The sequence below is a fragment of the Oncorhynchus clarkii genome, chromosome 30 (assembly GCF_045791955.1).
Source record: "Oncorhynchus clarkii lewisi isolate Uvic-CL-2024 chromosome 30, UVic_Ocla_1.0, whole genome shotgun sequence".
NCBI lineage: Eukaryota > Metazoa > Chordata > Actinopteri > Salmoniformes > Salmonidae > Oncorhynchus > Oncorhynchus clarkii.
The window spans coordinates 17,048,260-17,120,348 of NC_092176.1; the positions used below are offsets into that span (position 1 = coordinate 17,048,260).

Genomic DNA, 72,089 nt, shown 5'->3' on the forward strand with positions numbered 1-72,089 from the left:
ATTAAATAATACTAATTGATTTACTTTTTAATACTATAGAATATTGATTTCGGCCTATCCCTTCCATCTCCTGTACGGCAGAGCAAACTGGGACGCATGTGTCAATGCATTTGAGATTAGGAGAACTTCATTTATTAGACATGCAAATCAAATGAGACATGGCAGGGGTGACATAGCATCAAAGACAATATAAAAGAGAATATAAAAGAATATAGAGAATATAAAAGATGTGATTGATCGGAGTCAGAGAGCAGTTGCTTTTATGTTTTGTAGTGAGTAAGTTACCAGATGTACTCATACTGCTGCTATTTGAAATAGTGCCAATATCCTCATATGGTTCTCTATCGAGTTACTGTGAAGTGGTTTTAGATGTGACATACAGTATTAGCTTGCTATTGCCATCAAACATGGGTTTGACATTTCTGATCTCTTGGAATGTCTCAGCCAGAGAAAAAAAAGAAAAGCACATTTAATATTCACCACAAAACCTTATGTCTGACAGGATTTTATTTACCGGTATGTGTCATTATCTGTTGCATAGATACATCTTTAGGGTGCTTATGTACATCCTTCAAACCAGTTTATTTTATTTGTCCCCCTCCTCTCTCTCTCACCCCCCTCTCTCTCTCCCTTCCTGCCCCTCCCTTCCCACTCTCTCCCTCTATCTCCCCCTCTCTCCTTCTCTCTCTCTCTCTCTGAGTATGCTCCTCATTAGTCTCTGTTGGTCTGGTTCACACCTCATTGCCACCTCCATTCATTGCTATATTTGGTGATAAGCTCTCTTTATTAGGTCAATGGGGGCCTTTCAGATCCGCCTGTGTGCTCTCAAAAAGAATAAGACTGGGGGTAATGGACAATTAGGTAGATTTATTCTTTCTTTCTGGCATTTTCTGTAACAAGCTTCAGTAACTGCTTCCTGTTCTAAGCAACTAACTTGTAGCCCAGCCTGAGATGAGGTATTTGTCTTTCAGTCGCAGAATCTGTAGCATAATCTGAGAGTGCTCTCTATCAAGCTCAAAGTGGAAGGGATGTACAAACCTTTAAAATATGTTGGGTGTGGTAGTTCTTTCACCAAAAATATACTGAAATTATATGTCTAATTGCCAACACATTGACCATCATAAAGGGAAGAAATAAAGTTCAGCTAGGGTTACATCTGGATTTTGTAGGTCATATTAAATTTTTCTTTGTCACATGCTTTGTAAACAACATGTGTGGATTAACAGTGAAATGCTTACTTACGGGCCCTTTTCAACAATGCAGAGAGAAAGAAAATAGAGAAATAATAGAAAAGTAAAACACGGAATAATAAAAGTAATAACAGATACACAATGAGTATGTCAGGTTCTCCCTTGGATAGGTGGGAGTCAGGCACAGGAGAGAGCAAATTGCAAGAAAGGGCGTTTATTTACAAGTACAAAGAACAGGAACAGGACCACAACAGTAGCCACAAAACGACAGGAACGCAGTCCAGAAAAAACACCTGTTCAACAGAACAAACCAAAACGCAACCCAAACAAATGACAGCTACATGAACAATCCCGCACAAACCCAAGAGGGTAGGGTGAGATTAAATACCCCACTAATAACCTAAACTAGAACCAGGTGAGCAACAAGACAGACAAAACCAATCGAAAAAGAAAAGGGTTCAGTGGCAGCTAGTAGACCGACGACGACGACCGCCGAGCGCTGCCCGATCAGGGAGAGGAGCCACCTTCGGTGGAAGTCATGACAGAGTAACAATAATGTGGCTATATACAAGGGGTACCAGTACCAAATCAATGTGCTGGGGTACGAGGTCATTGAGGTAGATATTTACACATAACTAGGAATAAAGTGACAGATTGTAAACAGTATCAGCAGCGTATGTGATGAGTCAAAATAGTCAGTGCAAAAAGTCAATGCAGATTGTCTGGGGTAGAAGCTGGCTTGGGGGTAGAAGCTGTTCAGGGTCCTGTTGGTTCCAGGTTTGGTGCATTCGTACAGCTTTCCATGCGGTAGCAGAGAGAACAGTCTATGTTTTGGGTGGCTGGAGTCTTAACATTTTGGGGACTTCCTCTGACACCGGTATAGAAGGCTGGTATAGAAGTCCTGGATGGCAGGGAACTCAGCCCCAGGGATGTACTGGGCTGTACACACTACCCTCTGTAGGGCCTTGCGGTCGGATGCCAAGCAGTTGTCATACCAAGCCGTGATGCAGCCAGTCAAGATGCTCTCAATGGTGCAGCTATATAACATTTTGATGATCTGAGGGCCCATGCCAAATCTTTTCATCCTCATGAGTATGAGGAGGCGTGGTCGTGCCCTCTTCAAAACTGTGTTGGTGTATTTGGACCATGATAGATACTTAATGATGTGGACACAACGGAACTTGAAGCTCTCGACCCGCTCCACTTCAGCCCTGTCGATGTGAATGGAGGCGTGCTCAGCCCTCCGTTTCCTGTAGTCTACGATCAGCTCCTTTGTCTTGCTGATGTTGAAGGAGAGGAAATATCACATTTACACAAGTATTCAGACCCTTTACTCTGTACTTTGTTGAAGCAACTTTGGCAGTGATTACAGCCTAGAGTCTTCTTGGGTATGACGCTAAAAGCCTGGCACACCTGTATTTGGGGAGTTTCTCCCATTCTTCTATGCAGACCCTCTCAACCTCTGTCAGGTTGGATGGGGAATGTTGCTGCACAGCTATTTTCAGGTCTCTCCAGAGATGTTTGATTAGGTTCAAGTCCGGGCTCTGGCTGGGCCACTGAAGGACATTCAGAAACTTGTCCCAAAGCCACTCCTGTGTTGTCTTGGCTGTGTGCTTAGGGCTGTTGTCCTGTTGTAAAGTAAACCTTCACCTCATTTGGAGGTCCTGAGCGCTCTGGAGCAGATTTTCATGAAGGATCTCTCTGTACTTTTCTCTGTTCATCTTTTCCTCGATCCTGACTAGTCTCCCAGACCCTGCCGTGGAAAAACATCCACACATCATGATGGGGATGTTTTTCCTGCCAGGTCTCCTGCCAGGTTTCCTGCAGACGTGACACTTGGCCTTCAGGCCAAGGAGTTCAATATTGGTTTCATAAGACCAGATAATCTTATTTCTCATGATCTGAGAGTCCTTTAGGTGCCTTTTGGCAAACTCCAAGCAGGCTGTCATGTGCCTTTTACTGAGGAGTGGCTTCCGTTTGGCCACTCTACCATAAAGGCCTGATTTGTGATGTGCTGCAGAGAAGGTTCTCCCATCTCCACAGAGGAATGTCAGAGTGAACATGGTCATCTCCCTCTATTGCTCAGTTTGGCCGGGCAGCTAGCTCTAGAAAATTGACATAGTGCGGTATTGTGTGTAGATTGATGAGGATGTTTCATTTATTTAATCAGTTTTAGAATAAGGCTGTAACGTACTGTAGTTCACCGTGGCCTGCTGCTGCTGCTGACTATTAGTCAGTGAGCTGGCTGTTGCTGCGTGAGTGAGTAAGTGATTGGTGGGGTTGGCTGGAGGGCTGTATGTGTGTTGAGAGCACTGGTCAAGAGAGCGCTGGAGCCGGCAGCTGAGTCACTTGCGCAATTCGTGATAACTTTTTACCAGTTGTACGTAGGCTATTTAGATTGTCATTATAGAGACATCTATTTCCAACCCTCTTCCCATAAAATATATGAACGTGCGCATCAAGAAACAATAGCGACAAAGAATTGGAAAACAACATTAGGTGCATTAGAGCGCTTTAGATAAATTCGCTCAGAGCTGGTTTAAAGTTAACTGCATTCTAATGTCTGCCTTTGGAAAACCGTATCAAGTTAAGGGTTTTACGAATGCTCAGTTTTTGGGTCTCTAGCCCCGCCGCGGCGAGTGGACATTTGAAATGGATGTTATGGAACTCCATCCTGTGCTTCTGTTATGGGGGGTGCGAAGTCCACAATGAAACTGACATTAAATGTGGAGAATGATACATTTGCATCTGTTGGCCATTAAGTAGTCTATACATTTTATTTATGCCATTGAAGGCTACTGTAGCCTAACGTTACCATTTGATACAAAAAATATGTTGAAATTATGATATCGCTGGAGTCATTGCAAATCAATTTGTGCCACTTGTGTAGCCTACCTGGAGCTGGCAAACTGATTTAATAAATAGCCTATAATTTAAGTTGATTGTTGTTGTAGCCTTGTGTTATTATGCAATTATTCATGACCATGTTTAGTTCATTAATTGGAAGTTATGAATTGTGATCATGGTCACAGCTCCATCGCAAATGTATCATTCTCCATATTTATTGTCAGTATTATTGTGGACCCTGAAATTAGATGTAGGCCTATCGGGGGCTATAAACTACCTGCATCTAGCTCAGTAACCCATGGCAAAGTTGAATTACAATCATAAACCCAGATTTTATCCAGTAGCCTATGCTTATTGAAATGACAAGTCAATTTCACAAATAGATATTTTGGTGCGGCAGGTAGCCTAGTGGTTAGAGTGTTGGGTCAATAACCGGAAGGTTTCTGGATCGAATCCCGAGCTGACAAGTTACAAAATCTTTCATTCTCCCCCTGAACAAGGCAGGTAGGCCGTCATTGTAAATAAGATTTTTTCTTAACTGACTTGCCTAGTTAAATAAAAAAATGTAATTAACATCTGGCACATCGTAGTATCAATGGCGCTGTCCATGCTAAAATAGTTTTTTGGGCACTATAGTCCTCTATGGGTACGCTACAGCGGTGTTGTGGATGGGATGGCAGGGGGAGCCAGGTTTCTTCAATCCGAGTGATGCGAAAAGGCATTTGCTATGCGATGCTAGGGGGGAAGGCTTCCACGAGTCCGGAATCTCGTTGTCTATGCAGTCATTTGACCCGGGGTGGTGAGGAGAAGCCTGAGTCGAGAGAAGTTAGATAGGCATGAGCGCACAATTATTTTTTATTTTTATACATTTACCCTCTGGTCTATCGGACAGTAACATCATAGTAAAGGAATATTTGAGCCGGTTTGCTTTTTCTTCGTGAATAAATGGATTTATGCTAAAAGACGAACGGATCTTCTATCGATTCTAAAATTTATTAGAACTGGAGTAGGGGAGAATTGTGACAAAAGTACAACTAGACTTAATCATATTTTATTGTAGCCGATGTAGGCCTATGCTAAATGTTTTCCTCTTTCTACGTAGCTACTGACATTTTGAGTTCTATGATCTGGGATTGGGGCACGCTTTTCTCAGGAGCGATTTTTCTCTTGATGCCTTGCGGATTTTATTTTATTTTAGGCAAGTAGGGTAAACGTGGGTAAAGGCAAATCTCTTCTAAAAGTTTCCTCTTAATACTGGAGCGTCTTTACGGGCTAAAGTTAACGACGTTGGATATTCAAGCTTTTGTAAAGTTTTAACATCAAATCTCGCACTCTGAGTACGACATTTTTCTACGCTGGCTGTTTCGTCGACCCTCAAGAAGGTAGGTTTTTTCCAAGGTGGGAATTGGAATCATTACTTATTAAGGCTACATGTTCGGCACAGAGCGTGCGGTTAGAATAACTTTTAGGGAGGTATCTAGCATGATTTAGATCTGTATCAGGTATCCACATTTTGACAGATACACACAGGTCTCAGCAAGGACATTTTGTTTGTGTTTTTTACAGTCTGTAGTAGCACTAGACCCCCCTCCTATATGGAGTCCTTAGAGGGCATGTGTTTCTAGTTTGGAAACAAACCCTGACACTAATGACGCGACTAGAGCTTTTCTTTCCCCCTTTTTCACAGATTTTAGAATTTTGTTTTCCCTCTTGTGAAGTCGGTTGACAATTTATTAACAGTTGGTGGTATTTTTATATTTTAATTTGTTTTTCATGTGCTTCATTGGTTGGGAAGAGTGGGGGGCAATTGATTTGCCATCTGTGGGCGCTCAGTCACCACTGCTAACACTTAGAGAGATAACATTAAAGTTGTCAGTATTTGTTGGAATTTATTGTGACTTTCCTGCTTGATCTCTTCAATTAGCCCACACATAAACTTACATTAGGATTCAAATGACCCTAGGTCAGTGTGACATGCAAAATGTAAATACATTTGGCATAGGGTTGTGCATCGGTTTGCATTTTAAATCAAGAAATGTTAGGGCATGGTGGCTATGCAATGTATTTTACTCTGTTTTCTTTCTAATGTTTGATTTGATCATTGTTTGTCATTCCCAAGCTTTACCAAAGATATTCTATAGCCTTTTCCTCCCTCACCTATGTTACTGACAAATTACAAATACAAGTCGGTGCTTGTTTTGACATAAAACACTTTTGCGCAATAATTTTCTTGAGTGCATCTTCAAAATAGCCAATCATCTGAAATGAATGTCTGAAGAACAGTTTTAGTTTCCTTAGCATGGTTCATTTACACCAGCGAGATTGGAAGTCGGTGCCCTTACCTTTAAAAAATGAGAGGGTTTCATACTTTAAAGGTAGATGGGTCACCTTTTGCTTTAGAAGAAATCAGACGAAGGGGACCACCACGCCCCTGCTCTCTCTATATATAGCACATCACTTCTTTTCTCTGCAACATTTCCAGTGGAGTCATGAAGTCATCACCCATCCTAACATCTCCAATCTTTTCAAGAGGGAAGAATCCTGATTTACACCAGCCAAGTCACTACACCATCATAGTCCATCTCCCTCAGGTTCAGCATCTTTGGATAGTTTTTAGGGGAAAGATGCTTCAGTACACCAGAGGTGTTCTGTTAAACAAAAACAAGAAAACTATAAACGGGTTTTTGAGAATGAGCTCAGTCAAAAATGACACGCAGTGGCAAGAATGCACATGTTGAATGTACACAAAAAAAGTGTTGTGCGAAACAAACATTTACATTTAGCATACGCTCTTAACCAGAGCCACTTACAAACATGCTCTCAAATGCTTATTGATTGAATTAGGCTTTCTTGCTGTACAAGAACACTGCTTAGAGGTTTCAGTTACAGGTTTTGATTTCGGCCCCTCGGTTGTCAATCCCAGGTAGGGGTACATACTTACTGGGAGAATAACATATACAATGCAAACAGATGACTGTGCTGTTTGCCGATTAATCCTTACTTGTGACTCTTCTTGAAAACAACTGACTGAGATCTACCATCTCTTGCTATGTGAATTAAGGTAAAGGATAATGTCCATGACACTCCATCTGGGTATAATCCTTTTGGCCTATGTGTTGCAAGGAAAATTTCTCCCTTCACCTTTCTGTAGTACACACCTCAGTGAAACTCACTATGTGAAATCATCGGTCCGTCCCTAAAGCCCGCTTTCTCAATTTTAGTGTTGCTGATGTTGCCTTTCTTTGGAAGCAGGGTACGAATGGATAGTGTCAATGCACCCTAAAATGTTACTCCAAGTTGGTTTGAAATGAGAGGGAGAGAATGGATGGTTGAGCTAAGAGGCATTCCCTTAAGGAGTTCACCAGGAAAACAGTTGTTCTGTTGAGCTGTAGGAAAGGGAGTTAAGAGTTTTCCTGCCCTCTAATTTACTGGGCTGCTGGGTTGGCACATCATTATTGCTGCTTGCTGTTGATGTGGAAAGTTGTGGCGTTAAATAATTTAGCAATATGTTCTCGAATGTAGATTATGTATAACTTACACTGAGTTTACAAAACATTAAGGACACTGACTAGGTGAATACAGGTGAAAGTTATCATCCCTTATTGATGTAACTTGTTAAATCCACTTCAATCAGTGTAGATGAAGGGGAGGGGACAGGTTAAATAAGGATTTTTAAGCTCGGAGACAATTGAGACATGGATTATATATGTGTGCTTCTCAGAGGGTGAATGGGCAAGACAAAATATTTAAGTGCCTTTTGAATGGGGTATGGTAGTCTAATGTTTGGTTTACTCTGTGTATATGAAAAAATAGACTGAAGTTACACATATTTTGAAATGGAGATCAGCTACAATACAATGAGTGTGCATAATAACTAAAACATTGTTGTACACTTGGGAAAATTCGAAGGACCTAACAAATGTGACTGCTGCCGTCATGTGAAAGCATCATAACTGGGTGTATTTGACACATTTAAGTCCTCAAAATTGAACTGACAACAACATGGTTGTAGGCATGAAAACCAACAGCAACGAGTCAGCCTATAGGGAGAAGGTAAGTGAACTCGCATTGTGGTGCCAGGACAACAACCTCTCCCTGAACATCAGCAAAACAAAGGAGTTGATTGTTGACTACAGGAAGAAGAGGAGGGAATACGCCCTGGTCCATATCAATGGGACTGCAGTTGAGATAGTCCACATCACCGAGGATTTGACATGGACCAACAACACCACCACTCTTGTCGGGAGGGTGCAAAAGTGCCTTTACTTCCTAAAGTGGCTGAAGAAATTTGGCATGCCAGCCAGGTCCTCTCCAAATACTACTACTGCACCATCGAGAGTGTCCTGACCAGTTGCATCACAGCCTGGTACGGGAATTGCTCTGTCCATGACCGCAAGGCCCTCCAGTGGGTGGTGAAGAAGGTTCAGTATGTCACTGTGGTCGTGTTCCCACCCATCCAAGACATCTACACAAAATGGTGCCTGAGGAAGCCCAATAGCATCATCAAGGACCCAGCCACAAGCTGTTCACTCCCTTACTATCGGGTTGATCTGAGCACCTGCACTGACTCCCTGCACCTTAGCACACACACGCACGCACCTAGACATGCAGTGCCTTCAGAAAGTATTCACACCCCTTGACTTTTTCCACATTTTGTTGTTACAGCCTGCATTTTAAATGGGTTAAATATAGATCTTGTGTCACTGGCCTACACACAATTGCCCATAATGTCAAAATGGAATTCTGATTACAAATTAATACAAAATGAGAAGCTGACATTTCTTGAGTCAATAAATATTCAACCCCTTTTGTTATGAACTAAATAAGTTCAAGAGTAAAAATGAGCTTAAGTCCCAATAAGTTGCATGGACTCACTCTGTATGCAATAGTGTTTAACATTACTTTTTTAATCACTACCACCTCTTTGTACCCCAAGCATACATTTATCTGTAAGCCCCTCAGTCGAGAAAGTGAATTTCAAACACAAATTCAACCACAAAGACCAGGGAGGTTTTCTTGCAAAGCAGAGCATCTATTGGTAGATAGGTAAAACAAACAAAGACAATGCAGACATTGAATATCCCTTTGAGCAAGGTGAATAATTAATTACAGTTTGGATGGTGTATCAATACACCCAGTCACTACAAAGATACAGGCGTCCTTCCTAACTCAGTTGCCGGAGAGGAAGGAAACCACTCAGGGATTTCACCATGAGGCCAATGGTGACTAAAATGGTTACAGAGTTTTATGGATGTAATAAGAGAACTGAGGATGGATCGACAACATTGTAGTTACTCCACAATACTAACCTAATTGACAGAGTGAAAAAAGGAAGCCTGTAAGGAATACAACTATTCCAAAACATGCATCCTGTTTGCATTAAGGCACTAAAGTAAAACTGCAATATAAACTGGCAAATAAATTATCTTTGTCCTGAATACAAAGCATTATGTTTGGAAATGCAAATTCAGCAACACATCACTGAGTACCACATTCATATTTTCAAGCATGGCGGTGGCTGCATCATGTTATGGGTATGCTTTAGCCAGCAACATAACACCCTACATCCCACTGATGGCTTCTCTCTGAAGCTAAGCAGGGTTGGTCCCTGGATGGCAGACCAGATGCTGCTGGAAGTGGTGTTGGAGGGTCCTTAGGAGGCACTCTTTCCTCTGGTCTAAAAAATAAATAATTATCCCAATTCCCCAGGGCAGTGATTGGGGGCATTGCTCTATATAAGGTGCCTTCTTTCAGATGGGACGTTAAACTGGTGTCCGGACTATCTGTGGTAGCTAAAGATCGCATGGCACTTATTGTAAGAGTAGGGTTGTTAACCCCCGTGTCCTGGCTAAATTTCCAATCTGGCCCTCATACCATCATGGCAACCTAATCATCCCGAACTTCCATTTGGCTTATTCATCCCCCCTCCTCTCCCCTGTAACTATTCCCCAGGTCGTTGCTGTAAATGAGAATGTGTTCTCATTCAACTTACCTGGTAAAATAAGGGTATAAAAGTAATCGGCAAGGACTAGGGAGGGATTTGGGATAAAACAGAATAGAGCTAAGCACAGGCAAAATCCTAGAGGAAAACTTGGTTCTGTCTGCTTTCCAAAAGACACTGGTAGACAAATTCACCTTTCAGCATGACAATAACCTAAAACACATGGGCAAATCTACACTGGAGTTACATACCAAATAGTACATTGAATGTTCCTGAGTGGCCTAGTTAGTTTGGACTTAAATTTATTTGAAAATCTATGGAAATACTTAAAAATGGCTGTCTAGCAGTTATCGACAACCAACTTGACAGGGCTTAAAGAATTTTCGAAAGAATAATGTGCAACTATTGTACAATCCAGGTGTGGAAAGCTCTTAGAAATGTACCCAGAAAGACTCACAGGTGATTCAGGGGTTTGACTCAGGGGTTTGAATACTTTTGTAAATGGGATATTTCTGTAATAAATTGTCAATAAATGCGTAAAGGTTTCTAGCATATTTTCACTTTGTCATTATGGGGTGTTGTGTGTAGATGGGTGAGAATATATTTAATCAATTTTGAATTCAGGCTGTAACAAGATAATATGGAATAAGTCAAGGAGTATGAATACTTTCTGAAGGCACTCATACATGCCGCACACACACATTACAATGCATTACTGCAACCACTTGAAAGGAATTCCTCCCTCTGCAACTTTGTTGTCCACCTACAGTCCCATTTCCTGGTCGATCAAGGAAGTGGTTAATTTTTATTTATTTTACTAGGCAAGTCAGTTAAAGAACAAATTCTTATTTTCAATTATGTCCTAGGAACAGTGGGTTAACTGCCTGTTCAGGGGCAGAACGACAGATTTGTACCTTGTCAGCTCGGGGGTTTGAACTTTCAACCTTCCGGTTACTAGTCCAACGCTCTAACCACTAGGCTACCCTGCCTCCCCGTTAATAGAAATTGGCGCATTATTTCACAGTGACCCCAGTTTTGGTAAAGCGTTTGAATCCGTCCTGAGGATTTTCCTATAAAAGACCCCCAAATTTAAGGAATTGCTTAAGGTCCCCAAAAAAGCATAGCATTTCATGTCTATCATTCTAGGTGGCAATTTCCCCTGTCACAACTACGTTCACTGTTATGGCATGATCTGAGGGAGCTCTCTTATCCATTCCATTCGGGTGACAGGATAAACGTTTGAGGTTGAATAACCTGTAACATTAAATATGTTGTATATCTCCTTAAGTGTTCCTCTAACTGAATGACACAGCAGTCTTATTACGGGCTCCTGACCAATTGTGTTATTTTGTGGAGTTTTTTTCTGCTGATCTTACCTTTTTTATGTACATAAAAAGTTCCCGCCATCGTTTCCTATGACTGTAAAGAGCTTCTGGACATCAACAGGGATCACTATCCTCGATTTGGATGAAGATCTCTATTTCAATGAGTCGGAAGCGAAGAACAAACTGCTCATCCAGGACCAGGCCCAAATCCCTGACACTCAAAAAAAAAAAGGCGTTAGAGTCTGGCGTGCAGGATACCTAACGAGTCTACGTTGGCAAGTGGATGAACCACCTCTAGCCTCCGTTCCATTGACGAACGTGCAGTCATTGGAGAATAAACTAGACGAGCGCTGTTTGAGACTATCCTATCAACGTGATCTGAAGAACTGTAATATCCAGTGTTTTTCAGAGTCATGGCTGAACATGGAAAACATATACACAGCTGTTTTTCTATACATCGGCAGGACAGAACGGCCGATTCAGGTAAGGTTGGGGGGGGGCTGTCTCTTTGTTAACAGCTGGTGCTCGATCTTTAATATTAATGAAGTTTCGAGTTTCTGCTCCAACCTCTTGATAAGCTGTAGACAATACTATTTACTTAGTGGTCTATTTACCACCATAAACTGATGCTGGCACTAAGACCGCCCTCAACAAGCTGTATGGTGCCATAAGCAAACAAGAAAATGCTCACCCAGAGGCGGCGCTCCTAGTGGCCGGTAATTTTAATGTAGGAAAACTGAAATCCATTTGACCTAATTTCTACCAGCATGTCACCTGTGCAACTAGAGGCGAAAAACTGTAGATCACTACTCCACGCATAGAGATGCATACGAATCTCTCCCTCGCCCTCCATTTGGTAAATCTGACCATAACTCTATCCCCCTGATTCCTGCTTAAAAACTCAAACCGGAAGTTTGTCTCTGTGCCGAAGAATGCCAAGGTAACATGTCTAAATGACCATCACCCCTTAGAGCGAACATCTGTAGCCATGAAATGCTTTCAAAGGCTGATCATGGCTCACATCATCACCATCATCCCAGACACCCTGGATCCATTCCAATTTGCATATCGCCCCAACAGATCTAGAGATGACGCAATCTCTATTGTACTCCACACTGCCCTTTCCCACATGGACAAAAGGAACACCTACTTGAGAATGCTGTTCATTGACTACAGCTCAGTCTTCAACAACGTAGTGCCCTCCAAGCTCATCACTAAGCTAAGGACCCTGGGATTAAACACCTCCCTCTGCAACTGAATCCAAGACTTCTTTATGGCCCATCCCCAGGTGGTAAGGGTAGGCAACAACACATCTGCCATGCTAACCCTCAACACTGGGGCCTCTCAGATGGGCATGCTTAGTCCCCTCTTCTACTCCTTGTTCACCCACGACTACGTGGTCTTGCATGACTCCAATACCATCATTAAGCTTGCCGACGACACAACGGTGGTCGGCCTGATCACCGATGACGATGAGACGGCCTACAGGAATGAGGTCAGAAACCTGGCAGGAGTGGTGCCAGGACGACAACCTCTCCCTCAATGTCAGCAAGACAAAAGAGCTGATTGTGGACTACAGAAAATGGAGGGCCGAGCACGCCCCCGTTCGCATCGACTGTGCTGTAGTGGAGTGGGTCGAAAGCTTCAAGTTCCTCTGTGTCTACATCACTAAGGACCTATCATGGTCCAAACACACCAACACAGTCATGAAGAGGGCACGACTATGCCTCTTCCCCCTCAGGAGGCTGAAAATATTTGTCATAGGCCCTCAGATCCTCAAAGTTCTACTGCTGCACCATTGCGAGCATTTTGACTGGCTGCATCACCCTTTGGTATGGCAACTGGTTGACATCTAACTGCAAGGCACTCCCTGCCATCCAGGACCTCTATACCAGGCGGTGTCAGAGGAAGGCCCTAAAACTGTTCAGACTCCAGCTACCCAATTCATGGGCTGTTCTCTCTGCTACCGCATGGCAAGTGGTACTGGAGGGTTTAGTCTGGGGTCCAAAAGGCTCATGAACAGCTTCTACCCCAAAGCCATAAGACTGCTGAACAGTTAATCAAATGGTTACCTGGAATATTTGTATTGAACTCCTTTTTCTTTTGCATTGACTCTTTAAAAAAAAACTTGCTCTATGCACACTCTCCAGACTCTACCCACACTCTCACATATACTAAACCAACATACACACGCTCACACATACGCTCAAACATAAAACACACACATGCATATTGACACCACACACACTTTCACATACCAGTACCAGTCAGAAGTTTTGACACAGCTACTCATTCCAGGGTTTTTGTATATTTTTTTTACTATATGTGAAATAAGCCATATGGAATCATGTAGTAACCAAAAAAGTGTTAAACAAATCCAAATATATTTGAGATTCTTCAAAGTAGCTGCCCTCTGCCTTAATGACAGCTTTGCACGCTCTTGGCATTCTCTCAACCAGCTTCATGAGGTAGTCACCTGGAATGCATTTCAATTCACAGGAGTCTTTCCTTCTTAATGCGTTTGAGCCAATCAGTTGTGTTGTGACATGGTAGGGGTGGTATACAGAAGATAGCCCTATTTGGTAAAAGACCAAATCTATATTATGGCATGAACAGCTCAAATAAGCAAAGAGAAATGTGACAGTCCATCATTACTTTTAAGACAATTTCAAGAACTTTGAGTGCACCTGCAAAAATCATCAAGTGCTATGATGAAACTGGCTTTCATGAGGACCGCCACAGGAAAGGAAGACCCAGAGTTAATAAGTCCATAATAGTTAACTGCACCCAAATAAATGCTTCACAGAGTTCAAGACACATCTCAACATCAACTGTTCAGAGGAGACTGCGTGAATCAGGCCTTCATGGCCAAATTGCTGCAAAGAAACCACTACTAAAGGACACCAATAAGAAAAAGAGACTTGCTTGGGCCAAGAAACATGAGCAATGTACATTAGACCGGTGGAAATCTGTCCTTTTGGTTCTGATGAGTCCAAATTTTAGATTTTGGTTCCAGCCGCCATGTGTTTGTGAGATGCAGATTAGATGAACGGCTGATCTCTGCATGTGTGGTTCCCACCGTGAAGCATGGAGGTGTGATGGTGTTGGGATGCTTTGCTGGGGACACTGTCTGATTTATTTAGAATTCTAGGAAAATGTAAGCAGCATGGTTACCACAGCATTCTGCTGCGATACACCATCCCAGCTTGTTTAAGCTTAGTGGGACTCTCATTTGTTTTTCAACATGACAATGACCTAATACACCTCCATGCTGTGTAAGTGATATTTGACCAAGAAGGAGAGTGATGGAGTGCTGCATCAGGTGACCTGGCCTCCACAATCACCCGACCTCAACCCAGATGAGTTGGACCGCAGAGCGAAGCCAACAAGTGCGATTATTCTACAATTTTAGAAAATAGTAAAAATAAAGTAAAACCCTTGAATCAGTAGGTGTCCAAACTTTTGTCTGGTACTGTCCATGTCGACACACTTACACACTTTTCACATACGCTGCTCCTACTCTGTCTATCCTGATTGTGTAGTCACTTTTACCCCTACCTACATGTGCATATTACCTCAACTGCCTCATACCCCTGCACATTGACTCAGTACCGGTACTCCTTGTATATAGCATTGTTATTTTATTGTTACTATTTCCTTTTTTTAAAATCCATTGTTGGACAATGGCTTGTAAGTAAGCATTTCACTGTGAAGTTGATACCTGTTGTATTTGGTGCATGTGACAAATACATTTGATTTGATCTTCTATTTTTATTATGTGGGAAAGGCCAAACGGCCTTTCCCACAGGAGGAAAAGGAGTTTTGAGCATAAGAGCTCCATTTGCAACCTCGCATTTCAATAGCCATAATCTTGAACTAAGTACCTTGCGTTATATGGGCATTGAAATGGTGAAGATGCCATGTAGGGGAGGAGATTGGGATAAATTACTTCTCCAAAGAGAGACATATTAGTTAGACCACTTGGGCAATCTTGCCCCAGCAGGTCTCAATGAGTTATGTTCCTTATTCTTGTTTTTTGTGGAAGGCTATAAATTTGTAGGCCAAATATACCCTCCTATAGGCTTTAACATCACAATATACTGTATGTGTGTGTGTGTGTGTGTTTCCCCCACAACTATGCCCACCTGTGTGTGGCCTGTATTGTTGTCATAACATTGCCTCCTATGCATGCTGAAGACGGACTCATACCCCAAAATTTGTGCGGCAATACAAATAGGTTTAGTTAAGTTTATTCACCGGAGTGCTCTCCTATTGTTTTTTTGGTTCTTCATGTACATACGACTAATAAAACTTCAACTTGAACCCCCATGGAGAGAAGCTTGGTGAATCTGCACAGTAGACTGGCGCTGGGAGTGGAGAAATTAGTGGGGTTTGACTACAGAATCAAACGGAGAGCTAAGGAATTTCATGCATGGATTGGTGGATACAGTGAACAGTAATTACGGGGCCATGCTTGAGCTTATACCCTGTCTCTGCATGTTTGGGTGGGAAGGAAAACCATAACTTTTCATTGTCAATGTGAAGGCAGAGCATTCTGATTTCTTAATAACTTCACGTTTTATCTTCAGATTTCTGTGTCTCTCTACAAAAGTGTTGTTTTTGCAGAACTCACCATCCATCATCTCTGTCTCAACTAGTGTGGCTCAGTGTGGATTCGGTGTGATCGTAAATGCAGTGGAGGCTATGTGACACGATGAGCAGTGACTCCCCCCCACAGCTATTGTTTGGGAGAAAATGTTTTTTTTTACTTGGATAAATGTCTGCTTACTTTCAGTGTAATTGTATTGAAGCATTTTTTATTTTATTTTAAACTTTTTTTTTCTCCCCAATTTCGTGGTATCCAATTGTTGTAGTAGCTACTATCTTGTCTCATCGCTACAACTCCCGTACGGGCTCTGGAGAGACGAAGGTTGAAAGTCATGCGTCTTCCGATACACAACCCAACCAAGCCGCACTGCTTCTTAACACAGCGCGCATCCAACCCGGAAGCCAGCCGCACCAATGCGCCGGAGGAAACACAGTGCACCTGGCCACCTTGGTTAGCGCACACTGCGCCAAGGACATGAGACAAGGACACCCCTACCGACCTAACCCGGGCGACGCTAGGCCAATTGTGCGTCGCCCCACGGACCTCCCGGTCGTGGCCGGTTACGACAGAGCCTGGGCGCGAACCCAGGGACTCTGATGGCACAGAGGGAGGCCCCAGGGTCCCATTTCAAGGACCCATAAAAACAATATTAGTGTCAACTGTCAGAGGCTACATCTTTTGTAACATCCATGAGATGAGGAGGATATTTTTACACGAGTCAAGCTTTGCTGCAGACTCACAATGCATAATATGTCAATGACTGTTATTCTCCTTAGTTATAGGAAATGCTGAGAATAAATTAATTTCATGTCTTGTTCCTATTTTGTGTGCTTTTCTCAAAGTTTCCAGGAAAGACGAGCAGACCACAACCAAGGCCTGAACACTGTCCAAGTCAATTATCCCTTTTATGTGAATTTAAAAATAACTGTCAAAGGTGATGGGTTTTTCTGATTGACGTCATATTCAGGAAACATTCACTCACCATTAGTGTGTGTCTTGTGCGGTATGTTTTTAGCATAGGCCTACAGTAAAAACACAGGTTGCACTTGACAAACTTGGAAGTGGGCCGTTGCATCATATTTCACTCCCCGAAGACCCCATTTGTTCCTTCATCACGAAACGTTGTCTAAATGGTTGTGTAGTGGTCGCGCTCGGGGAACGTGGTTGGCTGTGTGGACTTCTGTCTGGCAGCTGAAGTGGATACTTGGAGCCTGACCAGGCACTGACTCACTGCTTACGGGCCTGTGATGACCAAGCTCCTTTATCCCCCGGGACCCTCTGATCCAACTCAGCTGCCGGAACACTGGGCCATTCTTGGAAAGTGAAATTGAATTTCTTTAGATGATAGTACAAGGAACATGTTTAAGTGGAGAACAGTTATGAAGACCATGAGAATTGACTGAACATTATTCCTCTGTCGAGTCATGGGGATGACCTGACCTCCACTGGATGTTTCCATTGGATTATTTTCTGTTTTGCTTGGATCTGTAGAATCTGGATCACACCAACCTGCTTTTACATAAGTGAACTATGTAGACTGTTACCACATGCACGGACACATCCTATATCTCCTCACGTTTATTGCTGATTCATTCTAGAGATTATTAATATTTCCATATGTCTTTTAATGCTTTATACTTTGGACAAACTGTAAGTTAATTGTGTATAGCCTACTTCATGATTGTTTTAATGCAACAATTTGGCTAGTTCTCAGAAGCCTGCACCCTACAACAAGGATTTGTTTCACACCACTTGACAGGCATGAGAACAAATGGGGGTTGGGGCCAAAACCAACTGTTAGGTGATAGATCTGTAAGTGTGGAAACTACATCTTGGCTGCCTCTCTACAGGGGTATCACATAACAACCCTGAGTTTGGGGTCCTTTAACAAATTCCTAAAGGGGGATTATGGGAATTAGGGGCAAGTGTTAATCTCCCTGGCCAGATGCTGCAGGGTGATGGGGCGAGCAGATGTGCATGTGAGGGTCACCCACAGCAGCGTGCCTATTTACGACACATCCTCAGCTTCATTATGCCATCGACAGCCATGGGGGAGCAAAACTCTCAATGCTCTTGGGATTACCCATCCCCCCTGTCTGTGACATGAGCTCTGCTTGCCCAGTTATCTATGGCCTTTCATGAATCCCTATAGGAATTCACCTTTTGTTTCCTCTCTTCATTCTTAATTGTATCGTCCTTGTTGTATCTTGGCAAGAAGATGACTAACACTCATTGTAGCCTTTTTTAGAACACGCTTATTTAAAGTTACTGGTTGTGAAGAAAGGTTTTTTAGATACTGTTGCATAGAAATACTTTTTGTTACAATGTGTGTTAAAATAACCTTTTTCCTCTGTGTAATTAGAGACTAGCTGTATGAGTTTGACAGTAAAACATTTTAAACTCGCCTCCCAGGGTTTGTATGTAGTAATACTATTACGTACAGACCATGAAAATGTATCATGCCTCTTTTTTTTTTGTTTCTTTTGTTCTTACTTTAGAACTACGTAATACAATTTCACTTGTTTGTTTTGTAATACCTGAACAATCTGATGCATGCTTTGTTTGTATTTTCTTATCACACTGGGATTATCTGCATTTGCAAAAAATGCAAACCACCAAGCTCATTTGAAATTCAAAATCATGCTGTCCAAAAATCGATTAAAATAAAAAAAATCTAATCAAACTTTATTTGTCACATACAACGCCGTATACAACAGGTGTATTATACCTTACATGAAATGCTTACTTACAAGACCTTATTAACCAACAATGCTGTTTAAAAAATCTGCTGTACTTGTTCATGCTCAATTGTGCAGTGTTCGTTTTTACATGAATAATGAGTGAGTTTGGCATGAAATGCAATAGATCCCTTATGAGAAATCCGTCTGAGTGTTTCAGCACAGCTCAGCATCTACTCTTCCTCCTGTACGCTAACTCTCAAAGCTCTCGTTTTATGCAAGGCACTCAACAAAGGCTCATAACTTTGCATTTGTGTTTGACATGCCTCAGTTGTGAGCACAGTTTCACCTTGTGGTGTTTTTGTTCCTCCAGGTTGGCACAGTGACTGGCTCAGTGCTGATTCCCCAGCGGTCCCGATGGCATTCCATTCACAGAGCAATCAAAAGCTGTAGCGGCCCTCACAGGATGTTGGCGGTGCGGAGTACGCTGGTGGTTCTGGCCTTGCTTGCCCACATTTTACCATCCCAGGCCCGGCCTGCCATCCCTGATGAAGGTAAGGCTCCCACCTGGCCTCTTTTAAAATATACACATATATGGCGCCAGTCCATCACCTAAATGTATGTCTTCTTGTGTGTCACATTTCTCTTCATCATGAACCACAATATATTTTACTGGCTCTTATCCCAGACCCTTTTCAAATGGGTCATATGCTGGCCTTTTTTATTATTAATTTACATCCGTAGATGGATTTAGAGATGAGATGTAGTTATTTATTTTACAAGCACTCCATTTGACCAGTAATTCTTTAATTCCCCTGATCTCTGTAGCTGTGCAATAATCTGGAGACTTTTCCAGTGTTTGAAGTTTTTCTCTTTGTAGTCTGTGTAGCCCCCTCCCATTTCCCTGTATTTGATGTAATGTAGTGAGCCTAACTGGATCTAACTTGACAGGGCTGCATTTGTAACCCTGGAGACATTTCGCTGTATGCTCTCAGTATCTACTCTTTTATATTATTGTAAAGCTCAGATAGCTAACTTCTAAGTTGCTTTTTTGTAGGCTACCTATTTGTTGCACAAGCTCAGCTGAAAAAAAAATGGAATAGAGTCACTGAAATAGAATCCTGAAAAATGTTTATTTGGGCTGAATTCCAGTACTGTAATGGCTGCCTGGACTTGTGGGTGGATAGTTTTGGGTGTTTACACTCTGGAATCGGAAGTAGAGTGCTGCAAATGGAATATAATAAAGCCCAGCATTATAATTAGAGTAATTATGAAAGAGGGTCTTTTTTGGGGCAGTAAGCCTTAAAATAAAACTGGGCAGAGCTGTGTTTATCCCAACACTGAGACAGGGAGGGAGTAAATAGCTCCCATCTGTAGCCTCAGGCCCAGGCAGCAACACTACATAGCTAGCAATTCCTGCTCCTATCCTCTCCTCCTTTGTAATGAAAATAGTTTTTTCTGTCACAGAGGGATGAGTTAACTGCCAGAGAAACTTTCAATGAGCTGTACAACTTTTTAAAAACCTTTATTTAAGGTTGGAACCCTAGGAGCCCTTTTTAAACCAAAGATATATGGTTTTTATGTTTAAAAAAATAATTTACAACTAGAATGAGAGAGACTGGATATGTGACCGCCCAGCTCTTTGGTAGCAAAATTTGAAATTGTGTTTTTTACATTGGATAAAAGTAGAGACTAAGAGCTAGAAAATTGTATATCATACACTACAGTTGAGGAACAATGTGAAAGTAATTCTGCTTTGAAAGTTGATCAACTTTTGAGAAAATGGCCCTTGAATGTTTTGGAACACGTACTGTAGAGCTCTTCTTTGTCTACACCCATTCAGCATAGTTCACACCCTCTTAAGCCCCACCCATCTATTTTAAGGATTCACATGCATCAGCAGCCTGGTGGCCCAAAATAGTATAACTGGTGTATTTTAACACCAATAAACCCATCCTTTAAAAAATGAATTTAGTATATGTCAATATAGCAAACCAGGCAACTAAAAGCAACTTTCTAAACAATATATATATATACACACACACACACACACACACACCAGTCTTCCAGTCTTTTCCTGTGGCTAAACCAACTAGGCTCGTCATTTAACAATTGTATTCATATTTACAGATGGCATACAAGTTGGTTGTTAAGTTCACATGTTCCAGAAGGCATTTCTGCCAAAAAACACATTTTGATTAAAAAAAGTTATGTTTCTGTTCAAATGCCTCTCGTGTGAAGTAGTGACGCCTAGTTTCCTGAAACAAGTCACATATTGCCAGTGGGGTGGGGAGCATGATGCATTGTCTTTCTCCAAACAGTTTTCATACCCAAATGGTCAGGTACTATCTTGGGCCCCCTCTGCATTTCCTCCAGTCCCTTCCCTGTGCTCTCCCGCTGGGGGACTGATCGCTTCAGCTGTCCACAAACCATCACGGTAGAAGCATTTGGTCACGTTCTTTTTGCACGTGGGTGGGAAACAAAATAGCTTATGTGGAAATTGTCATGTTTTTAGGCCTCAGGACAGGAGGACAGCACAGTCAAAAGATTCCACTGGGAAACAATATATAATTCTAGGGAGGGCCTTTTAATCCCAATCCTTCTCACAGACAAACAAGCCACAAACAAATACTCAAGCCTCCACATGTTTATAACACTCAAGATGGTGAGTGCGCTAAGATAACTTACTTGAAAATACAAAGAGAAATACTATTTTGCCTGTGCTTCGCTCTATTCTGTTTACCTCCCCAATAAAAACCAAGCATACCCATAACATTATGCAGCCACCACCATGCTTGAATATATGAAGAGTGGTACTCAGTGTTTGATTTGCACCAAATGTGTATGGACACCCCTTCAAATTAGTGAATTTGGCTATTTCAGTCAAACACGTTGCTGACTTATATATATATATATATATATATATATAAAATCGAGCACAAGGCCATGCAATCCCTGTAGACAAACATTAAGCAGTAGAATGTCTGGTACTGACGAGCTCATTGACTTTCAATATGGCACCATCATAGGATGCCACCTTTCCAACAAGTCAGTTTGTCAAACCGCTGCTCTGCAAGAGCTGCCCCGGTCAGCTGTAACTTATGTTATTGTGAAGTGGAAATGTCTAGAAGCAACAACGGCTCAGCCATGAAGTGGTAGGCTACACAAGCTCACAGAACAGCACCGCTAAGTGTAAAAATTGTCTGTCCTTGGTTGCAACACTCACTACCGAGTTCCAAACTGCCTCTGGAAGCAACGTCAGCACAAGAACTGTTCGTCAGGAGCTTTATGAAATGGGTTTCCATGGACAAGCAGCTGCACATAAGCCTAAGATCAACATGCACAATGCTAAGAGTTAGCTGTAGTTGTGTAAAGCTCGCAGCCATTAAACTCTGTAACTGTTTTAAAGTCACCATTGGCCTCATGGTGAAATCCCTGAGCGGTTTCCTTCCTCTCTGGCAACTGAGTTAGGAAGGACGCCTATATATATTTTAGCGACTGGGTGTATTGATACACCATTTTGTTGTTTTTACACATCTACCAATAGGTGCCCTTCTTTGCGAGACATTGGAAAACCTCCCAGGTCTTTGTGGTTGAATCTGTTTGTTTTGAAATTCACTGCTTGACCGAGGGACCTTACAATTATCTGAATGTGTGGGGTACAGAGATGAGGTAGTCATTGAAATCATGTTAAACACTATTATTGCACATAGTGAGTCCATGTAACTTATTATGCGACTCGATAAGCACATTTTTACTTCTGAACTTATTTATGCTTGCCATTAGACGGGGTTGAATAATTATTGACTCAAGACATTCCAGCTTTTCATTTTTTATTAATTTGTAAAAAAGTCTAAACATAATTCCACTTAGACATTATGGGGTATTGTGTGTAGGCCAGTGACACAAAATCACAATTAGCTCCTTTTTAAATTCAGGCTGTAACACAACAAAATGGGGAAAAGGTAAAGGGGTGTGAATACTTTCTGAAGGCACTGTATACAGAGAGAGAGGTTAAAGGCACTGTATACAGAGAGAGAGGATAAAGGCACTGTATACAGAGAGAGAGGTTAAAGGCACTGTATACAGAGAGAGAGGTTAAAGGCACTGTATACAGAGAGAGAGGTTAAAGGCACTGTATACAGAGAGAGAGGTTAAAGGCACTGTATACAGAGAGAGAGGTTAAAGGCACTGTATACAGAGAGCGGGGTTAAAGGCACTATACCTGCTGAACATCAGGGATGTTATGGTGCTAATGAAGTAGACATTAGGGGTCCAGATGGAAATGTTGGCCATTGAAAAACTTTAAGCAAAGGTTATCCCATTAATGTAAACTTTTGTGTTTGCTAATAGACCCTGTGTTCTCACTTCCTACTATTCCTGTCTGCCATTCCACTCCGACAGGAAATCCCAACAGTCATTCACATGGCATATTGCTTCCTATCTGGAAGCCAGCACAGGTTCTATAGACTGCCGCCTATATGTTCCGTTTTTGGATTCAGTCCTGCGCTCATAGACTCATTCACTTTTTTTTGTTCAAACCCTATCTTGCATGCTTACTTCTCGGTCAAAATACCTTTCATGATTTTGTGTAATTAAGTTGATTTTCAGGAATGTCAATCAATTTTTCCAAATAGTTGGAAGAAAGCATGCAAGCAGGAATATTCCAGCTGGGGTGCTTTTTGAAAATATGGTCTCTGATCCAATCATTGAAGCAGGAGGATTAACTGAGCGACAATTTCCTAATGGGCTAGCTGTCTGTTCACCTTTTATATTCTGAGTTACACACAGATACCACTTACTGAATGTAAATAATGATGGAATGACTGTTTGTGAAAATACTGTGACTCACAGTATTAGTTAAGATGACTCTTTCTTTCCAAATACATAAACTAGACAGGCCTCAATTAGACATTGACTCAATGTCCTTACAGCATGTGCGCTTCCCACTTGATTCTCCCATTTAGAAGAAAGAAATCTGGCTATTATGTATGCAAGGTATGTCTGCTAAGAGGTTGACCGATTAATCGGAATGGCCGATTTAATTAGGGCCGATTTCAAGTTTTCATAACAATCGGAAATCGGTAATTGTGGACACCGATTTTGCCGATTTAAAAAAAAAATGTATTTTTTTACACCTTTATTTAATCTTTATTTAACTCATTCTTATTTTCAATGACAGCCTAGGAACGGTGGGTTAACTGCCTTGTTCAGGGGCAGTGACAGATTTGTACCTTGTCAGCTCAGGGATTCAATCTTGCAACCTTACGGTTAACTAGTCCAACGCTCTAACCACCTGCCTCACAAGGAGCCCGCCTGTTACGCGAATGCAGTAAGAAGCCAAGGTAAATTGCTAGCTAGCATTCAACCTAATCAATAATAATCACTAGTTATAACTACACATGGTTGATGATATTACTAGTTTATCTAGCGTGTCCTGCGTTGCATATAATCGATGCAGTGCGCATTCGCGAAAAAGGACTGTCGTTGCTCCAACGTGTACCTACCCATAAACACCAATGCCTTTCTTAAAATCAATACACAGAAGTATGTATTTTTAAACCTGCATATTTAGCTAAAAGAAATCCAGGTTAGCAGGCACCAGATGAAAGGTTAGCATTTCACCAGGTGAAATTGTGTCATTTCTCTTTCGTTCATTGCACGCAGAGTCAGGGTATTTGCAACAGTTTGGGCCGCCTGGCTCATTGCGAACTAATTTGCCAGAATTTTACGTGATTATGACATAACATTGAAGGTTGTGCAATGTAACAGGAATATTTAGACTGGATGCCACCCGTTAGATAAAATACGGAACGGTCCGTATTTCACTGAAAGAATAAACGTCTTGTTTTCGAGATGATAGTTTCCGGATTTGACCCTATTAATAACCTAAGGCTCGTATTTCTGTGTGTTATTATATTATAATTAAGTCTATGATTTGATAGAGCAGTCTGACTGAGCGATGGTAGGCACCAGCAGGCTCATAAGCATTCATTGAAACAGTACTTTCGTGCGTTTTGCCAGCAGCGCTGCTGTTTATGACTTCAAGCCTATCAACTCCCGAGATTAGGCTGGTGTAACAATGTGATGTGAAATGGCTAGCTAGTTAGCGGGGTGCGCGCTAATAGCGGTTCAAACGTCACTCGCTCTGAGACTTGGAGTAGTTGTTCCCCTTACTCTGCATGACAACGATGTCATTGTGTTCCTGGTTTGAGCCCAGGTAGGAGCGAGGAGAGGTACAGAAGTTATACTGTTACACTGGCAATACTAAAGTGCCTATATAAACATATGAAATATGGTATAGAGAGAAATAGTCCTATAATACCTATAATACCTACAACCTAAAACTTCTTACCTGGGAATATTGAAGACTCATGTTAAAAGGAACCACCAGCTTTCATACAGTGCCTTGCGAAAGTATTCAGCCCCCTTGAACTTTGCGACCTTTTGCCACATTTCAGGCTTCAAACATAAAGATATAAAACTGTATTTTTTTGTGAAAAATCAACAAGTGGGACACAATCATGAAGTGGAACGACATTTATTGGATATTTCAAACTTTTTTAACAAATCAAAAACTGAAAAATTGGCCGTGCAAAATTATTCAGCCCCCTTAAGTTAATACTTTGTAGCGCCACCTTTTGCTGCGATTACAGCTGTAAGTCGCTTGGGGTATGTCTCTATCAGTTTTGCACATCGAGAGACTGACATTTTTTCCCATTCCTCCTTGCAAAACAGCTCAGTGAGGTTGGATGGAGAGCATTTGTGAACAGCAGTTTTCAGTTCTTTCCACAGAGTCTCGATTGGATTCAGGTCTGGACTTTGACTTGGCCATTCTAACACCTGGATATGTTTATTTTTGAACCATTCCATTGTAGATTTTGCTTTATGTTTTGGATCATTGTCTTGTTGGAAGACAAATCTCCGTCCCAGTCTCAGGTCTTTTGCAGACTCCATCAGGTTTTCTTCCAGAATGGTCCTGTATTTGGCTCCATCCATCTTCCCATCAATTTTAACCATATTCCCTGTCCCTGCTGAAGAAAAGCAGGCCCAAAACATGATGCTGCCACCACCATGTTTGACAGTGGGGATGGTGTGTTCAGCTGTGTTGCTTTTACGCCAAACATAACGTTTTGCATTGTTGCCAAAAAGTTCAATTTTGGTTTCATCTGACCAGAGCACCTTCTTCCACATGTTTGGTGTGTCTCCCAGGTGGCTTGTGGCAAACTTTAAACGACACTTTTTATGGATATCTTTAAGAAATGTCTTTCTTCTTGCCACTCTTCCATAAAGGCCAGATTTGTGCAATATACGACTGATTGTTGTCCTATGGACAGAGTCTCCCACCTCAGCTGTAGATCTCTGCAGTTCATCCAGAGTGATCATGGGCCTCTTGGCTGCATCTCTGATCAGTCTTCTCCTTGTATGAGCTGAAAGTTTAGAGGGATGGCCAGGTTTTGGTAGATTTGCAGTGGTCTGATACTCCTTCCATTTCAATATTATCGCTTGCACAGTGCTCCTTGGGATGTTTAAAGCTTGGGAAATATTTTTGTATCCAAATCCGGCTTTAAACTTCTTCACAACAGTATCTCGGACCTGCCTGGTGTGTTCCTTGTTCTTCATGATGCTCTCTGCGCTTTTAACGGACCTCTGAGACTATCACATTGCAGGTCCATTTATACGGAGACTTGATTACACACAGGTGGATTGTATTTATCATCATTAGCCATTTAGGTCAACATTGGATCATTCAGAGATCCTCACTGAACTTCTGGAGAGAGTTTGCTGCACTGAAAGTAAAGGGGCTGAATAATTTTGCACGCCCAATTTTTCAGTTTTTGATTTGTTAAAAAAGTTTGAAATATCCAATAAATGTCGTTCCACTTCATGATTGTGTCCCACTTGTTGTTGATTCTTCACAAAAAAATACAGTTTTATATCTTTATGTTTGAAGCCTGAAATGTGGCAAAAGGTCGCAAAGTTCAAGGGGGCCGAATTCTTTCGCAAGGCACTTTATGTTCTCATGTTCTGAGCAAGGAACTTAAACGTTAGCTTTCTTACATGGCACATAATGCACTTTTACTTTCTTCTCCAACACTTTGTTTTTGCATTATTTAAACCAACTTGAACATGTTTCATTTTTTATTTGAGGCTAAATTGATTTTATTGATGTACTATATTAAGTTAAAATAAGTGTTCATTCAGTATTGTTGTAATTGTCATTATTACAACTACATTTAAAAAATCGTCCGATGAATCGGTATCTGCTTTTTTTTTTTGTCCTCCAATAATCGATATCGATGTTGAAAAATCATAATCGGTCGACCTCTAATGTCTGCTCCTCAATAGTGATGACAATATTGTACTTGGTTGCTGTTCCCAGCTGTAATCATAAAACCGGATTGACTGTTGCTTCACAACAGTGACATGTACATTTTGTACATCTTTCATGGGATATTTACGGGGCGTCTGCAGCTAGATTAATAACTAATGTTGACATAGCCTTATCAGGTTTAGGACGAGGAGGAAAAAAACATGCAAGATCATGGCCCCACACAGAGCATGGTGGAGCCCTTAACGTTTTAGCCCAAGTCTCAATTGGATAGTTCTGGGCTTCCCGTCCCCCCCTTCCCTTTGGTTTTGTTTTTGAGGAGAAAGTTGATCCTACCCCCTGGCCCCTTTTCCTGCTGGGATTAAGGGCCTGTCAGACATATGTGATCCAGGAAATACCTTTACTAGGCCCAACTGAGGGTCACCATGGCAACTGGCACTAGAACTTGCCACTGCAGGCCCTAACTCGCTCTCTCTCCCTCATTCTCTTGTGCACGCACACGCTCTTTCTCTCTCCCCCTTTATTGTTGAGGGGCCTTTGTTGAGATGGAGGGAGGGATTACTGTGATCAGGTTTGCTAACGTTGTCCTGAGGGTATGGTATATGGGTGTGCTCCCTGTGTTGGAGGAAGAGCCTAGTATATGTTACATGTAGCAGTGTGCTGTATGTTCAGTCTTCACTTCATTATGAACGCACCAAGAATCTGTCTTCTTTGGACCCAGGAAGAGAGTAGATTCAACAACACTAACTTTTCTTTACATCAATCTGTAGGTTATCTGTTCATAACCAAGCAATCTTTAGATTAGAAGCATTTGGGATTCCACGTTCTTGGAATCATAATTGTTGGAATGTATGGATTTTAATCCATCAAGGATATACAGTGGGGCAAAAAAGTATTTAGTCAGCCACCAATTTGTGCAAGTTCTCCCACTTAAAAAGATGAGAGAGGCCTGTAATTTTCATCATAGGTACACTTCAACTATGACAGACAAAATAAGAAAAAGAAATCCAGAAAATCACATTGTAGGATTTTTAATGAATTTATTTGCAAATTATGGTGGAAAATAAGTATTTGGTCACCTACAAACAAGGAAGATTTCTGGCTCTCACAGACCTGTAACTTCTTCTTTAAGAGGCTCCTCTGTCCTCCACTCGTTACCTGTATTAATGGCACCTGTTTGGACTTGTTATCAGTATAAAAGACTCCTCTCCACAACCTCGAACAGTCACACTCCAAACTGCACTTTGGCCAAGACCAAAGAGCTGTCAAAGGACACTAGAAACAAAATTGTAGATCTGCACCAGGCTGGGAAGATTGAATCTGCAATAGGTAAGCAGCTTGGTTTGAAGAAATCAACTGTGGGAGCAATTATTAGGAAATGGAAGACCTACAAGACCATTGATAATCTCCCTTGATCTGGGGCGCCACGCAAGATCTCACCCTGTGGGGTCAAAATGATCACAAGAACGGTGAGCAAAAATCCCAGAACCACACGGGGGGACCTAGTGAATGACCTGCAGAGAGCTGGGACCAAAGTAACAAAGCCTACCATCAGCAAGGGCATTGAAGATGAAACGTGGCTGGGTCTTTCAGAATGACAATGATCCCAAACACACTGCCCAGGCAATGAAGGAGTGGCTTCGTAAGAAGCATTTCAAGGTCCTGGAGTGGCCTAGCCAGTCTCCAGATCTCAACCCCAAAGAAAATCTTTGGAGGGAGTTGAAAGTCTGTGTTGCCCAGCAACAGCCCCAAAACATCACTGCTCTAGAGGAGATCTGCATGGAGGAATGGGCCAAAATACCAGCAACAGTGTGTGAAAACCTTGTGAAGACTTAGAGAAAACGTTTGACCTTTGTCATTGCCAACAAAGGATATATAACAAAGTATTGAGAAACTTTTGTTATTGACCAAATACTTATTTTCCACCATAATTTGCACATAAATAAATCAAAAATCCTACAATGTGATTTTCTGGATTTTTTTCTCTCTCATTTTGTCTGTCATAGTTGAAGTGTACCTATGATGAAAATTACAGGCCTCTCTCATCTTTTTAAGTGGGAGAACTTGCACAATTGGTGGCTGACTAAATACTTTTTTGCCCCACTGTAGGTACGTGAGATGCACAGATAGTTGTGACAGAGGAGCAATGAGAATGGCAAAGGATGCAGAACATGTATTTGGGCCACAGTGTTTGTGACCGACATTACCATCTGGAAATGGCAAAGATGGCTTTTTCACTGTATCGCCCAGTCCGCAGCCTATAGCTAGGATTCAGACCACTTTGTCCTCTAATGCTGTTCCAGTGTCTACTCAACAAATTTCCCCGTAAAGAGCAAGACTCCCAGGCAAGTTTAGCTTGTGACGCTGTGTGCTTTTGTAACCAGACAGACAACACCGTTGTGATGGACAATGTGTCAACATAATTGGGTTACCCCCTCCCCCTGGTCAACTATGTATTCGTAGAGAACAGGGGCTCAGGTGTCTATCTCTGTGTCGCCGTCCTCCTCCCCATTCCTCAAATCTAATTCCACCTTCCTCTCCCGAGGAGCTCCTTGCCAGCCTCACAATTTGGCCCTTGACTAATTCGGGTGAGATTTAATTTAAGGGAGAGGATAGGCAGGGATTGGGTGAAAAAAGGTAAGAGGCTGAAGCTCCATTTTCAGCTCTGCAAACGCAAACAAGAGCCTAGATTCAATAAGCTGCCCGTGAATGTGAACGATGGTTCTTTCAGGGACATCGAGGAAAGAGCTGCTCCCTTGTCTTTGTCATTCCTTTCTCATGTAGCTGGGCACAACATTTAGACTAATGGTTGCATTACAGTATATGAGCTTTTTGGACATTTGCCGAATGTCAGACATGTTGCAGATTTTAGGTTGAGTTTTTGGCACTTTTGATTTATGCACTTTTTTCTTCAATACGTTTCCTCAAGGCTGGTTGTTGTGGATACTATATGCTGTCTCCTGCTGTATACTATTACATAAATGTTGATATGCATCTCCCAGTATCATATGAACAATTGAGTCTGTCTGTGGTTTTACTATTTGCCCAGTGATTAAGCTATTGTGTTAGTTGGACCTTGCCTGCATTTTTTATGTATACTATTGTACTGGAAGGTACTCAGCCCTCAAAATTGTATTTGTCACATGCTTTGTAGGTGTAGGACAACAATCGGTGTAGAATAACAGTGAAATGCTTACTTGCTGGTCCTTTTCCAACAATGTAGGGATAAAGATAAGATAAAAAATAGAAACAGTGACACAAGGAATAAATACATACTGAATAACAATAACAAGTAAGATTAACATGGCTCTATACAGGGAGTAGAACATAACATGGCTCTATACAGGGAGTAGAACATAACATGGCTCTATACAGGGAGTAGAACATAACACGGCTCTATACAGGGAGTAGAACATAACATGGCTCTATACAGGGAGTAGAACATAACATGGCTCTATACAGGGAGTAGAACATAACATGGCTCTATACAGGGAGTAGAACATAACATGGCTCTATACAGGGAGTAGAACATAACACGGCTCTATACAGGGAGTAGAACATAACATGGCTCTATACAGGGAGTAGAACATAACATGGCTCTATACAGGGAGTAGAACATAACATGGCTCTATACAGGGAGTAGAACATAACATGGCTCTATACAGGGAGTAGAACATAACATGGCTCTATACAGGGAGTAGAACATAACACGGCTCTATACAGGGAGTAGAACATAACACGGCTCTATACAGGGAGTAGAACATAACACGGCTCTATACAGGGAGTAGAACATAACACGGCTCTATACAGGGAGTAGAACATAACACGGCTCTATACAGGGAGTAGAACATAACACGGCTCTATACAGGGAGTAGAACATAACACGGCTCTATACAGGGAGTAGAACATAACACGGCTCTATACAGGGAGTAGAACATAACACGGCTCTATACAGGGAGTAGAACATAACACGGCTCTATACAGGGAGTAGAACATAACACGGCTCTATACAGGGAGTAGAACATAACACGGCTCTATACAGGGAGTAGAACATAACACGGCTCTATACAGGGAGTAGAACATAACACGGCTCTATACAGGGAGTAGAACATAACACGGCTCTATACAGGGAGTAGAACATAACACGGCTCTATACAGGGAGTAGAACATAACACGGCTCTATACAGGGAGTAGAACATAACACGGCTCTATACAGGGAGTAGAACATAACACGGCTCTATACAGGGAGTAGAACATAACACGGCTCTATACAGGGAGTAGAACATAACACGGCTCTATACAGGGAGTAGAACATAACACGGCTCTATACAGGGAGTAGAACATAACACGGCTCTATACAGGGAGTAGAACATAACACGGCTCTATACAGGGAGTAGAACATAACACGGCTCTATACAGGGAGTAGAACATAACACGGCTCTATACAGGGAGTAGAACATAACACGGCTCTATACAGGGAGTAGAACATAACACGGCTCTATACAGGGAGTAGAACATAACACGGCTCTATACAGGGAGTAGAACATAACACGGCTCTGTACAGGGAGTAGAACATAACACGGCTCTGTACAGGGAGTAGAACATAACACGGCTCTGTACAGGGAGTAGAACATAACACGGCTCTGTACAGGGAGTAGAACATAACATGGCTCTGTACAGGGAGTAGAACATAACATGGCTATATACAGGGAGTAGAAAATAACAACATGGCTCTATACAGGGAGTAGAACATAACAACATGACTATGTACACAAGGAGTACCAGTACTGAGTCGATGTGCAGAGGTACAAGGTTGTTGAGGTAGCTATGTATTGTACATGTAGGTAGGGGTAAAGTGACTAGGCAACAGGATAGATAATAAACAGTAGTGTGTGTGTGTGTGTGTGTGTGGTGTGTGTGGCGTCAGTATGCATGCATGTGTGTGTGCGTAGTCGGTGCAAAAAAAGATCAATACAGGTAGTCCAGGTAGCCGTTTATTAGCTATTTAGCAGTCTTGTTTAGCAGTCTTATGGCTTGGGGGTAGAAACTGTTCAGGGTCCTGTTGGGTCCAGATTTTGTGCATTGGTACTGGTTGCCGTTTGTTCTCCCCGTTACCAGTCTGTGGCTTGGGTGACTAGGGTCTTTTTGAAAAATGTTTGGGCCTTCCTCTGACACTGCCTGGTATAGAGATCCTGTATGGCAGGGAGCTCTGCCCCAGTGATGTACTGGGCCATCCCCACTACCCTCTGTAGCGCCTTGCGGTCGGATGTCAAGCTTGCCATACTAAGCGGTGATGCAGCCAGTCAAGATGCTCTCAACGGTGCAGCTGTAGAACATTTTGATGATCTGAGGGCCCATTCCAAATCTTTTCAACCTCCTGAGGGAGAAGAGGCGTTGACGTGCCTTCTTCATGACTGTGTTGGTGTGTTTGGACCATGATAGGTCCTTAGTGATGTGGACAGCGAGGAACTGGAAGCTCTCAACCCGCTCCGCTACAGCCCCGTTAATGTGAATGGAGGCGTGCTCTGCCCTCTGTTTCCTGTAGTCCAAAATCCGCTCCTTTGTCTTGTCTTAACAAGATTGAGGAAGAGGTTGTTGTCCAGGCACCACACTGCCAGGTCTCTGACCTCCTCCCTATAGTCTTATCGTTGTCGGTGATCAGGCCCTCACTCCTTTCCCTGTTTGTACCCTAGTCATCCCTGTGCCACCTGTGGAAATCCAAGCAGAGCGCTACACCCTTTACCCTGGGGACCGACTGGAGCTGAGCTGTAAAACCGAGTCAGTCAATTGGACCAAGGACCATGCAGTGGTGGTGGACGGGGAGCACACACGCTTACGAGACGGCCAGCTGGAGATCGAGGGGGTGGAGCCGGCTGACTCTGGCCTGTACACCTGCGTCACCTTTGGCAACCACAGCTCTTACTTCTCTGTCAATGTCACAGGTAAGGTCAAAGCTACCACTGAGGGCTCAAATCACTGGTCCTGTAGAGAGAAACAATTCAAGGTACGTGGTAATGCAGCTAAGCCCGAGTCAAATGACATATATTGCCCCATCTGCCTATTCACCAGTTGATATCCTGGCATCCTCTGAAGATGAAGACGAGGAGGATGAGTCTTCCTCAGAGGAGGCAAAGATGTCTAGCAGTCAAAAGCTTTTACGTAAGTGTCTGATCCTCCTAGCCCTACCACCTGTCACTGGAATGGTAGACCAGGTCTGGGCTTGGACCCTATTCTGCTCCTGTTGAGGTTAATGCCCTGAACTTAACATGACAGCCCTGTTTCCTGTTACATTTCATATGTGATTCACCTATTAGGCATTTGCTGTTCATATAAGAGTGATTTGTTCACAGTTGTGATTCAGAGGGCCAGTAGCACCCCACACTGCTGTTTACACTTGAGTAAGGAATGTCACACTGGTGACTAAACTCAGTACATTCCAGACGTCCCCTGATTACTGTTTGTCTACGCTGTGCTATAAAGCCAGTCAGGCGTGGTCAGCTGGCTACTGCCGTCTGGTGAACGCCATGTGCCCACAGGGAAGTAAGCAGCTAGCGTGGCGGGCACCCCTGACGACGACCTTGGGCCCCAAGAGACTAGGCAATCCTATACTGGAGTTTTGTATGTTTTTAAGCAAAACTGGAAATTGTCACTTGACTTGTACTGTTGTTGTGGATCGTTGTATAGAACTCTCCTAAGCCAGATGGAAACTACCTGCACACACAATGGTTGTCAATTCTTCTGTCAGAATAGGTGTTTTAAGTGTTCTCTCTTTCTCCCCATTGTTCCTCAGCAATGTCCCCTCAGTGGGCTCAGCCCGAGAAGATGGAGAAAAAGCTGCATGCTGTCCCAGCCAGTAAGACGGTCAAGTTCCGCTGCCAGGCCAGTGGAAACCCCACCCCCACACTCAAGTGGTTCAAGAACAGCAAGGAATTCAAGAGGGATCAGCGCATCGGGGGCTTCAAGGTAAACCCCCTCCCTGTATTCACCTCTTGGTACTGGATGGCTAGAGACCATACTGTATTATCCTAATTGAATATCCCCAAACTCCCTGAACATGAGTGCAGGTGTGATGGTGATCTCGTCACTGTTAAATCACCAACCCCCACCCCCAGCATTAGAGGCATGTCGCACCTGACTAGGGAACCATGCAAAGTGAAATCCAATAACACAACGGGATGATTGTGCCACAAAAAAGCATGCCTCGAGGATGGCAATTTCAGCCCTGGAGGCAGAATACGCCTGACTGTCCTCATTTAACATATCTGGGTATCTGCTGTTTACAGTATTTGTTTTCAGTCCAGATTTCTCTGCGTATAGCAAAACCAACTTCTCAAAGGAAATTTGTTTATAATGAGGAGACGGAATAAATCCTGCAGATCTCCCCCATCTCAGTGCTGGGGAGCAGGACAGGACAGCTCACTGTCACAGAGGAAGTGAGACGGGGTAAACAATAATGGGCGTGGTGGTGATGAGTCTGTTTCCTTTTCTTTTCCCTGGTGCAGATAGCCTGTGTATACTGTGCGCTTGGCTTTTAAAGTTGACCATATCCGTGCCGTGGTGCGGACGAAGGTGAGTGTGTTGGCTTGCGACAGCCTCATGTAGGATGTGCTGGGATGTTGTCGGAGTCTAGGGTCCTGTGCATCTGCTCTTCCCATCAAGGTGTTGTCCAGCCATGTCCTCGGCAGCCCCCCCCCCCCCCTCCCGGGACACATTAAAGAGTTTCCTTTCAGCTGCCTTCACTCCGCCACGCAGCACACTTTACCATCTGGCTGCTGTTTTTTCAGTCAAGGTGCAAAGGTCTAGATGGGCAGCTGGGGACGTCTATGAACGAGGCTCGCCGCCCAAACCCCCACCCCCACGCTTTGGTTTTATGACCACAGCTCCATTGTTTATATAGTCTTAATGTATGGAGAGGGCAGGCAGGGGGAATAACACAGACCACATGTATTAACCCAAGCACAACACATCTGGCCAAAAGCAGCTGTGGAACCCCAGCTCATTTAAGCTAAATGAGGGAAACCTTAACGCAGGCCCTGTGTACGAATGTTTGATGTCGCCATTGCCTGAGAGGTTTGTTAGTTTAATCACACACTGCCGGTCTTGGTCAGATATATGGAAGAAAAGTAATAACTTGGAATATAGAGAACAGGATTTAGCCTTAGATGTGCATAGGATGTAACCTGGTCATCGTCAGCTACAGTTTTTCCCGGAGCAGGTTGTGACATGTCATGTAACCACTAAGAAAACCGTTTCCCCGCTCCAATATGTTTCCAAGAGTGCATTAATGTACTGTGCCTCAAGCAATGGAGCACAATTTAGTTTTATATGACATGGGAAATAGTCTCCTGATAGCAAGTTCCTCCTCCTTCCCGTGGATGGTAAAATAAATACAAGTCATTTTGGTTTGATCTGCATTTCATTACACATCATTGAACTCGTACATTTTTCCCCATTTTGTTCAAATAACTAACTAGCAGCATGACAAATGAAATGTGCTCTTGAGAGGTTATGTACAGCCCAATGTAAAATAAAATAATAATTCCAGAAATGAACTTATGAATGAGTAGTGTTGTATCAGGCTGGCTTGACCATCTTTTTTTATAATCTAGACACAAGTGTCTCACTAAAGTGTTTTATAGTAGGTGTTACAGGACGCTTTGTGAAAGTCTGGGTCTTTGGGGATCTATTTAAGTCTTAGTGCTTCAGTTGGACCAGCTGTCACCTGGAAGTGCATTCAATACTTCCTCCTCTGACTAAATATTTTACCTTTTCTCTTCTCCAATGTGTAGGTTCGAGAACACATGTGGACCATCATCATGGAGTCTGTGGTGCCATCTGACAAGGGGAACTACACCTGTGTAGTTGAAAACAAACATGGAAGCATCAACCACACTTACCAGCTGGATGTTGTTGGTAAGTCTCTTTCCTCTCCGGGTCATTCTATCAGGGAAATTCCTTGCTAATCCATTCACCTGGTTTAATCATCAATTGGATATTTATGTAGCTTAAGTGTGCTGTTGGTTCAATATCGCTAATGGTTTACAACACTAGGCCCTAGTAATCAAAGTAATGGTGTGCCCTTTTTCCAAGGAGAGAGTCATATGGTCTGAACTGTTGTCAAATTAGCATTTTTTTTTGTATTAACCTTGTTTACGTTGTGGCCCTGCCAATGAAGCTGTCTGAAAAGGTGCAATTATTATTTCATCCTGGACCTGCCCTGTGACTTACTCATGCTCCATTGGTTCTATAAATCAAAGCTCCACCTCCACAGACAGTGGTGTCTCCTGGGATATTTGCGGCCAGGGCCTGTGTTGGCGTGACTTCACTCCCCAACCTCGGTCAACTGTGAGATCATTTTGCAGACAGAGTAATTCTACAAAATGTGTGCAAAGCGCCACACTCATCTCTGTATCAGGAAAGCAAATGAAGCCTGAACATTTTGTTTCCCTGCCAGATGCTGGGCTCATTAGTATGGTTTGGCAAGTTATCAGTCATCAAAATGGCACCCGGAGAACATTTCTCTCTCAGGGCAATGGCTCGAAACTTGTCTGCAAGCTTGTGTTTCCAGTAATTTGGGAAAAATGGCAGCAATTATACAGGCGGCAGAGTAGTTGGGGAACTGCTATTTCCCTGGCTGTGAAATTACCGTCTGTAAGTAGTGAAAGGACATGAGATCTGGGTAACCTTGTAACCTGGCCTGAGATCAACCTCTACCAAGGCCAGACTGACAGAGCTGTCCTCCTGTTGTCTTTTACTTTCCCAGATCAGCCATGCCTCAATGCTTATTCATTACTGGAATGAACTAGAAACATAGCCTAATCATTTGCTGTTGTTTTCCAATGATAATCCATGGTGGCTTTTACCAAGGTATTTCTGTTGCGCTGACCGCTAGGATTCTCCACGACTATGTCTTTGACGTGTCTTCGTATGTGATTTAAGGTGTGTCTTTTTTGTTATTAATGTTTGTATTTTAATGTGATTGTCATGCGTCTGTGTGTATCCGTTGCAGAGCGTTCCCCACACAGACCCATCCTGCAGGCCGGACTGCCAGCCAATCTCACTGCGGTGGTGGGCAGTGATGTGGCGTTTGAGTGTAAGGTGTTCAGCGACCCCCAGCCTCACATCCAGTGGCTGAAGCACATCGAGGTCAATGGGAGTCGCGTTGGCCCTGATGGCTTGCCCTACGTCCGCGTCCTCAAGGTAGGGGCTCTTAGCGCACTGACTGGGTCCACCACCAGTCTACACAGGACACAACATAGCTGCGTTTGTTCTGTTCAGTCAGGAACTAAATGTGAAAACCTCCATTAAGTAAGAGATGACACCCTAAGTTATGCTTGGGGGAATGCAGACATACAACTGTGTAGTAATACAGCCAAACCGTATTAGATTTCAATGAAATTGTGTAGTACAGTCTTAAGGGCATGTTTTTGTTGAGTAGTTTGTATCATTTTTATTTCTTGTTGCATCATGTCTATTATAACCCTTCAAGACTGTCTGGCAAAGGATGGCAAATAGTATCCCTCTTCGAGGATGTGGCAGGTAGGTAGCCTAGCAGTTAAGAGCGTTGGGCCTGTAACCAAAAGGTCTCTGGTTCTAATCCCCAAGCCGACTTAGTGAAAAATCTGTCGGCGTGCCCTTAAGCAAGGCACCTTAATTGCTTCTGTAAGTCACTCTGGATAAGTGTCTACTAAATGACTAAATTGTAAATTTTATCCCTCTATATAAGTAGTTTTCTGTGGCTTGTAAAAGTCTATGCTTGAGAGGGGAAAGTCGAACAAATGCTAACAAATGATTGTGATCTCATTCAACAGAGACATTTGTTACAACCTCATCTTGATTTGTTGTTGCACATGACATGTTTTTGTTTCCAGCACTCTGGGGTCAATAGCTCGGACACTCAGGTGTTGACCCTCTACAATGTCACTGAGGAGGAGAGCGGGGAGTATATATGTAAAGTGTCCAATTATATAGGAGAGGCCAATCAGTCGGCCTGGCTGACCATCGTCAGGCATGAGGCCCAAGGTAACCGCCCCACGCAGCAGCAGCACATAGAGAGATCCTCAGCCAGGGGCTGCTAGGGCCACCTGGAGACCTAGGGACTTGTTTAGGGATGACCTCAGCTGTTTCTCTCCTCCCTCGCTCCCTCCCTCCTTCTATCCCGCCTCAGTGCTCCTGACTGTAAATTACACTATGGAAAATTCCCAGCAGAGCGGTTGAATGTGTTTAGTCTTGCTTTATGTTGGACTGCTTTCTCTTTCCTGCCCCATGCCTCTCCCGTGCCCTCCTAATAAGGGCCTCTCCTGCCATCCACTGCTGTTACTTTCACTCCCTCGCCCTTCAAAGTCTTCTGCTCAGATCTCTGACTGCCTCTCTCTTATTACTGCCTTGTCCCCCCCCTACTTTTCAGCTGTCTTACTCAGCCTTTCCCTGAGCGCCTGCTGTTTGTCTCGTGGATTTGTTGTATGGTGAAGTGTGTGTGTGTGGCCTTGAGTAATATTAAAAATTAAAAAAAATGTAACCTTTATTTAACGAGGCAAGTCAGTTAAGAACAAATTCTTATTTTCAATGACGGCCTAGGAACAGTGGGTTAACTGCCTGTTCAGGGGCAGAACAACAGATTTGTACCTTGTCACCTTCTGGTTACTAGTCCAACGCTCTAACCACTAGGCTACCCTGCCGCTACCCTGAGTGTGTGTGCTCTGCTGAGTGTGCTCTGCTGAGGGGTTTTCCATGTAGCCCATCTCTTGCATGCAGAGATGAGTCTTTAGGGTATGGGATGTCCGTCCCTGCTCCTTCTCAAATGGTGATGGTCCAGTGAAGGGTTCAGTGCTGCGGTGCGGTCTCTACCTAACGAGCTCCTCCACTAACTGACTGGAGGGCAGATATGGGTTTTTACTCTTGGGGGGGATGGTGTTGGACTGAGAGGGGAGTATGAACACCCCACCCACCCTCTGTCCTGTCCCCTCCTCTACCAGAAGTCTTTCCCTTTCAGAATCTTTTACTCATGCCTCCATTTTTCCTCTGGGCCTCTTGTTGGGTCTGCTTCCATTGTTCTTTTCTAGACTGCTGGCCTTAACACCACGGACAAGGAAATGGAAATCCTCCAACTGAGGAATGTGTCTTTTGATGATGCTGGGGAGTATACCTGCTTGGCGGGCAATTCTATCGGGTTCTCTCATCACTCTGCATGGTTGATCGTTTTTAAAGGTATCAATGGTTCTCTCCTCTGATCTCCTTCCCCTCCCTCCTCTCCACTTTGGCTTGACCATCCACTGCCCACATTTATCTGAATATGGTCTCTGTAGACCCTACTTCAGTGAGCAATGTGGATGTGTGTGGAAGCCAGGCCAAGTTGTGATACTAACCTTCTCCCTTCCCCTGTCAGCATGGTTCCATGCTCATCCAACCTTTCTGGATGGGATGGTATGGTCCATGTTGAGAAATGATTCCCAGAAATCACAGAATGCCAAACAACCCATCTGACCCATAAAATCTACCTCAACTGACAACTCCTGAATCAGAAAGTTTAGGTGTTTCATACCCTCAAAAAAAAATACATAAATGACCATTTCCTCTGCCAATTTCATAATCATTTGTCAGCTTTCCACATTGTTTCAAATGGTTAACGGGTAACTTTACAATGCACTTCTACTTGACTGCCTTAAGATGACGTTTTCCATTCAGAAGGGATTGTTTGGCAGTACTGTTGGTGTTTCACTCCAACTTGTTTCTCCCATTCTGGTTTCAATTTGGTGTTTACATTTGATTCTGTGTGAGGCTGATGTTTTCTGACAAGCACTACAAATGACATATATCCCTGATGTCATTTCCTGCTGTGAGGACGAAGCCTGCTCTTAAGGCTAGCTTTGATAATTGGCTCACTGTAGTGGACGGCTCATTCTTCTGGGTTGGAATAGGCATTTGTCCAATTATCAAGCTGCTTGTCATTCAGCCTCAAGACACAAGGACAGCTCACTTGTGTTGCTGGTGTTTGTGTCATTCTGGTGTTTTTCGGAAAGCGAGGTAAAAAGAAACATCCAATATGTTAATTTTAAACCATATTGTAAAATTTTGGAGATAATTAGATTAAACATTTTATCTTTTGTGTCTTCAGTCCATAGGTAGTTTTGATCCTCAGAGCGAGAGACAATGTCAAATTTTGTAATGTCTAAATTACAAGGGAATCATAATGACTATTGTTTGTACCAATAATCACCACACAAGCCGCCATTTTAAAACCAAACTGGGCTTTTATGCAGAACCACCATTTTATGTGCTCTAAGGAAGTCAGAATGGGACATTTACTTTAAATAAATAATTAGCTTAAGTTAAACTACTGAACACATTCTATTTATAACATATATATATATATATACAGTATATATATTACATTTATGAATGAGTGTATGTTTGAAAAATGTGTATTAGTGTGGAGTGGCATGGTTTTTGTCTGTGATGTTAACACGCGTTGTCCTGAATAACCGAGCCTTTGCACACACAAATAAATATATTAAAATAAAATGGTTTTAGGAAGCTGAGATTGAACTTAATGTACATCCGTGTTAATGCTCATCCGTTTGCACAAGGCTCTGTATTATTTGGGTTTGTCCCAGCTCAACAGGACTTGGCCATTCTCTGCCACTAGAGACTATGGCTGCTGGTCAAACTGGCAAAGAATGTGGAGTGAAACCCTATGCCTGAAAGAAGTGATTATGGTGCCACAATAGGAGTTTGTGCTCCGCTCTCTGTGCCAGTGGTGTTAAGGGCTCTGTTTTTCTGTACATGTCAGCTGAGTGGTCTTAGTGAATGTATCAGGGTGGTGTTTGTGTGTGTGTGTTCAGTGTTTTTGTTACATGCCTGTTGTGAAAGTGCGATTGATATTTGAGAATGCATGGACCTCTGTTGTGTGATTTGACCCTGTGTGGCTGACCTATTGTCCCCCATCGCGTTGCCCTCATCCAGCAGTCCCCCGCTCCCCACCACCCAACCAAACCTACCTGGAAGTGCTGATCTACTGCGTGGGCTTCTTCCTCATTGCTGTCATGGTGGCTGTGGCCATCATCATCAAGATGCGCACCTCGTCCAAGAAAAGTGACTTCAACAGTCAGCTGGCTGTCCACAAGCTGGCTAAAAGCATCCCCCTGCGCAGACAGGTAACAGAAAGTAGATAGGGGGTTTGATATCTTTATACCTTTTCTGCTTTCTCATCCCATTTAGTGTAATCTTTATGGTATCTTAATAGTTTTTTTAACGTATTCCTATCACTTATTCTTATCAAATGGAAGTGTTCATTATCTTGTGAAAATAAAAAACCTTAATTCCTTGAGCTTCTGGTTCCTCAAAGAGCCCATGAGGTGAGTCAGGTTGGTATGAGTAGAGGGCAGGTGTTTGTCTCATCCTGCTATCTGCTTCCACTGGGATTCAAGTAGTTTTAGTTGTTACATTTTGTGTCATCAGACTTATTTAAGTAACATTTTGAAGGGTTAACATCATTTTCTGTCCACACACTGGATATCCTTCTGTCTGTCTGTCTCTGTTGTTCCTTCCCTGGCTCCACTATGAGAGAGTAACGGCAGGCTTCTGTATTCCAGGTGTCAGTGGACTCTAGCTCCTCCCTCCACTCCGGGGTGATGTTGGTGCGCCCCTCCCGCCTCTCGTCCAGCGGCTCTCCTATGCTGTCTGGGGTGTCTGAGTACGAGCTGCCCCAGGACCCACGCTGGGAGCTGCCCAGAGACAGGTACACAGATGACTGGAACACACCTATTAAATACAGACATAACATCACACTCCTTTGAATGGGAGCATTGCCTGTCTGTTTCAATCATCTCACATTTGTTGTTTTTTCCTATCCCTGTGACCCACTTAGACTGGTGCTTGGGAAGCCCCTGGGAGAAGGCTGCTTTGGCCAGGTGGTGATGGGAGAGGCTTTAGGGATGGACAAAGAGAAGCCAAACAGGGTCACCAAAGTGGCCGTCAAGATGCTCAAATGTAAGTCAAGTTTTTTTTCTCTCTCATAAACCATATCAAACCTGTGATTTAGGCACATGGCTGGGTTGCCGATACTGCATGTTGGGAAGTTATTTCAAATGCAAGGAGTACAGAATTGAGCAGAAAACCACAACTGCTATTATAGGATGGGAGGAGAGTTCTACTTAGTGCTGTGATGCACAGACATAAGAGGCATCTGCCACTGGCTCCTGGCCACTGTGCAAATGGGAGACCAGAGTAAACATTTATGAGAACCCCTGGGTTTGGATATATGACAGGGTTCATAAAACTGTGAAGAGTGGGGATGTAGGAAAATATCCATTTATTGCTTGGTACTTTTTAAGTGCCTCCCCCCAGAAAGTGCTGCCTTCATTTCCCCCCTCCCCCCTACCTGCATGTCCCTCTGAAAGACTTTCCCCTACAGTTGGTGCCTTTTGAAACATTTTTAAATAGGGTATGTCAATTTACTTTGAAATCATTTTGCAAAGCAGTGTGCTTTGCGCTGTACACAACTGGAATGTTTTACATGAGAACTCTTTTTGATTTGCCAATCATAGAGTTCAGGGTTGGGTGATTTGTTGTAATGAGTCTAATTTCTGTCTCATTTTTTCCCTCCCCTCAGCTGATGCTACAGAGAAAGACCTGTCAGATCTCATCTCTGAGATGGAGATGATGAAGATCATTGGGAAGCACAAGAACATCATTAATCTGCTGGGAGCCTGTACCCAGGATGGTAAATCTCACACTTTTACACTCCATTCAAATCCTTCATTCAGAAAGGATGAAAACATGTTTCGGTTTGGAGAGAGGAGTGAGTGTTTTGGGAATGTGTTTTTAGACCATTGCGTTGTTCAGTTGTTTAACAAGACCACAAAAAGCACAGCATGATCATATCAGCATGCAGAAATGTGTGTAATGGTATGAGTAAGGGGATTCTGACACCAACTTCCGAGCTCTCAGTTTGAGATGACCACAGCTGCTGCCAGGGTTGCCATATCTTTCAAATCTTGACTGACAAGCCCTGGCACCATGAGCTGTGTTCTGCTGGGGAGGAACATTAGCCTTCTCTGACCCTGCTGTGAACATTGGAAAGCTCTCTGTTCTAAATATCATGTAGCAGAACACAGGAGGCTGCTCTTTGTTCCGTCTGGTCCCTTGAGAAGTTCCAGTAGGTTATTGTAGGAATCTGTTAGCATTTCACACCTTATTACCCAGACCTGTTTGACATACAAACTTTCATCTTTGGCAAAATGTTTAAGTCTTTGCATTTACTTACTATAGATGGTGATGGAGATTTTTTTTTCTTCTTCACACGGCCTACAAGTGTTAACAGACATTTGGTTTCTTTTTCTTGTTCTTTAGTTACAGCTTGTAAATTCTTAATGCCTTGATTTGTAATGGTGTTTTTCCCTGACCACAAAATAGCTGTCCAGAATACACCATTACTCTTCGCACTCATTGGCATGTAAGGAGAAAGATACAGCTGTTGGTTATAATTCAGAGCTTAACTCTCTCACCATGACCCCTCCACCGCTCAGTGACATCCCTCCTCACCGCTGGAAATGCTGTTCTCTGACAGCAAAGATGGTGTGCTCCTGTCAGTCTGTCTTGTTGCGTTAGGTGTCACATAAAAGGTATTTCAAATGTCACTTCCTCCAGTGGCGTTGAGGAGTGAGTGCACCCTTGTCTCCCTCCCCAGGCCCTCTCTATGTTATTGTGGAGTATGCCTCCAAGGGAAACCTCCGGGAGTACCTGAGAGCTCGGCGGCCACCAGGCATGGAGTACTGCTACAACCCTGACCAGGTGCCCATAGAGAACATGTCTATCAAAGACCTGGTGTCCTGTGCCTACCAGGTGGCCCGTGGCATGGAGTACCTGTCCTCTAAGAAGGTAACATCAGGATCCGACTCTACCTACATCAGCACAGTTGAGTATAGAGTACCCAGTAAAGATGCAGTGAATGTACCAGGACGCCTGGACCTTGTTCTTATGTGTGTCTGTGTACAGTGTATCCACCGAGACCTTGCTGCCCGCAACGTGCTGGTGACTGAGGACAACGTGATGAAGATCGCAGATTTTGGCCTGGCCAGAGATATCCACCATATTGATTACTATAAGAAGACCACCAATGTCAGTGTGCTACTAATTACCTACCTCAGCCATGCCAATCAATGTGAAAATTGCTTCCCCTGACCTTATTCCATCTCCTGTGTCAATTTGCCAATTTACACTAGCATTTAACTCATAGGGTCGTTTACCAGTCAAGTGGATGGCCCCAGAAGCTCTATTTGACAGGATATACACGCACCAAAGTGATGTGTGAGTATGGACGAAATACACATTTACCATATTTGTAATGGGCAGAAGTTGGCCAGATACCTGTGGCTTGTATGATATGACCTGTGTGTTGACTGATGGGGCTTGTCCGTCTGTATCTGCAGATGGTCTTTCGGGGTGCTGCTGTGGGAGATCTTCACCCTGGGGGGCTCGCCGTACCCGGGGGTCCCTGTAGAAGAGCTGTTCAAGCTGCTGAAGGAGGGCCACCGCATGGACAAGCCCTCCACCTGCACTCACGAATTGTAAGCCTCCTTCCTATGCGTTCTATCATTAGAATGGATGCTATGGGTTTATCCCAGAGCACAGGGATGCAGCTGCTGCAAAGACATTGATCTCTGATAATAAAAAATACAGGCAAGCCAGCAGCAGAATTAGGACTCTTTCCCGCTCTCTTACTCTCCCTCTCTATTCTCTCCATTTCTCCTCCTCCCTCCCAGATACATGATGATGAGGGACTGCTGGCATGCCGTTCCCTCTCACCGGCCCACGTTCAAACAGCTGGTGGAAGACCTGGACCGCACCCTGGCCATGACGTCCAACCAGGTGAGTCTCCACATTGAGCACGCCTCAGCAGTTCACACAGAGTCAACAAAGGTGATAAACTCACATCCTTGTATTACTGTCAGGACCAAATGCTAAATGTTAAAATGTTGTGTTTACTTGATATTTAAGCCACTTGTCTGTATGTGGGTGTGAAATGGATGATATCCAAAGACAGATATATGACTGTGTTCTGGCCAGTGTGTCCAATCCTCTCTCATAAATCCCATCTGTGTGTGTTTGCAGGAGTACTTGGAGCTGTCTGTGCCTCTGGACCAGTATTCCCCCAGCTACCCTGACACTCGCAGCTCCACCTGTTCCTCTGGCGAGGACTCTGTCTTCTCCCACGATGCTGGGGCCGAGGAGCCCTGCCTGCCAAAGTTCCCTCCCCATTCCAACGGGGTGGCCCTCAAGAAGCGCTGATACCTCACTCCCCTCAAACACCCTGACATTCCTCTTACTGTCGTTCCTTCTCTGCACCACTGGCCTGGTATGAACTCTCCCAACCCTCCCAGAGACTAGGCAAAACACTGGTGGAGAATTCTGAAACTTTGAAACGTACCGGTTGGGCATCAAGGACTCAAGGCTGCAGCAGTTTCTTGGCTCGTGATTGAGGTGGATATGTTTTCGGGGCACTTTGTATTGCTGGGATTGTCTTTCTTTTTGTGTCAAACGGTGCAGGAGAAGGAAAGACTAATTTCTCCACTTTGGGCATTTCATGGAACAAGATAAACAGACCGTACTAAACTGAAAGAATTATGAATTGGATGGATCTGAGTTAGGATTATGTCTGTTGTATTTTTCCAATGTTCATCAATAATAAATGAAATTATTTTGCTTTTAAGACCAAATCCAGAGAATATATTAACAAGGGACATTCATACAGTGCCTTCAGAAAGTGTTCACACCTCTTGACCTTTTCAAAATGTTGTTGTTACAAAGTGGGATTAAAATGGATTGAATTATCATTTTTTTGTCAACGATCTATACAAAATAGTCATATCTAGGTGGAAGAAAAATATTATGGAAAAATATGAACAATAAAACACTAATATACCTTGATTAGATAAGTATTTATATTCCTGAGTCAATACATGTAATAATCAACCTTGGCAGTGATTCCAACTGTTAGTCTTTCCTGGATTGTAAAATATCTGCCCATTATTCTTAAAAATGTTCTTCGTGATCATTCCTAGACAGCCATTTTCAAGTCTTGCCATTGATTTTCAAGCCATTTTAAGTCAAAACTGTAACTAGGCCACTCAGAAACATTCAATGTCATCTTGGACAGTGTACTCCAGTGTATTTTTGGCCTTGTGTTTTATATTATTGTCCTGCTGAAAGGTGAATTTGTCTCCCAGTGTCTGTTGGAAAGCAGCCTAAACCAGATTTCCCTCTAGGATTTTGCCTGTGCTTATTTTTATCCCCCCAAAAAACTCTAGTCCTTGCCGATGACAAATATACCCATAACACGATGCAGCCACCACCGTGCTTGAAAATATGAAGAGTGGTACTCCATGATGTGTTGGATTTGCCTTAAACATAACACTTTGTATTCAGGACATAAAGTTGAATTCTTTGAATTTTTTTTGCAGTTTTACTTGCATGCATGTTATGGAATATTTTTTTACCTGTATTCTAACTAGGCAAGTCAGTTAAGAACAAATTCTTATTTACAATGACGGCCTAGGAACATGACGGCCTTGTTCAGGGGCAGAACAACATATTTTTACCTTATTAGCTCGGGGATTTGATCTAACAACCTTTCGGGTTACTGGCCCAACGCTCTAACCACTAGTCTACCTGCCGCCCCAGGTACAGGCTTCCTTCTTTTCACTCTCTGTCATTTAGGTTAGTATTGTGGAGTAACTACAATGTTATTGATCCTCAGTTTCTCCTATCACAGCCATTAAACTCTGTAACTGTTTTAAAGTCTCTTTTGGCCTCATGGTGAAATCCCTCTACGGCAACTGAGTAAGGAAAGACGTCTATCTTTGTAGTGATACACCACCCAAAGTGTAATTAATAACTTCACCATGCTCAAAGGGATATTCAATGTCTGCTTTTTTATTTTTACCCATCTACCAATAGGTGCCCTTTGAGGCATTGGAAAACCTTCCGGGTCTTTGTGGTTGAATCTGTGTTTGAAATTCACTGCTCGACTGAGGGGTACAGAGATGTATGTGTGGGGAACAGAGATGTATGTGTGGGGAACAGAGATGTATGTGTGGGGTACAGAGATGAGGTAGACATAAAAAAAATCATGTTAAAACACTTATTGCAACTTATTATATGACTTATAAAGCAAATGTTTACTCCTAGACTGTAGGCTTGCCATAACAAAGGGGTTGAATATGTCAGCTTTTCATTTTTTTGTAATTTCAAAAAACGTTATTTAACTTGACATTATGGGGTATTGTGTTTAGGTCAGTGACACAATCTCAATTTAATGTATTTTAAATTCAGTCTGTAACACAACAAAATGTGGAAAAGGTCCAGGGGTTTGAATACTTTCTGAAGGCACTCTTCCTTGTATATGTTGGTGCAGTGGTCAGTTATTTCATTCATATTACAATCTCCTTGTAAATACAGTTAAATTTATAAATATGAATATATATTTACACAGCACTCTTTATTTTTATTACCATGTTTTTTATTTTCTTTTTGTACAAGGAAGCTTATGTTTGATCCATTTGAGTATAGTCCATAAGGGGAGTTGCTACATGAAAATAACTATAAATTGTATTAAATATTACTTGGCCAGTTTTCGCTATTTCTAAATTTGTCAGCTTTGCTTTTTTTTTTAACCATTAATCAATTGGCTGCTTAACCACTAGTGGAAACATATGTATTTTCTATCAATCTTTTCAGGTCCAAATGTTTTTTCATGACAACCTGCAATACAGCGTTATTCTTAGCTCAATGTCTGCAGTTGGTATCGATCAGCGACACCAGCAATGTTCCTTTTACTAAACTCCATGCTGTAGTCGTGCGTGCATACATATGTTTAATGTCTGAAGTGTATGCTTGTGTACTTGTACGTTGTGGGAGTGTGCGTGTGAGGGTTTAGTCTTTTTATGTACCTCTTCTCATTCATGATCTGTCGTTTATTTTAAGTATGATCACAACTGTAAAGATTTCTAGTTGTTAACCATGCTTATTAAAAAGAACCAGAATTCTATGCTTTAGATAACACCATGCACTTTCATTGTGCATGCCTGCCATGTAATGACCGTATCCTCTTCATGCTTTAACAGGAGGTCCATTTGTTTTCAGGGATCTTCTGATAAAGGTTTGCAGAGCACTTATGTCATCGTAAAAGAATTACATTAAATAAAATGCTGTCGAACAAAAACGAATCAATAAAGCTTTCAGAGTTTGAAAGGACTTAATAAACAGGTGCATAAATATCTTCATTTTGTTGTTTATGATGTAAATCATACTTACGAAGATGGACTGATGGCCACTTCAATCTCCTACCCATTTAGCGCAGGTTACTGGGGGCGATTAAATATGATAATGTGCTGCTGACACCAGAAGAAATGTCCGCTGGTACAGAGAGCCGTGGGCAGCCGTAAACATTGAATTTATTACAGTGTAAATGGCTTGGTTTGGCTGGCTCTCCAGTGCCATCCATCAACCCCCCCACAGACCCTGATACCCATGTCTGCCTCTGGCTTCCTGCTATGGGCTGATGCATCACCTGGATTGCTGTCTCCATGCAACAGGCTTAAACTAACGCCACACAGTGGGACAGCTCCTGATCCCTGTTAAGAGCTAGCTTTGACTGCTAGGTTCAATGGAAGTAGCCTTTATTGCCTACGGAATATCATTGCTGAAAGTAAATATGGAAGGATGCAAGAACGAGTTAGATTTCTGATTCATGTGTGAGCTGTTTTATCCTTCAGACCTGTGTATTTGAACTGAAATATGTAACGTCAACTAATGACTCATTGCTGCAGGAGGGATGAAGTGAACGTTTCACTGTTTTGAGAAAAGGCCTTTCCAGGGACACAGTGCCTCATCTGTCCTTTACCAGGTAATGAGAAACCGCCTCTGTTCCCTTCCTGGAATCTGAGAGGCCAATGATGTCACCGGAATGTTGTTTTTTGGAGGAATTGTATTAATCCCTGGAAACGCGTACTAATAAAAGGTACATCTGTGTGCTGTGGCTGAGGTGACAGTCAAGGGCTCCATATCGGAATAGAATGGACTCCAGGAACATGGGTTTATGGACAGCTAATGCATTGCTAAGACGGCAGGTGCAATTAAATGGATGGTATTATCACTTTGACAGATGGGCTAGGAAGAGTTGGGTGGGGCAGAGTTAAGTGGGTGGGGCAACGCTAGGTGATGTCTTCAAACATCACTTTTTGTTCATCGTTGTCATTAGGATGTGCTGAACATACTCAGTCTTTGAGACTGAGAAAAACAAGCATAGTGTGAAGAAATAACAGTCAATAAAAAGTCCTCATTTGAAGTCTGGGAATAATATTTTAAAACAGAATGCTTCAGCCTCCAGAAAATGCCTGATTTAAATGCATAATGTTTCCACAGAGTGCTGGATTAGTTATTGGTGTTTTAACACTGACCCTGTCCATGGCTGTAGGGACTCAGATGAATTGCTTTATTTTCTTGTTTACTTAAGTTGTCCTGATTTATTCAACCTTGGGCTCCAAGTCTCTGTTTTTCAAGCAACACAAATCCTCCATTATTGTTCACACTTTGTGCCCTGTCAGGACTGACAGATGACCTGCCCTTCACCTTGCAGACTCCCCACAGAGGTGACGCGTTGTCAATCAGACATCATTATTCACCTTCAATAGCAAGTGGAGCTTGTGAGGATGGTGGGGGGTACTTGCTTATTAAAGCCTCCACCGGAGAGAGGAGTGGTGACATCAGCCTGTTGTTGTGCGCCTTTGGCTGTCACATCGCAATTGAGCCGATTATTTATGGGAACAAGGGAGGAGAAAGTGGAGGGGGCCGTCAATGCACATGAGGGGTAGAAGGGGACAAAAGGGAGCGGTACAATGCAGGTGCTCATGAATATCAATTCGGCCAGCTTCCATCTGCTATGAGTTGTGGAGGAGACCGAGGCCCGTCTCCTGTCCTAAAGGCAGAGTGTCTGCTGAGCCCAGAGTGTGAGGGGGCAGTGCCCAAAGTGAAGGGTGCACTGTGCTGTTAGAGCCGATGAACATACTGGTCTCTTTAATAGCCACTGAGGGTTCAGTCTGTATCTGTGAAGCGCTACAGATTGCGTGATAGAAATGTAAAGGCCATGTCCGTTTCAGACGACATATACAGCGTTTACCGTGAATGTGGTCTCTGCTATCTCGGGAACATTGCCTTTAAATTTCAATCACACTATAACTCGGAACGTCCGTGATACGGATGGAATAGAGCCCTAAAACCATGTCACCTATAATGAGCTGTAATCAAGACTTACAACCAAAATAAATATTTTGAAGCACAAATGCAGACAAGGAAGGAAAAATGGTCTGTGAATTACTCAGTAATAACGTCAGAAACAATATTTTTACTTTCTCAAGTGGGTTGTTTCGCCAGCCTCTTTATTGAGGGTTAGGAGTTGATGATCATCTGTGTTTTCATCCTACTGTGGCTATTGTGGTTTTTGGGGTGTAGTTCAGTTCTTGCAACACAGTTTGCAGTGGAACGAAATACGTAATCATTTTATGATGATGGAAATGTTTTCAAAAGAAAAGGATACACATAGCAGCAGTCTCAGCAGTATAGCATAGAATTTCTAACAGCACACTGAGGTAAATATGACAGCTGTTGGCAGGGAGTATACATGCACTTTGGCTGTTGATGCAGGGGTCTCTGTTGAGGGCTGGGCCCCTGTCTATGGGATGGCTGTGTCTGAGACAGGTCCCCAGTGCCCTCTGCTCACTGGGACAGAACTGACAGTCGGGGGTTATCGTAGGGCGAGGCCTGTCACTCACTGGACATCACAGTATTGTCTCTCAGTATCTGCCCTGCACCTCCCTCCATGCCCATCATGGGAGCGGTCTTGTACTCAAAGGGAAAGAATAAACTTGGCATTCACACGTCATAGAGAAAGGGAAAAGTAATGCATGCAGTGTCGTCCAGCCACATTCATATCCTCTCTGAACTACTAATAGCCACTCTGAAAACATAGCCTCTTTGAGACATTAAAATGTTTGTGGGGGAGACCAGGGGCAATTCCAACAGGGGGCAATTGTAACATTTTGAGTTTCTCCAAACAGAAACAAGTTACTTGTGATGAAACTCACTCAGTACATGCCCATTTAGGTTCTTTCCCTGCTTGACATTTTGAGCCAAATGTCAGATTTTTTATACTGTCCTGGGCATTAATGTCCAAGAATTCAAACTGGCATAATTTTCATCACTATATGCTGGCTAAATATTGACATGTGTCACTATTGTTGTCTCTTGCTAGGCACATGATGTTTTGTTATGGCTGCTCAATCCAAGCAGCCAAATGATGAAAACAACCCACTGGGCACAGACGTCATTTCAACGTCTAGTTTTGATATACATTTTGTGGAGTTGTCAACTAATGGAAAATAAAATAAAAATTCACCATGTCATTGGATTTAGGTATGACATTCCCTTACATTGATGACTTCTTGTGAATCCAAATCACTTTTCCACATTGATTCAACATCATCACATGTTATATTTTTTGTTGAAATGTCGTGGTAACAAAGTTGATTTAATCAGTTTTTGCCCAGTGGGAAGTGATTTTACCTTTAAGATGGTATGAATTATACGTGAATTATACAAATACTAACTAACCAAATAATACCAGCCTTGGGGTCCTGTAGGGTGCCAACGAAGTTGTAAACAGATATGATCTGGGCACCATCAGACTATTCAAGATGTTTTGAGCGGAACTGAAGGGCCATGCATAAACGGGGGTTGTTACTGTAAATATTGCTTACATAAAAATACTTACATTCACCGGTCAGTTTATTAGGTACACCCATCTAGTACTGGGTCGGACACCCCTTTGCCTCCAGAATATCCAGAATTCTTCAGGGCATGGATTTTACAAGGTGTTGGAAATGTTCCACAAGGATATCGGCCCATGCTGAAGTGATGGCATCACGCAATACATTCATGCTGTGAACAGCCCATTCCATCTCACCCCAAAGATGCTCTATTGGGTTTGGTCAGCAACAATGTTCAGATAAGCTATAGCATTCAATCATTGCTCACTTGGTATCAGGGTACCTAATGTGTGCCAGGGAAACATTCCCCACACCAGTACACCACTGCCACAAGCCTGAACCGTTGACACCAGGCAGGATGGGTCCATGGACTCAAGCTGCTTACGCCAAATTCTGACTGTCATCAGCATGACACAACAGGAACTGGGATTCGTCGGACCAGGCAATGTTTTTCCACTCCTCAATTGTCCAATTGTCCAGTGTCGGTGATCGCGTTCCCACTGGAGCCACTCGTCTTGTTTTTAGCTGATTAGAGTAGAATCCGGTATGGTCGTCTGCTGCAATAGCCCATCTGTGACAAGGATTGACGAGTTGTCGTTCTGCACACCACTGTTGTAGTGTGCTGTTATTTGTCTGTTTGTGGCCCACCTGTTAGTTTGCACGATTCTTGCCATTCTCCTTCAACCTCTCTCATCAACAAGCTGTTTTCGCCCACAGGACTGCCGCTGACTGGATGTTTTTTGTTTGTCGTACCATTCTCGGTAGACCCTAGACACTATCGTGCGAGAAAACACCAGGAGGGTGGCTGTTTCTGAGATACTGAATCCGGTGCGCCAGGCACAGACAATCATACCATGCTCAAAGTTGCTTAGGTCACTCATTTGGCCCATTCTAACATTCAATCAAACAGTAACTAAATGCCTCGATGCCTGTCTGCTTGCTTTATATAGCAAGCCACGGCCGCGTGACTCACTGTCTGTGGTGTACCTAATAAACTGTCCGGTTAGTGTATTTGTTTTAGCAAAATCATTACATATGTCTATGATAATATGATAAATGTTTTTGAATGTAAAAAATACAAATTGTTGAGTTTATTTGGTTTATTTCTTGAGCTGTTACAATTGCCCCTGGCACGAGGGCAAATGTAATGTACGGACTTTTCGGAATAAAATCTATATTGTTATCCGACCGTCTTATGTACAGCCCTAAATGGTATTCATTGATTAGGAAACAGATGTTTCATTTATTTTTATGATATTTAAACTGTATTTAAGCAGGGAATCATGCTGAGACCACAGCCTCTTTCACAGATGAGCCCTGATTGAACACATCAATAAACAACTATTACACTATACATATCTATATACACATCAATGACAAATTACATGAAAAGAAAACACAAAACACATTCAAGAAACACAATTATATGAAACAAACACATTATTCAGTTAAAAGGCCCTCTGACATTCTCAGAATTGCCCTATAGGCACCAACTCCACCAACCCTGCTCACTTTGAGATGATTCCACATGAGGCGCCAAAAAACAAAAAGCAGATTTACCTAACTCAGTGGAGATTGAAGGGATTTCCAGGGTCAGCCATCCCTGAGTCCGGGTCTGGTAACCTATACGTCTGAAGGTTAACAATGAGGTAAGGTATGGTGTAAGTTTATACAAGAGGGCTTTATTGACAAAAAGAGTGCAATGCATCAATCGCGAGACTTCAATGAGGGCCAGCCTACATTCTGATACAAAATGCAATGATGTGTACTGAACCTATCGCCCGTAATAAAGTGCAATGCGATTTTCTTATAGAAAAAGTAACTAGCCTAGTTCAAGTGATCTCTGAGCAGTAGAGTAAAAGACAAACATTGTTATAATTGCCCCTAGTCTCCACTACACATTTATATTGTGTAAAAACATTTGGTGACATTATTCTTTCCATAAATGAGTGATTATGACTGTGGCAAGAAGCTATTTGATTCAAGCATTGATGGAGTCTGTCTGGTAGTGTGAGTGTGGTTGGGGAAGAGCAGATGGAGGACAGTGGTTTTGTGTAGGTAGGTGTAAAGCTACCAATGGATGGATGTGTCTGGTTGACAAGGTGTGTTGCCCTCCTCCTCACAAAAGTGTTGCCTGCAGGCATGGCCCCTCCTCTTTCCCACCGGATCAACTTTCTTCTGCGTTGGAATGAGAGTCAGACACTTCCTCCAGGCTGAGACACATAACCTGGTCTTGCTAAGGCCTTTATCAAACAGGATCAACTGGTGTGCCAAGCCATTGCTCCCCTGTCCCCACGGGCAGGAGGATACCTGCACATGCATTCCTCCAACACATCCCACTCCCAAGAGGCATATCACATATCTTTTATGACTGCTCCGCTCAAATGGGGAGATGGTTGCTCTGCATAGTACTGCATGATAGCGAGCTATGATAAAGACATGCTTGGTTGTTGGAGATTTCTGAGCTCCCCTGGTAATTCTCTAAATATCAACATCGAAATGCTGCTCAACAGACATCCCACTGTCTTACTGTCTTGGAAAAAGGTGGGAATTGATATCTGGACCGACAAGAGACTTATCAAGGTTGTCTGCTTAGAACAGTGGTATATGGAAAAAGTCATCTGTTTTCCCAGTAATGTATAAAGGATGAAGACACCAGTTATTGATGGTGTGACAGATTGGTGTGGCTAGTGTCACATGTTCCCCGGAGGATACTCTAGCCTACCCCAGAGCTTTTCTCAACTTGGTTCTATTTCCCGGCTGGCTGCAGCGAGCCTTTTGAGTGTTCCCTATGCTAGTCAAAGTGAGTGACGAGATAGGGGAGGGAATGAATCAAAGCAGGGTCATTGTCCTCAGGACTCTGTCTGTCTAATCATATCACTTGGCCAGCCCTGAGCCATATCTCTTCATACTCTCTTTAATTAAATTGAGTCTGTGATGAGATTACCTGACTGACATACCATCCTATGTGTAACTCTGAGCCCCAGCATGACAACATGGGGAACACATACAACATATGATACTTGTGTTTTTTATGGTTGTTTTGTATTTTAGATGATGTAGGTCACAAAACAAACAGTAACATACTGTATCATATCGCCTTTCTGCAGAGCAGCAGATAACATTTCAGCCCACCTGCTACACCCCTAAAATGTCATCTGCTCTGCAGCAAGTAGCCTAAGTAAAAAGGTTTTATCCTCCGTTTTTTATTGACTAATATGAAATAATCAGAAGCTTTATTGGTATGTTTGTGACATTTGGATTGCCTGTAAAAGACAGTCATCAAACGTGACAGAATTGTGTTGGATGGGACCTGTTGTGACAAACACTTACCTTATTGGATTTTGGTCAAATGGTTTATTGATATGGTTGGATGTGTTTGAGCCTGAATCACTGGGCATGCTGCTGGCTCCTCCAGGACTTTGATGTCACCATGTCCCTTTGAGCTCTTTTGGCTCTTAGAGACGTCTAAGGTTGCAATGTGTTCGAGTTGCGTCAGGGGTAACTTTAGCATTTTAGCTAACCCTTCCCCTTATTATAAACTTAACCCAATTCACCTACTTCGTAAATTCACTTAACCTTTGTAGTTTTAGTTCCCCTAACCTTTCACATAAATTATCCCAACCTTTGTAACAACGTAAATTCTCCCCGTAATTCTCCTTTGTTGTTACTATGCAACAAGCAACCTGGTCTCAGAGAAAGAGGTATAATGAAATACTTCCACAAGATACATTTTGAGTTACTTCTTCAAATTCGTATGACGAGGTAAGACAAATTATTCTATAGTCCTCTAATTCCTATGATGTTGTGTGACCGCTATTTCATTCATAATATAAACGTAATGTAACATATCCTACTAACTGAGTGTCACAGATTTACTTGTGAATAATTGTAATATTAAACTAACCCTTGTCATTAGTTCACCTAAAAACCAACATAAATTCACCCAAATATAATTATTATCCTTTGTTGTTTTGAAGCAAGAAGCAAACTGGTCTCAGAAAGAAGCATAATACTTTTAGTCCTCCAAGACTTATGATAACTTACATTCAAAAACTCAACCATGGACACTCTTACTGACAGTTGTGGCTGCTTTGCGTAATGTATTGTTGTCTCTACCTTCTTGCCCTTTGTGCTGTTGTCTGTGCCCAATAATGTTAGTATCCTGTTTTGTGCTGTTACCATATTGTGCTGCTGCCATGTTGTGTTACTATCATGTTGTGTTGCTACCATGCTGTGTTGTCATGTGTTGCTGCCATGCTATGTTGTTGTCTTCGGTCTTGTGTGTTGTAGGTTGTGCTGTCTGTCTTGTCATGAAGTGTGTTTTGTCCTATATTTTTATTTAATTTATTGTTCATTTTTAATCCCAGCCCCCTGCCTCCGTAGGTAGCCTTTTACCTTTTGGTAGGCAATCATTGTAAATAAAAATGTGTTCTTAACTGACTTGCCTAGTTAAATAAAGGTTAAATAAGTCAATTTGAAAAAAGACATATTCCAACTCGTATGCTGTTGTACTACCAGTAAAGACGTATATTACTATACGTCCTCTAATTTGTATGATTTTGTACAAATGCTATTCCATTCATATAATATTATAACTCATTCAAGACTTATTATAATTTACATTACTGTCACGCCCTGACCATAGTTTACTTTGTATTTTCTATGTTTTGATTGGTCAGGGTGTGATCTGAGTGGGTATTCTATGTTTCATGTCTTGTTTGTCTATTTCTATGTTCAGCCTGATATGGTTCTCAGTCAGAGGCAGGTGTTCGTCATTGTCTCTGATTGGGAACCATATTTAGGTAGCCTGGGTTTCACTGTGTGTTTGTGGGTGATTGTTCCTGTCTATGTGTTTTTCACCAGATAGGCTGTTTAGGTTTTCGTTACGTTTTGTTTTGTAGTATTGTATTGGAGATTCGTGTTTCGTATTATTAATAAACATGGATCGTAAACCACACGCTGCATTTTGGTCCGACTCTCCTTCGTATGAAGACGAAACTCGTTACAGAATCACCCACCACCAACGGACCAAGCAGCGTGTCAACAGGCAGGTGCAGCGGGAGAAGAAACAACAGGAACAGCCCAAGGAGGAGTACAGTATGGAGTATACTACTTGGGAGGAGATCGACAGGTGGGCGGCCGACCCAGGGAGAGTGCCGGAGCCCGCCTGGGATTCGCTGGAGCAGTGCGAGGAGGGTTACCGTAGAATGGAGGCGGTGAAAGCAGAGAGGCGCTGGTATGAGAAGGCAGCACGGCGACGCGGATGGAAGCCTGAGAGGCAGCCCCAAAAATGTCTTGGGGGGGGGGGCTAACAGGGAGTATGGCTATGCCAGGTAGGAGACCTGAGCAGACTCCCTGTGCTTACCGGGGGGCTAGAGAGACCGGACAGGCACCGTGTTATGCAGTGGTGCTCCAGCTCCGCGTGTCTGCCGGGCTAGATTGAGCGTCGAGCCTAATGCCATGAAGCCTGCTCTACGCAGCTGGTCCCCAGTGCGTCTCCTTGGGCCGGCTTACATGGCACCAGCCTTGCGCTCGGTGTCTCCGGTTCGCCTGCATAGCCCAGTGCGGGCTATTCCACCTCGCCGCACTGGCAGGGCGACCTTGAGCATTCAACCAGGTAAGGTTGGGCAGGCTCGGTGCTCAAGAGCTCCAGTGCGCCTGCACGGTCCGGTTTTTCCAGTACCACCTCCACACCCCAGCCCTCCGGTAGCAGCTCCCCGCACCAGGCTTCCTGTGCGTGTCCTTGGCCCAGTACCACCAGTGCCAGTACCACGCATCAGGCCTACAGTGCGCCTCGCCTGTCCAGCGCTGTCGGAGCCCTCCTCCTCTCCAGCGCTGTCGGAGTCTCCCGCCTGTTTAGCGCTGTCAGAGCTTTCCGCCTCTACAGCGCTGCCGGAGTCTCCCGCCTGTTCAGAACTGCCAGTTAGCATAGAGCTGCCAGTTAGCATAGAGCTGCCAGTTAGCATAGAGCTGCCAGTTAGCATAGAGCTGCCAGTTAGCTTAGAGCTGCCAGTTAGCAAGGAGCTGCCAGTCTGCAAGGAGCTGCCAGTCTGCATGGAGCTGCCAGTCTGCATAGAGCTGCCAGTCTGCATGGAGCTGCCAGTCTGCAAGGAGCCGCCAGAGCTGCCTGTCTGCAGGATGCCGCCAGAGCTGCCAGTCTGCAAGGAGCCGCCAGAGCTGCCAGTCTGCAAGGAGCCGCCAGAGCTGCCAGTCTGCATGGAGCAGCCAGGGCCGCCAGTCAGCATGGAGCAGCCAGGGCCGCCAGTCAGCATGGAGCAGCCAGGGCCGCCAGTCAGCATGGAGCAGCCAGTCAGCATGGAGCAGCCAGTCAGCATGGAGCAGCCAGTCAGCATGGAGCAGCCAGAGCAGCCAGTCAGCATGGAGCAGCCAGAGCAGCCAGTCAGCATGGAGCAGCCAGAGCTGCCAGTCAGCATGGAGCAGCCAGTCAGCATGGAGCAGCCAGAGCTGCCAGTCAGCATGGAGCAGCCAGTCAGCATGGAGCAGACAGAGCTGCCAGTCGACCAGACTCTTCCAGATCTGCCAGTCGTCCAGACTGTTCCAGATCTGCCAGTCGTCCAGACTCTTCCAGATCTGCCAGTCGTCCAGACTCTTCCAGATCTGCCAGTCGTCCAGACTCTTCCAGATCTGCCAGTCGTCCAGACTCTTCCAGATCTGCCAGTCGTCCAGACTCTTCCAGATCTGCCAGTCGTCCAGACTCTTCCAGATCTGCCAGTCGTCCAGACTCTTCCAGATCTGCCAGTCGTCCAGACTCTTCCAGATCTGCCAGTCGACCAGACTCTTCCAGATCTGCCAGTCGACCAGACTCTTCCAGATCTGCCAGTCGACCAGACTCTTCCAGATCTGCCAGTCGTCCAGACTCTCTCAGATCTGCCAGTCGTCCAGACTCTCTCAGATCTGCCAGTCGTCCAGACTCTCTCAGATCTGCCAGTCGTCCAGATTCTCCCAGATCCGCCAGTCGTCCAGATTCTCCCAGATCCGCCAGTCGACCAGATTCTCCCAGATCCGCCAGTCGACCAGATTCTCCCAGATCCGCCAGTCGACCAGATTCTCCCAGATCCGCCAGTCGACCAGATTCTCCCAGATCCGCCAGTCGACCAGATTCTCCCAGATCCGCCAGTCGACCAGATTCTCCCAGATCCGCCAGTCGACCAGATTCTCCCAGATCCGCCAGTCGACCAGATTCTGCTGAAACCGCCAGCCGACCAGATTCTGCTGAAACCGCCAGCCGACCAGATTCTGCTGAAACCGCCAGCCGACCAGATTCTGCTGAAACCGCCAGCCAGCCAGGTTCTGGTAGTTTCTACTACCTGCCTGGGCTTCTTCTCAGTGCTGAGCTTCTTCTCAGTGCTGAGCTTCTTCTCAGTGCTGAGCTTCTTCTCAGTGCTGAGCTTCTTCTCAGTGCTGAGCTTCTTCTCAGTGCTGAGCTTCTTCTCAGTGCTGAGCTTCCTCTCAGTGCTGAGCTACCTATCTGTCCCGAGTTACCTCTGTCCCGAGCTGTCCCTCTGTCCCATGTTATCATTGTGGTGGGTAACCTATTTAGGGACGTTTAGGAGGGGGATTAAAACTGTCATGGAGTGGGGTCCACGTCCAGCGCCAGAGCCGCCACCGCGGACAGATGCCCACCCAGACCCTCCCCTATAGGTTCAGGTTTTGCGGCCGGAGTCCGCACCTTGGGGGGGGGGTACTGTCACGCCCTGACCATAGTTTACTTTGTATTTTCTATGTTTTGATTGGTCAGGGTGTGATCTGAGTGGGTATTCTATGTTTCATGTCTTGTTTGTCTATTTCTATGTTCAGCCTGATATGGTTCTCAGTCAGAGGCAGGTGTTCGTCATTGTCTCTGATTGGGAACCATATTTAGGTAGCCTGGGTTTCACTGTGTGTTTGTGGGTGATTGTTCCTGTCTATGTGTTTTTCACCAGATAGGCTGTTTAGGTTTTCGTTACGTTTTGTTTTGTAGTATTGTATTGGAGATTCGTGTTTCGTATTATTAATAAACATGGATCGTAAACCACACGCTGCATTTTGGTCCGACTCTCCTTCGTATGAAGACGAAACTCGTTACAATTACCCAATTCGTAATGTAACGTAACATATCATACATTACATGGAGTGTCACAGATTTACCTACAGAATAATATTAATATTTTCCGCACCTTTGTCCTTAGTTCACCTAACCAATGTACAGTTGAAGTCGGAAGTTTACATAAACTTAGGTTGGAGTCATTAAAACTCGTTTTTCAACCATTCCACAAATTTCTTGTTAACAAACTATCGTTTTGGGAAGTCGGTTAGCACATCTACCTTGTGTATGACACAAGTAATTTTTCCAACAATTGTTTACAGACAGATTATTTCACTTATAATTCACTGTATCACAATTCCAGTGGGTCAGAAGATTACATACACTAAGTTGACTGTGCCTTTAAACAGCTTGGAAAATTCCAGAAAATGATGTCATGGCTTTAGAAGCTTCTGATAGGCTAATTGACATAATTTGAGTGAATTGGAGGTGTACCTGTGGATGTATTTCAAGGCCTACCTTCAAACTCAGTGCCTCTTTGCTTGACATCATGGGACAATCAAAATAAATCAGCGAAGACCTCAGAAAATAAATTGTAGACCTCCACAAGTCTGGTTCATCCTTGGGAGCAATTTCCAAATCTCTGAAGGTACCACATTCATCTGTACAAACAATAGTATGCAAGTATAAACACCATGGGACCACGCAGCCATCATACCGTTCAGGAAGGAGGCGTTTTCTGTCTCCTAGAGATTAACGTACTTAATGTGCGAAAAGTGCAAATCAATCCCAGAACAACAGCAAAGGACCTTGTGAAGATGCTGGATGACCATAATGACCATCGTTATGTTTGGAGGAAAAAGGGGGAGGCTTGCAAGAACGAAGAACACCATCCCAACCGTGAAGAACGGGGGTGGCAGCATCATGCTGTGGGGGTGCTTTGCTGCAGGAGGAACTGGTGCACTTCACGAAATAGATGGCATCATGAGGTAGGAAAATTATGTGGATATATTGAAGCAACATCTCAAGACATCAGTCAGGAAGTTAAAGCTTGGTCTTAAGGACAACAAAGTCAAGGTACTGGAGTGGCCATCACAAAGCCCTGACCTCAATCCTACAGAAAATTTGTGAAAAAGCGTGTGCGAGCAAGGAGGCCTACAAACCTGACTCAGTTACACCAGCTCTGTCTGGAGGAATGGGCCAAAATTCATCCAACTTATTGTGGGAAGCTTGTGGAAGGTTACCTGAAACATTTGACCCAAGTTAAACAATTTAAAGGCGATACTACCAAATACTAATTGAGTGTATGTAAACTTCTGACCCACTGGGAATGTGATGAAAGAAATAAAAGCTGAAATAAATCATTCTCTCTACTATTATTCTGACATGTCACATTCTTAAAATAATGTGGTGATCCTAACTGACCTAAGACAGGGAATTTTTACTAGGATAAAATGTCAGGAATTGTGAAAACTGAGTTTAAATGTATTTGGCTAAGGTGTATGTAAACTTCTGACTTCAACTGTATGTAATGAGGAATTGATACAAAAATAAACAATCAAAGGGCAAACAATTCACACAATGAAACAACAACTGCGCAAGAATTGGCGGGAAACAGCTGAGCCATTCTGGAGAGCTGAGTACATACATTCTGGAGGGAGATGTGCCATCTTAGCCACACATCCCTCCTTCTTGTCTCAACATTTTAAATCACACTCAAGACACATTATCTTCACACTTATTTTCGTTGCTTTTCACTGACAGCTGCAACTCAGTAATCAGCTATGCATAGGCCTATGCTCTCTGGTGAAGTATTTTGAATCATTTTATTTAGACACAAGTAATTACACAACCGGTCAAAAGTTATAGACCACCTACTCATTCAAGGGTTTTTATTTGTACTATTTTCTACATTGTAGAACTATAGTGAAGGCATCAAAACTATGAAATAATACATATGGAATCATGTCGTAACCAAGAAAAGTGTAATATATAAATATATTTTATATTTGAGATTCTTCAAAAAGCGACCCTTTACCTCGATGACTGCTTTAAACACTCTTGGCATTCTCTAAACCAGCTTCCCCTGAAATGCTTTTCCAACAGTCTTGAACGATTTCCCACATATGCTGAGCACTTGTTGGCTGCTTTTCCTTCGCTCTGCGGTCCGACTCATCCCAAACCATCTCAATTTGGTGGAGGTCGGGGGATTGTGGAGCCCAGGTCATCTGAGGCAGCACTCCATCACTCTCCTTCTTGGTGAAATAGCCCTTACACAGCATGGAAGTGTCTTGGGTCATTGACCTGTTGAAAAAACAAATGATAGTCCCACTAAGCCCAAACCAGATGGGATGTCGTATTGCTGCAGAATGCTGTGGTATCCATGGTGGTTAAGTGTGCCTTGAATTCTAATAAATCACAGACAGTGTCACCAGCAAAGCACCCCCACACAATATCACCTCCTCCTCCGTGCTTTACGGTGGGAAATACACATGCAGAGATCATCCGTTCACCCACACCACATCTCACAAAGACATGTCAGTTGGAACCAAAAATCTCCAATTTGAACTCCAGAACAAAGGACACATTGACACTGGTCTAATGTCCATTGCTCGTGTTTCTTGGCCCAAGCAAGTCTCTTATTATTATTGGTGTCCTTTAGCAGTGGTTTCTTTGCAGCAATTCGACCATGAAGGCCTGATTCACACAGTCTCCTCAGAACAGTTGTTGTCATGATGTGTCTGTTACTTGAACTCTGTGACGCGTTTACTTGAGCTGCAATTTCTGAGGCTGGTAACTGTAATGAACTTATCAACTGCAGCAGTGTGACGGTATTCGTCGTCTGAAGAAGAGGAATCATCGGACCAAAGCGCAGCGTGGTAAGTGTTCATGCTTTCTTTATTAAAACTGAACACTATAACAAAATAACAAAGGGAATAACCGAAACAGTCCTGGAAGGTGCAAAACACTAAACAGAAATTAACTACCCACAAAAACTCTGTGGGAAAAAGCTACCTAAGTATGGTTCCCAATCAGAGACAACGATAGACAGCTGTCCCTGATTGAGAACCATACCCGGCCAAAACAAAGAAATACAAAAACATAGAAAAGGGAACATAGAATGCCCACCCAAATCACACCCTGACCAAACCAAAATAGAGACATAAAAAACTGTAAGATCAGGGTGTGACAAGCAGAGGTAAATTCCATTCCTGTGGCGGTCATCATGAGAGCCAGTTTCATCATAGCACTTGATGATTTTTGCGATTGCACTTGAAGAAACTTTCAAAGTTCTAGAAGTAATGATGGACTGTCGTTTCTCTTTGCTTATTTGAGCTGTTCTTGTCATAATATGGATTTGGTCTTTTACCAAATAGGGCTATCTTCTGTATACACACCCTACCTTGTCACAACACAACTGATTGGCTCAAATGCATTAAGAAAGAAAGAAATTCCATAAATTAACTTTTAAGAAGGCACACCTGTTAATTGAAATGCATTCATGACTACCTCATGACGCTGGTCGAGAGAATGCCAAGAGTGTGAAAGCTGTCATCAAGGCAAAGGGTTGCTATTTGAAGAATCTCAAATATAAAATATATTTTGATTTGTTTGACACTTTTTTGGTTGCTACATGATTCCATATGTGTTGTTTCATAGTTTTGATATCTTCACTATTATTCTACAATGTCGAAAATAGTAATACAAAAAAATAAGAAAAACCCTTCAATGAGTAGGTGTTCTAAAATGTTTGACTGGTTGTGTATATACATTTTAGGTAAAGCCAGCATCCGAACAGTGTACTGTGCACCCACAAACTTTCCTTTCCAATTCGGAAATGGCTGACACTTGAGATCTGTATATAATGAAGAGATGCTCATGTCTCCAACCTAACAATGAGATTTGTTGTCTTAAATGAAGTGAAATTGTATTTGTCACATGCGCCGAATACAACCTTACACTGAAATGCTTACTTACAAGCCCTGAACCAACAATGCATTTTTAAGAAAAATAAGTGTTAAAAAAGTATTTACAAAACAAACAGAAGTAAAAAAAGAACAAAGGTCTGCTTATTAAGCCCCTAGAAACACATTGGGCTCATTCTGGGCAGATTTTGGCAAGAATAAACATTGGTTTGATCTCTTCCACTCTACCGGAGAAACCATCTCAGCAAAGGAAACAGTGCCCCTCTCTCTTACAAAATTTAGCCCATGTATCCGATGCTGTCTGGACAAAAAGAGTATGACATGCCATACTCTTTTTGTCCAGACAGATTCAGATACATGATATACCCATACTGAGACAGAGGAGCGCAATTTCGCTCGCTCGGATGCTTTATCAGAGATTGTTGCATCTTTCTGTCGAGATTGTTGCATCTTTCTGTCGGTGCGCATCTCTGTCAAATAAATGATCAATATTTCAATATTTTATTTGGACGAGCATAGAGGTACGGTAGGATTGGCCCGTCCATAACACCGGCCTGGCTATAAGTCCTCAAGACATATGATAACTTACTTCAAATCAAAATCAAATCAAATTGTATTTGTCACATGCGCCAAATATATCAAGTGTAGACTTTACCATGAAATGCTTACTTACAAGCCCTTAACTAACAGTGCAGTTTAAGAAGAAGAAAATGTTTACCAAGTAGACTAAAATAAAAAGTAATAACAAAAGTAACACAATAAGAATAACAATAACGTGTCTGTGTGCGGGGTACAGGCTAGTTGAGGCAGTCTGTACATGTAGATAGGGGCGAAGTGACTATGCATAGGTAACAAACAAACAGCGAGTGTACAAAAGGGAGGGGGGGAGGGGTCAATTCAAATTGTCCGGTGGCGATTTTATTAATTGTTCAGCAGTCTTATGGCTTGGGGGTAAAAGTTGTTGAGGAGCCTTTTGGTCCCAGACTTGGCGCTCCGGTGCCGCTTGCCGTGCTGTAGCAGAGAAAACAGTCTATAACTTGGGTGACTGGAGTCTCTGACAATTTTATGGACTTTATGGACCTCTGACACCGCCTATTATATATGTCCTGGATGGCAGGAAGCTTGGCCCCAGTTATATATTGGGCTGTTCGCACTACCCTCTATAGCACCTTACGGTCAGATGCCAAGCAGTTGCCATACCAGGCGGTGATACAACTGGTCAGGATGCTCTCGATGGTGCAGCTGTAGAACCTTTTGAGGATCTGGGGACCCATGCCAAATCTTTTCAGTCTCCTGGGGGGGAAAAGGTTTTGTCGTGCCCTCTTCACGACTGTCTTGGTATGTTTGAACCATGATAGTTTGTTGGTGATGTGGACACCAAGGAACTTGAAGCTCTCAACCCGCTCCACTACAGCGCCGTTAATGTTAATGGGGGCCTGTTCGGCCTGACTTTTCCTGTAGTCCACGATCAGCTCCTTTGTCTTGTTCACATTGAGGGAGAGGTTGTTGTCCTGGCACAACACTGCCAGTTCTCTGACCTCTTCCCTGTAGGCCGTCTCGTCGTTGTCGGTGATCAGGCCTTCCACTGTTGGGTCGTCAGCGAACTTAATGATGGTGTTGGAGTTGTGTTTGGCCACGCAGTCGTGGGTGAACAGGGAATACAGGAGGGGACTAAGTACATACCCCTTAGGGGCCCCAATGTTAAGGATCAGCATGGCAGACTACTCTTCCCACTCTTCCCGCCCGTCAGGAAGTCCAGGATCCAGTTGCAGAGGGAGGTGTTTTGTCCCAGAGTCCTTGGCTTAGTGATGAGCTTCGTGGGCACTATGGTGTTTAATGCTGAGCTGAAGTCAATGAACAGCATTCTCACATAGGTGTTGCTTTTGTCCAGGTGACAAAGGGCAGTGTGGAGTGCGATTGAGATTACGTTATCTGTGGATCTGTTGGGGTGGTATGCAAATTGGAGTGAGTCTAGGGTTGTCCGGGAGGATGCTGTTGATATGAGCCATGACCAGCCGACATGAGTGCCACGGGGCGGTAATAATTTAGGCAGGTTACCTTCGCTTCCTTGGGCACAGGGACTATGGTGGTCTGCTTGAAACATGTAGGTATTACAGACTCGGTCAGAGAGAGGTTGAAAATGTCAGTGAAGACACTTGACAGTTGGTCCGCACATGCGTTGTGTACACGTCCTGGTAATCCGTCTGGCCCAGCGGCTTTGTGAATGTTGACATGTTTAAAGGTTTTGTTCACATCGGCTACCGAGAGCGTTATCACACAGTCATCCAGAACAGCTGGTGCTCTCGTGCAAGCTTCAGTGTTGCCTGCCTCGAAGCGAGCATGAAAGTACTTCATCCAATTCTTATGCTATTGTACGACCAGGTAAGATGTATGATACCATATGTCCTCTAATTTGTATGAATTTGTACGACCTCTATTTCATTCATAATGTAACCTAACATAACGTAACTAAATGGAGTGTCACAGATTTACGTAAAGAATAATACGAATTGCCCTGAGAACACATAGGCCAAACAGAGAGCTCCCTTTTCAGGCTGCTTGACCCTGGCTCAGGATATGGGATGTGGGTTAGAATCATAATTTAAAAAGTAAATGTTGTGAACACTGTAAGATTCATGCCAGTGACGCACAGTAGCAGTTATCCTAACATGTTGGATCGCCACAGGTAACAGGCCGGGGCAATGAGGTAACTGAAAAGGCTCCAATTTAGAGGTGACTAGCTTTAGTTCTGAATACACATGTGACACACAGGAGAGGGAATGGTGGGGGGAGGAGCACAGGCTGGTAGAGAAGAAAAGAGGGCTTTACACAGTCAACTGCTTCTAATCCAAAGTTTTTGAAATGGGTGGAGGGGGTTGCTACTTTTTGGCTTGGATCTCATTTGCAGGAAAGCCGAAATGTCCTTTCCAAAAGCACAGCTGTTTATGCTATACCTGTGGGAGACATGCTGACTGGACAGAGGAAGCTGCTGTGCTAATCTCCAAGTTTACTCCTCACTTCTGTTGCTGTCCTCTACAGCAGGCAGCCCCTTGTTTTGTCTAAAGTTTTGCACTATTTACACTCAAATGAGTAGAGCACATCCTCCTTGGTTGAAAAAGTAATAACTGCTTATAGAGTAAGACTCCAACAAAATGTTATTAGAAAAGAAAGTTCTCAAAGAGTTCTTTCTTTTAAGCCTTGTTTATACCTGGCGCTAACATGGATCCTTTGTCCTGATCTTGTCCACATTCTTATTGTGCCCATTTGTTCAGACATGCGTCTGAAACATGTATTAAAATATGATATTCTTTCAAGATAGTATTATTTATTTATTTTAACACACATATTGATGCCATAAGTCCATAGTGCCAGCTGTCAATGATTTTAGAAGGTGGGATAGTTATGATTGAAATAATTTAACTTTCCAGATCCGCATACAGTGCATACCTGACTACCTCCTGAGGTGGTCAGGAAGATCTGATCTCAATCAGATCACAATTAATGTTTTAATCGTCCTGTCTAAAATTGTGTGCACAGTCAGAATGTGGAAAAGATCAGGACAAAGGATGCATGTTAGTGCCAGGTATAAACGGGACTTTAGACTGTGTTATAAATGAAAGTATGAGGTAAAGGTCAAGGGAGGTAGTAGTGAATGAAAACCCTGACAGAGAATGCCATTTTGTCAACTTTAAGGTATATGAATCTTCCAGGTAGACTTTAAAAGGGTAAAAAACTTTTTTTTTGTTGGTAATGCTATAATTGAGAACACATGTACAAACAATACCATTGAAAGCTAAGGTAGTATACTATCTTATGTACTGTATATAGATCAGTTGTTAATAATGGTTGCCGTTTTAGCTGCAGTTGTAGCTAGTTGACATGGCAGTGGTTCTCGTCTTTTTTCTACCAATGTAAATGTTCCCTGATATGTATTCTGAATATTGATGCCTTTTAGTTATGTTGTCACTGCAGTAGGAAGGGTATAGAATGGAGCACTGTTGAGCACCACATGGAGTCCCTCCCTCTATTCTTGCCTGGAATTAATTCTGAGAAATTACAGGAAATAAATGTAGCTTGGGCTAAGGCTAGCCTGACTGATTCTATGTCTGATTAGCAGTCCTTCAGACATTCGAGAAATAGATGTCTATCCCTGGTTATAAAAGCAAAATCAACATACTGTATTTCTTGAAGTGTGTGGTAATCCAACCAACTTCTGGAAAGTTGTCAAATCTTTGAAACAAAACTCCACCCCCAGGTTGCCCCTGCAGGTTTTCACAGCCTCTGGTTCCATCCTAGACAAAATTGATAAGGGCACAAGGTGAGACCCAGATGCAGACACAGGAAGCAAATGGTTAGTCGAAGATGTTTATTAACAATCCAAAAGGGGTAGGCAAGAGAATGGTCGTGGACAGGCAAAAGGTCAAAACCAGTTCAGAGTTTCAGAGTACAGAATGGCAGGCGGTCGAGGTCAGGGAAGGCAGAATGGTCAGGCAGGCGGGAATGGAGTACAGAAAAACAAGCAAAGGTCAAAACCAGGAGGACTAGTAAAAGAGAATAGAAAAGCAGAAGCACGGGAAAAACATGCTGGTTGACTTGAACATACAAGACTAACTGGCACAGAGAGACTGGAAACACAGGGATACATACACTGGTAATAAGCGACACCTGGAGGGGGTGGAGACAATCACAAAGACAGGTGAAACAGATCAGGGCGTGACAAAATTAACATTTGTAGTGCTTTTAAATAATAACCATTTGGCTTCAGGTGGCCACCTGTTCGAAAGGATAGTCTCTGAAAATCAATCTCATTCCACTAGAGTCCTGGAGTCCTTTAGTCACCTCCAAACAGATTGTAGAGAATGATGCATTAGCAGACTAACATACTTTATTTTCATTTCAAACATTTGATGTCTATGATGTGCTTTGCTAAATAATAATGTAAACAAATCCATAGGGGGTGATTCATTTGATCCCTACTTATTGCAGCTCTCTGCCCCACTTATTGCAGAATAATTTACCTACTGTATATGTTTTACTTGACAATAATTTCTGGTGTTATCCCTAATATCTGGAAAGTGGCACGTCTTCCCCCTACATAAAGTAGAAGATTCTTCTGATTTAGATAACTACTGTTCAATTTCCAAATGATCTTGCCTTTCCAAAGTTTTAGAATCTCTGACCAACTTTCAGAAAATAACATTGCTCATTCTGTTCTTAATGTGCATCACTCCAGTTTTTGAGTGGATATAGGACTGTTTCAGCTGCTATACTTGTTTAAGATGATTTGTTAAATTTCTTAGATCATAAAATCATTATGCTGTCTTAGACCTTTCCAAGGTCTTCGATACTGTTGGCCATCACATTCAAAGGTTGACTGAAATAGGCCTGGATCAGGCTTCTTGCAAGTAGTTAGAGAATTATTTGTCAGACAGGACACGTGTGATTTCTCATGGTTAAGCCTTGTTTCCTGGATATTACAAAAGGTGTACCGCAGGGGTCAGTATTGGGACCTGTTCTCTTTGCTATTTATATAAATAACATTAGTCTATCTGTTACTACCTTTCTCCCAGGAGGGCTATGGCATGTCCCATTGCTCTACTCCAATCAATATAGTCTAATTTGTACTTAATATTAATCTGCATGCATGTTATGTATGCCCTTGCCCAACTGTTGACCAAGCTATCTTAGAGCTGCAATCTGACCTTGTTGCCTTACAGAAAGCTCTGGTTGGTTTAAAACTTGTACTTAATGTAGGCAAGACTAAATACATGTTGTTCTCTAATTTTTGCAAAAACATTTCAGATGGACTACATAGTTATTCATTGGATGGTTCTCCCAATCTATCGGGTTCCCGCCAATAAATATCTGGGCATTTGGATTCAATGTAAAGATTGCGGCAGCCACTAGTCATAAATCTTTGGATGCTGTCTACCATAGCACCATTCGTTTTATCACAGGTGACAGTTTTAATACACTGCATTCTGTATCAAAAGGTTGGCTAGTCCTCATTAAAGTCTCGTAGATCACTTCATTACTGCCTTTTTGTGTACAAAACTTTACTACACAAGCTTCCAGGTATAAAAACATGATACAAACCCTTTCACAAGGGTTGGCGAACTCTTGAGGTTCCTCGGGTCTACACTGAACTAGGTAAATCCACTTTTAGTTTTAATGCACCTTATTGCTGGAACCAAGTACAAAATGCATTTGAGTTGGATTGTCTGGTGCCGCTCTGGCAATTTAAAATATTGATTGGGGACCTTCGTACTGAGGAATGTAACTGTTTTTCTTGAATATTTGTGTCGTGCTGTATTTTAGTTTTACAATTGTTCTGATTTTGATTTGATTTTGTCTCATGAATTGTATATGCAAGGCTCTCTTGTGAAAGAGACCCAGCACTCAATGGTGACTCCTTGTTTAAATCAAGGTAAACCATTGTTTTTATAAAACAGTGTTGGGTCCTAGGCTACATGATAATGGTAGACAGTAGGCAGCAGACTGAAAGTGCTTGCTATCTGCTCATGACAACATTGTTGTTGTGTGGGAAAGCTGTCTGTGCCTGGCACTGCAGCCCTACTCTTGTCATGTCCCCTCCTCTGGCTGCCATCAAACTACTGTCTTCTGGATCCACACAGCTCCACTATATGGCCAACAGCTCCTCCTTGTGGGGATTCGACTCAGTTTTCCATATTTTTATTTCCATATCCTATAGATTACAGTGCCTTCAGCAAGAATTCAGACCTCTTGACTTTTTCACATTTTGTTTACTATTCTAAAATGGATAAAACCGTTTTTTTCCCCCTCATCCTTCACACAATACCCCATAATGACAAACGCAAAAACAGGTTTATAGAAATATCCCATTTACATACGTATTCAGACCCTTACTCTGTACTTCGTTGAAGCACCTTTGGTGCAATTACAGGCTTGAGTCTTCTTGGATATGAAAAAAATTGCCACACCTCTATTTGGAGAGTTTCTCCCATTCTTCTATGCAAATCTTCTCAAGCTCTGTCAGGTTGAGTGGGGGAGCGTTGCTGCACAGCTATTTTAAGGTCTCTCCAGAGATGTTCGAATCGGGTTCAAGTCCGGGCTCTGGCTGGGCCACTCAAGGACATTCAGAGACTTGTCCCGAAGCTTAGGGTCTTTGTCCTGTAGGAAGGTGAACCTTTGCCCCAAGTCTGAGGTCCTGAGCGCTCTGGAGTAGGTTTTCATCAAGAATCTCTTTGTACTTTGCTCTGTTCATCTTTGCCTCGATCCTGACTAATCTCCCAGACCCTGCCGCTGAGAAACATCCCACAGCATGATGCTGCCACCACCATGCTTCACCGTAGGTCCTCCAGACGTGACGCTTGGAATTCAGGTCAAAGAGTTCAATCTTGGTTTCATCAGACCAGAGAATATTGTTTCTCATGGTCTCAGAGTCTTTAGGAGCCTTTTGGCAAACTCCAAGCGGGCTGTCATGTGCCTTTAACTGAGGAGTGGCTTCCGTCTGGCCACTCTACCATAAAGGCCTTATTGGTTCCTTCGAACTCATGGTTTGGTTTTTGCTCTGACATTTACTGTCAACGTGGGACCTTATATAGACAGTTTTGTGCCTTTCCAAATCATATACTTTCAATTGAATTTACTACAGGTGGACTCCAATCAAGTTGTAGAAAAATCTAAAGGATGATCAATGGAAACAGGATCCACCTAAGCTCAATTTCGATTCTCATAATGTAAATAAGTATTTTTTAATTTTTTAATATTTCATAACTTTGCAAAAATGTCTGAATACCTGTTCTTACCTTGTCATTATGGTGTATAGTGTGTAGATTGCTGAGGATAAAAATATATATATTTTAGAATAAGGCTGTAACGTAACAAAATGTGGAAAAAGTCAAAGGGTCTGAATACTTTATGAAGGCACTGTATGTAGGATTCAATGGAATTCTATAGGTTCTAATCTGGGTTGTTCATGCTCTGAATCATCCTCCAGATCTGCCTATGTGTGCACCATTGGCCTACATGTAAATAAAAAAGAAGAGGTAATATATGTTGTTACTGGCAATTACTGATTCATGGGTTATGTAGTAAATTACTTATACAAATACAATTTTTAATCTAAAAATATAACTTGCTATATTATTGTTTCAAAAAGTGTATTACTATTACTAGTTGACTACCAGAACACAAGTTTGAAATGAGGCCAGCAGCTTAGCTCTGATATGCGGTAGCTACTGCAGTGATTCTCAGTACTCTGTCGCCCTTGTGGATGTTATCTAAGAGATTGTTCTCTTCTCTTCTATCCTAATATCTATTATCCTTTCCTATGACTCTTTCCTTTATTTTTCTGTGAGGCTTTCTTCCTTGCCCATCTCCTCTAAATGT

At 43.0% G+C, this 72,089-nt stretch overlaps 1 protein-coding gene across 6 annotated transcripts; it reads left to right on the plus strand.

Moving 5' to 3' along the window:
- The first annotated feature begins 4,821 nt into the window (after positions 1-4,821).
- Positions 4,822-48,142, plus strand: LOC139390248 (fibroblast growth factor receptor 1a). Of its 6 annotated transcripts, none has more exons than XM_071137501.1 (18): positions 4,822-5,419; positions 18,964-19,144; positions 32,616-32,864; positions 32,992-33,081; positions 33,713-33,885; positions 35,712-35,835; positions 36,932-37,122; positions 38,985-39,129; positions 40,885-41,075; positions 41,514-41,659; positions 41,789-41,910; positions 42,533-42,643; positions 43,610-43,800; positions 43,918-44,040; positions 44,159-44,229; positions 44,352-44,489; positions 44,685-44,790; positions 45,034-48,142. In XM_071137501.1, the coding sequence occupies exons 2-18, from the start codon at positions 19,057-19,059 to the stop codon at positions 45,208-45,210; spliced, it is 2,436 nt and encodes an 811-aa protein (XP_070993602.1). In that variant the 5' UTR covers positions 4,822-5,419; positions 18,964-19,056; the 3' UTR covers positions 45,211-48,142. The 6 variants fall into 6 exon arrangements, with proteins under 6 accessions (XP_070993602.1, XP_070993600.1, XP_070993604.1 ...); XM_071137499.1 differs by having other exon boundaries at positions 4,834-5,419; positions 43,610-43,836; XM_071137498.1 differs by lacking the exon at positions 38,985-39,129 and adding an exon at positions 37,794-37,944 and having other exon boundaries at positions 5,215-5,419; positions 43,610-43,836.
- Positions 48,143-72,089: the final 23,947 nt, after the last annotated feature.

What these genes read in the sequence shown, in the direction of transcription:
- LOC139390248 (XM_071137498.1), top strand. Translation starts at nt 19,057, where the DNA reads ATGTTGGCGGTGCGGAGTACGCTGGTGGTTCTGGCCTTGCTTGCCCAC. An exon ending in TAGCAGTCAAAAGCTTTTAC is followed by an intron (nt 33,082 to 33,712) that starts GTAAGTGTCTGA and finishes ATTGTTCCTCAG; the next exon opens with CAATGTCCCCTCAGTGGGCT. An exon ending in TCCACCTGCACTCACGAATT is followed by an intron (nt 44,490 to 44,684) that starts GTAAGCCTCCTT and finishes CCTCCCTCCCAG; the next exon opens with ATACATGATGATGAGGGACT.